At 30.9% G+C, this 72,089-nt stretch overlaps 1 protein-coding gene across 1 annotated transcript; it reads left to right on the top strand.

Annotated features, from left to right (window-relative positions):
- The first annotated feature begins 39,723 nt into the window (after window positions 1-39,723).
- Window positions 39,724-41,916, top strand: LOC147808569 (cytochrome P450 3A19-like). The gene is made up of 2 exons (XM_087165210.1): window positions 39,724-39,975; window positions 41,636-41,916. The coding sequence occupies exons 1-2, from the start codon at window positions 39,817-39,819 to the stop codon at window positions 41,732-41,734; spliced, it is 258 nt and encodes an 85-aa protein (XP_087021336.1). The 5' UTR covers window positions 39,724-39,816; the 3' UTR covers window positions 41,735-41,916.
- The last annotated feature ends 30,173 nt before the right edge of the window (window positions 41,917-72,089 follow it).

Raw genomic sequence — 72,089 nt, 5'->3', positions numbered from 1 at the left:
ATTGTGATGGGAAACTTTTCTCAGTATTTTCATTTATCTGGGTGAATTAAAAGATTCTCAGGTACCACAATGATTTAGTTATTTCTGATTAGATCTTGAATTATAAGGAACAAGTACTTTTTGATCTATCAAAGACTTTTTGAATGCCATAACAGTGGAAAAACCAATTAATTTCTATAATATATTAAACCACTTTTTGTATCATTTCCATATATAAATTCGGGACAAAACGGGCTATTATAAATTTCTCACAATTCGCAGATAATTTAAAACAATCATTTGCGAAAAGACAAAACTTGCAGTTTAATCAGAAGCTAACAAAATATATAAATTTTGTATTAAATTTGAGAATGACACTATTACCAGCAGCACACCTGCCAACTCTTCTGGATTTTCCGGAAGATTTTATTTTCATATTTAAAGTGGTAGCAATACTCGGGTTATTCCAATTAACTTTTTGAATAATAATGATAATTATAAATGAGTTTGACCACCACTACAAATAAATAATTACAATGAATATATCAAAGCATACATTACACAAGCGAATTTCAACGGGATCAAAATATAAATATATTATTGAGTCAGATTGTTTTTCTTTTATTGTTTTAGAACCACTCTGAAAATCCATTATCGGAAAGAGTGAAAGTTGGCAGGTATGCAGCAGGTAAAAACCAGCTAAAAGACCCTATATATATAAAGACGTAAAAGAGTAAAAACTGGTTGCAAATAAATTTCCTTTTCAACTTTTTTTCGGGAATAATAAAGTATCCATAGCAACCAAATACTTTTTACGGATACAATTTATACATAGAATTACTTCTACTAAAGATTAACAACAGTGATTTGTTTATTGCAAAGAACTCCTCCCGAAAATTATCAATTATTGAAATAGTTCTACTACCAGTACTTTCTCTTTTCCGTCTCTCTTTCAGGCCTGGTTACCAGAATGAGATAGATATTATTACATAAAATGTAACACTATTTATAATAAACTCTATCACTAATTCAAACATGCATGATCAAAATTAAAGATCAATCCCTGCATGTTTAAAATAGTAGGGATTGAATAACGTGAACATTTCAATGTAAATTAAAGTGGGTGTACAGGCGCGCTTTAATTTCTTTTTAAGATTTCCTCCTTTTAGATAATTTGATAGCTATTTCCCTTTAGTGCTTTCACAAGGGGATATTTAGTATGTTATTTCATTTTTATGGTTTTTCTCCTTCGCAGTAGATCCTTTTAGTTCGCCCATGAAGGGCAATAACTTATTTCATTTAACCTTAGAATATTTTTCTTCAAAAACTCTTTTAATTGTAACATCGTGGCCCTGTCGCAACTTGCAATTTTATACTTTTTCTTCGATTTTTGTAAGTATAGTATTTGTATCTTAAGTTGTATATATATGGTTGCTACGGACAGTGAATAAATATTTCCGAGTGGTAGTTTATTAATTGTGACTCTCTGTTTAATAAATTCAAATTATTATGTTTTAATTAACCACTATTTCTAAATAACTTGAAGGTTCATATAATTTGCCATCATTTTATAATAAAAGCATGCTAAACCTTTTCAAAAGTTAACGAATTAGTGAAATATTAGAAAATTTAGTTTGCAGTTATTTACCGTTTTTTTAAAATTATTTCGGCGTGTTCGGAGCATTATATATATATATATATATATATATATATATATATATATATATATATATATATATATATATATATATATATATATATATATATATATATATATATATATATATATATATATATATATATATATATATATATATATATATATATATACAGGGTAATTAAAAAACATAGGAATCATTTTTGAATGTTTTTATTTCCAAAATTTATTGCATAAATTCAGCGATGCTTCTCAATATGTCGAGGTCCGGTATAATAGATTTGTCTACAACGCTTCGGCCATGACTTTAAAGCCCGCAAACGATTTCCTGGGGGATTTTCTCACCTCTTCTCTAATACATGTTTGAAGGCCTCTCAATGTAGAAATTCTTCGCTTATTCAGTTTGTTTTTCAGATGTCCCCATAGGAAATAGTCGCATGGTGCAGCGTCAGGACTGTTTGGAATCCATTGTTCTGATCTCAGGAATTGCACTTGCTCATCTGTTAGGAATTTCTGGGTGATCTTAGATGCATGCGATGGGGCAGAGTCCTGATGGAACACAGCATCACCATTAGGGTACAATCTGCAGTAATCATCCTTAAAAAAGGGCTTTAATATCTTCTGTAGGTAATACTCAGAATTTATTTTGGCCCCAGGTTTCACAAACCGATGTTTGGTCATACCATGGGCGGATATACCCATCCAAACCATTACGTCTTTGGGGTGAGGCACCGTAGTTGATGGTATCATGTCTCGCCAGTTCTGCCTACGGCTAAGATATTGAACTTTAGATTTAGCATTGGTATCAGATAGATCGATCTAAGCTTCATCAGTTGTAATGAACTTTCGCCATCTGTCCTTACGAAGAAGCTTGTGGAAGGGCCATGAACCGATCTGCACCGATCTCTCACTTAAATGATGACATTTAGGTTTTTTATGGCATTTTTTCTTCAACTTTTGTTTTAGTTGATAGCTTACAACTTGCTGACTCACGTTAAGAGCTTTAGCCATGCTTGCCTGTGTTGGTGGATCCGGTTTTGAAGTCATCTTATCTAGTTTCCGCAAATCTGATTTCTTCAATTTGCTTGGCCGTCCACTTCTTATTGGTTTTGCATTATTTTGCATCTGTCCGAGTTTTGAATTCTTGATGCGACTGATATGGCTGAGTAAAATCGCAATACCTTTGTATAATCCTGTGGCAAAGGTGTTAAAACTTTAGTGGTAAATAACCACAAAAGTGATCCCTATACTTTCTTGTTACCCTGTATATATATATATATATATATATATATATATATATATATATATATATATATATATATATATATATATATATATATATATATATATATATATATATATACATATATATATATATATATATATATATATATATATATATATATATATATATATATATATATATATATATATATGGTGAGCCAGTCAAAGCTGCATTTTTGAAATTACTGTATAAACGGATGGATATTTCAAAATTTTATTGTTACTATCTTAATCTACATTAAAAAGCATTTAAGAAACAACATTCACTGTTTAAAAATAACGCCAGTAAGATGGTGCCGACGCGCCGTTCTCCGAGGGCTTCCTTCCACAGCAACTCTCACGCCGCCAATATTCGCTGGAGTTCACACTGATCTTGCACTGCCAGCCCTTCTGCTTCTCGTTTCACCAATTGCTTCAAAGTTTTTCACCCACAATTTGATTGAATTAACAGACGGCACTGGCCTATTTCGATTAATCTGAAAATTCGTTTGGAAACGACGCTGAGCGGCTGCATAACTACCACTTTGGAAAAACGCTTTCACAGCGAACGAACGTTGTTGTTTAGACCACTGCTCCATGGCGACTGAAATGCTTAGTTGTGGGGGACACAATGGTAACCTCGGTAACTCGCTTCCCCCTCTTTCACGGCTCTCACTCCCTTTTCAAAATGCAGGTTTGACTGGATCATCCTGTATATATCAGGTGTCACCAATAACTCAGGTAGTTTTCTATCTATGGACAAAATTACAGTTGTAATAACTAGACTGCTAGGTGGTCTTAAGTAATAATTTAAATAATGTTGAATAGTTAGTGCGACTTTAATAAGAAAAATATATATTGTATATTTATAGAAATATAAATTTAATAACGAATATATAGATTTATTTTTTGATATTTTCTAAAATGGCTGTAGTAATTTTAAACATAAACGTTGATATGTTGCCGCATACTGTTGGTTACGGAGCTCGCTTTTTGCGTAATAGACTTTACCGCAAAATTGATAATATTGCGGGCATGGCTTGAAAATTATTGAAACTGAAATCAAAGTGCTTACTAAAGAGAAAAGACTCTGGCAACAGCAAAAAAGAGAAAATATCTGGTTAAAGCTTTGTTTAAAACTAGTTTACTTGTTAGAATTGGAAAACGGGTTGAAGAATTAGAATATTCAAATTAACCTCAGTTGTGCTATATGTTAAGCTTCATTCCCTTTAAACTTCATATATGGTCAGGGCTGAAAGCCTATGTATAGCGAGACGGAAAAGAGCAAAAACTGGTATGAAAGGCATTTCGTTGTAGCATTTTTTTCAAGAAACATTAAATTTTTGTAACTACCGTAATTTTTTTACAATTTTAGCATATATAAAAAACAGCTTCTTTCTTTAAAAAAAAGAAGATATACATACCTGTCAACTTTTAATCCCTTCCATTATGATTTTTCCCAGTGGTATTAAAATGGAATAAAAATTGCAATTTTAAGCAAAAAAATACGTTATATTTGAAAGAGCTTAATCTGCCTACCATGACAGTAACACATATTAATATATATGCTTAATTTTTTTAAGAATAGTGGTGATCAGAATCATTTAAAAATTTAGTTTATAAAAGAAAAAGATAGTATATATTTATTACCACTATAAATATAAAAATAAAATTTTACGCCAAATGCGTAAAAGTTGGCAGGTATGGATATATCTGAATAATTGAAAAAGAGAATAGTTTACCTCCTCCCGAAAGCATGTTAAAACTGAAATCATCTCTTTGAAACTAAACCGTGGTAACTCAAAAAAGCAAAGTTTTCAGGAGAGCGATTTCAAACTTTCCGCGCTAATGCTAATCGCGGCAATGCAATGACGATTTATATGCTCTCTAAATTAACTTTATGAAACTATAAGGATAACAGGTTGTTTTTCTAAGAGGGTGACTTTTCTTACACAAAATGACCCAAAAATCTCATTTTTTGAGTTACAACGGTTTAGTTTCAAAGCGACGAAATGGGTTTACTACTAGCTTTTCCTATTTTCCGTCTCGCTTTCACCCATGTATATAGTACAAGACTGTTTTGAAAGTCGACCAAGCTGGTCGCCAAAGGTGATTGCTAGTATGTTAAGGTTTAATGTATAAACTTTAATATATATCATTGGTTATATATTAAGGTTAAATATATTAATTAAATATATTAAGGTTTAATATATTAAAGTAATATGTTAAACCTTACCTTAATATGATAAGGTATTAAGGCCAATTTTTGAGGATTTGTGTAACAAGATCGTAAAAGATCGGTGTGTGATGCAAAATTGCTCAGCTGCGTCAGGTGAAGTCGTTGTTTTAACACAGTAATGCAGCGCTGCCAGCTTTGTACACTTTTTGCAAAATCTTATTCTAGTGGTACCTAAGTTTAAGTTTTAATATATTATTTTTGATTCGTTTGAACTTATCTTCTACACCACTACATATAAATGATTTAAAAGTTCATATCCAACGCCACTACGTTCCGGCATTTTCTCCCACTTTTACAGTTCCCAATCTATCTTGATCTACAATATCGCATTTACTAAGCCAGACACAGAGTATAAACGTGCGTCGACCAATGCTTCTGCTACTTCTCTTATATCTCTTGCTAACGACAATACTCCAGGCGCCTACGGGCATAACATCACGATGAAGGAGTGGAGTGTCAGCTTCATGGTCAGGTGTCCGTATACAACCTCAGTCTAAGTCCAGCATTTTCGTGGTGAGTCTTTTAAAATATTGGTAAATTACCAAAAACTCTAAAAGCTTTGGTTTTCAAGTGTCTACCACTAAATGAAATATTTTGCAAATAGAACGCGCAGTAGTTGGCAGGTCTGGTATAATATTTAACCTCCTCCTGACGGGATTCTCAGGGTGTCGATAATCAGGGTAAAAAAAGATAAAACTGGTAGCCAAAGTATTTTTATACCAGTTCATTTGTGGGCAGGGAAATCATACTTTGCTTTCTTTAATTCACCACTACTTAGTTCAAATTAAAAATTGTATAGTTACACTTTTAACACACAGAGCTTGGATGTGTTCGATTTAGAGTGAAAGCAAAAGTAAGTCTGTTAGATTAGCTATGCCCAAAACTTAAGCTACCACTTTTATTTTTTACTTTCGTGATTCTGATTCCGTACGAATAAATTTATGACTCACCCCTCCAGAAAAGGTTAATGAAACTACTTACATTAAAGCAGGAGGATACATTCTCAAAGTTTCTGACACAACGGCGTTCATAATCTTCATTTTTCGAATAGCATCATTTCCAAATTTTCTCTAAAATGTTAATAACAGCGCATTCATACATTCTTATGAATAACAAATGGCTAAATGGGGATTAACAATTCTTAACCCTTTCGCTCCGACTGTCACAAATACGTGACAGCATAAAACCGTATCAATCAGGGTAAAAATATAAAACTGGTAACCAAAGTATTTCTTTAACAGTTTATTTGTAGGCGGAGTTATAATTGTTTGATTTATTTAATTCACCAATACTTTGTTCAAAATAAAACTAGTTATACTTTGAATTATCATTGATTATATATATGATTAAACTAACAATAATTAAAGTAAAAGTAAAGTAAGTCTGTCAAATTAGCAACGGCTACATTTAAGTTACCGTTTTTTATTTAATTACAACTAGATTCTCATCTTGTACGAATGCTTTTCAGAATCACTCGTCCCCAAGGGGTTAAATAACATATAAGTATCTAAGAAATTGAATTATAGGTCACTATTTTAGCTCATTGAAGTTTTTACTCATAAAGGTATTGAGATGTTGATGTTTTTCTGAATTTGAATTATCAGCAAATAATAGAGTTTATTAACTAAATTCATAACCATCTATGTTCAACAGAAATGTTAGGAATTTTGTAAATCTGTACGCAATTTTCACAAAAAGCATAAAAAAGTGTTAAATTTTATAAATAAGTAAACAATATTACAAAAAAAAGTTTTTAATCCATTAAAAATGTATTAAATCACGCAAGAATAAATTAAAATCTTTTTCTCCACCACAACAGAATAAGATTTTAAAAGTTTATATTGAGTTCTCACAGTAGACTTTTTTTAGGGTTCCCACATTCCTTGAAAAATTTTAGCAGTGGTATTAACTACCAAATCGTCATTAAGTGGTTTAGAAGCTGGAATTTTCTTGCATATATACTTTCTTTGGAAAACTATTTCTAGTGGTTACACTGAAATAAAATTTTTGACATTTGATTAATTACTGTTATCATTTATTTTAATTTACAAGGCCAGTGTTAACCCTTTCGCTCCGACTGTCACAAATACTTGCCAGCATAAAACTGTATCAACCAGGGTAAAAAGATAAAACTGGTAATCAAAGTAATTCTTTAGCAGTTTATTTATGGGCGAAGTTATAATTGTTTGATTTATTTAATTCACCGTTATCTTTGTTCAAAATAAAACTATTTAGTTATGCTTTGAATTAACATTGATTATATATATGATTAAACTAACAATAATTAAAGTAAAAGCAAAGTAAGTCTGCCAAATTAGCAACGAATACATTTAAGTTACCGTTTTTCATTTAATTCTGATTTTATGCTTTTCTGAATCCCTCATCCCCAAGGGTTATAAAAAGGGAAGCGAAATTTCTCTATCTACCACAACAAAATAATAATTATAATTTATATAATGTTTAATCTTTTGAAAAGAAACCTGTGTGATGAAATTTTAAAAATTAAATAATACATCCGCCAGTGAAAACTTTAGCTGGTAGATGGAATGAATACGTTATGAGAATTTATCCTTTGTAAGTGGTGTAATTCAACGCATAGAACTTGACACGTCGGAATATAATCCAGATGCTACCTCCTCTGAAATCGAAAAATTTTTTAGGTTAATTGAAAATTGTAGGTGCACATTTTCCTGTGAAAACGAGTCTCTAACCCAAATAAAGCATACTGATTACAATTTTGAAAACCGTTTTCCTCTTTTACTACAGGTTTTGAAGACATTAGGCTAACTTTGGAAATTTACGTTACGTTACGTTCCGTATGCTTCCATCCGTAAGATGTGGAGCAGCATAAAACCGTATCAATCAGGGTAAAAATATAAATCTGGTAATTAAAGTATTTCTTTAGAAGTTTATTTGTGGGCGGAGTTATAATTGTTTGATTTATTTAATTCACCTTTATCTTTGTTCAAAATAAAACTATTTAGTTATACTTTGAATTAACATTGATTATATATATATGATTGAACTAACAATAATTAAAGTAAAAGCAAGTAAGTCTGTCAAATTAGCAGCGATTACATTTAAGTTACCGTTTTTCATTTATTTACATCCTGATTCTGATTTTGTACGAATGCTTTTCTGAATCACCCGTTCCCAAGGGGTTAATCCTGTTTATAAATTGCTACAAAATTACACAGCATTATTCTAACGTTAGTTTAAAGTCGTTATCGCATCATAATTTTTTTTACGGATAGAAACACATTTACACTTCTTCGGAAGTTTAAAACTTCTTTTAATGAGAGTAAAAGTTGGCAATTAGGATTTTCGTAATTTTAAATTGTTGTATGATAGGTAATTATATGGTACAGATTTTACTTCCGTTAAGTTTATCGATATTTACTCATATTATAATGTGCTCACATGCTTTTCTTATGCTTTATCTATTAATTTGTCTTGCCATTGTTGGTTCAAAACCAGGGCATAAGCCACGTAAGCTAGTGTTGATGTCGTAGTTTCATGACCAATAATGTAAAATAAGACACACTGTGCTACAAGCTCATCTCCCAAAAGCCCTAAAAAAACATTTAGTATTTTTTTTTAAAAAATAGCACGATAAGATATTTTGCGTAGTTGAACCATTATTTGAGTGTCACATTTTGCACTTAAGGAGCATTATCTCACTGAAGTTGAGGTGAAATGATTGTTGAATATATGAATGTAAAACTATTTTTTTTTTATTTCTTTCTCCCACCGTTAATTTAATTATAAATAGCACATTTCTTGATGAAATAAAACTTCATTTGCATTCATATATAGGAAGGCGGTGCTAAAAGCCGATATATTTCGAGATCTTGAAAATTGCAGCTCATTCTCAAGACTCACCATTCATGAATGAGGAAAACATAGATTATTTGAAATAGAACACATAAATTAACCACCGAAAAATAGGAAAATGAAAGAAATTTTTTAAAAAACTGGAAAACAGCTAAGGAATCACAACAATATATGTATGTTATAGTGAATAGCTGAAATCTAGAGAATATCGACTTTCACAGGTGAATGTCAACTATTACATAGTCGATTTGGTGAATGTCCGAAATATTTATATCCGATTTGATATAAATTTATTCGTTGATATTATTATATTTATTCGATATTTGAATATCTACTGAAAATAGATTAGGAGAAACATTACTGTTCGCAGTACCGGTTAAATGCATACTGGGCAATAGCACTTGAACTTAAAAAATATATAAGGCATACTGGGCAGATGTATACCAAGCAGTGGCACTGAACCTTAAAAAAAAACAGTTTAGGGAACATCAGGCAAATGTATAAAGGGGTTAAATGCGAACTTGACAGTGGCACACGAACTTAAAAAGCATTCATGTAAAACGCGGCATTGATACAGAGATGCCAATTTGCCCCGCTTTGTAAAAAAATATTTTCTAGTGGTAACGAAATTTAAGTTATTTTTAGTTGAATACTTTTCATTTTAAGTAATTTTTTCAGCACTACATATCAAAAATTAAAAGTATTATATTAAATGCAACTTTATTGCATTCATTTCATGGTGACTTTTATATAAAGTAAACGTAATTATCTTTCTTCTTCAAATTTTTTCTACCTAATTCGTTACCAATTTATTTAAACTTTTACAGAAAGTGAAGCAGTTGGCATACCTGTGTATATACGAGGGTTGCTATTTATATCTCTGGTCTTGGCAACAGTAAGTGTTGCTATGCGACCGCTGACGATTTTAATCGAAAGTTTGATATTTTTAAACATAAATCCAGTAGACGATTTACCATTATAGCTTCATTTGTGTTGTTGACAGTAAATTGAAAAGTTCTTCTCTTTCAAAAAATGGAATTGAATCGTGAACATTTTCGTGCCATTATTTTTCATAACTTTCGACGTGGATTGTCAAGACAAGAGTGCTTCGATGAACTTAATTCTTTATTCAACGATAAAGCGCCATCCTACAGCACTGTAAAAAATTGGTATAACGAATTTAATCGTGGTCGATGTTCGATCCAGGACGAATCCCGTGCAGGTCGTCCAAAATCCGTTGTTGTGCCAGAAAAGATCGATGCTGTGCGTGAACTGATAAAGCAAGATTGTCATGTGACATACCGTGAGATAGAGGCGTCTTTGGACATTAGTATGACTAGCATCAATAAAATATTGCACGAACATTTGACCGTAAAAAAAATTTGATCACGTTGGATCCCGCATAATCTGACAAACGCTCAAAAAAAGGCTCGTGTCGATTGGTGCAAGGAAATGTTGGAAAAATACGTTCAAGGTGCATCAAAGGCTGTGTATAATATCTACACAGGTGACGAATCATGGATCTATGCATATGAGCCGGAAACAAAACAGCAATTAACTGTATGGGTCTTCCAAGACGAGGCAAAACCAACAAAAGTTGTTCGAGGAAGAAGCACATCGAAACAAATGATTGCCTGTTTCTTCGGCATTAACGGTCATGTGGTAACAGTGGCGTTAGAGCAACGTAGGACGGTCAATTCTGAATGGTACACGACCATTTGCTTGCCAGAAATCATCGGAGAAATTCGAAAAAAGCAGAAGAACAGGCGAATCATTCTTCATCATGACAATGCGAGCTCTCACACATCGACTCAAACAAAGGCATTTCTGACAGAGCAAAAGATCGAACTGATGGGTCATCCGCCGTACAGCCCTGATTTGGCACCCAATGACTTCTTCTTATTCCCACACATCAAAAATAAATTACGTGGACAACGATTTTCGACCCCCGAAGAAGCGGTTGATGCATTCAAAACGCATGTTTTGGAGTTACCTCAATCGGACTGGAAAAGGTGCTTTGAAAATTGGTTCAAACGCATGCAAAAGTGTATTGAACATCATGGAGAATATTTTGAAAAACAATAAAATCAATTTCGATCCTACATATTTGTTTTTTCATTATTAGGCCAGAAATATAAATAGCAACCCTCGTATATATGATATTGATAATAACTGTATTTATCCAGATAATAACCCCTGGGGATGTATGATTCATTGAACGGTATTCCTTACACTGATTTCCGGGATTCCTATAAACTGACTCTTTACCTAAACTGCAATCATTATTAATAACGAGGAAATTTTTTTTTTTGAAAATAATATTTGATTGAGTAAAGGAAATTTTTTTTTCCTTGAGATGTCAACTCAGTGAAAATTTTTAAGTAATTAAAAAGAGAAAGAGACGAAAAAATTAGACACTGTTCTTTTCTCACGGTTTACATAAGCGAAAACCATGCAATCTTACTAGTTATTTCTGCAGTGCATTTGTAATTATGAACAATGCCTAGGTAGATATATTTCCTACTTTGCCAAAAGAAATTCAGATTTTGTATGCAATACCGAAATTTTATTACATTTTATAAACGGTGTTGAACAGCGTACCCAATTATTGAGTTTGCGACTATCAATGTTCAACTCCGCAGCGTTATTATTTCGAACCCAATCCAGAAGACAAGGGAACTCCTGAATCAAGTTAAAAAAGATAATTAAGTATAGACCGATGGTTCAAATTAATTAACAAAACACATTATTTTAAAAACAAAACAAACTTTAATGGATTATGATATGAAGATACGATGATAGCCAGTATTATAAGGGCTGGCATTTCCCCTTCAACATTAATCTAATCAAATCAAAATCATAATCACACACAAAGAAAAATACGTAATTGAATTAGTAGAAGAGCGCCATCTGGTGGCATTCCGCGACACTCCCCACCAAATTTAAGTAATTTAAATTTACAAAATAGTAAACAATTTACCAGACTTGACATTTCAGCTACTCTGGAATGAAATCTACTAAATATAAAAAAATCATTAATAAAAAAATTCAACATAAGAAATAATTACAGATATGTTAAAAGTTTTACACACGCAATTTTTTTTCAGTTATTAATTTCCATATTATATAAAAGCTGAATAGACCTTCTAATGATTCCAGCTCGAGTTTTTATTGAACAAAAGCGGGCCTAGCCATCCCATCTATGAAAATTCTGCCCAATGACTACATGTTTCTAGGGTAGAACTCCTTGTGAATTAACACTATGTCATTGGGTTCAAACTCTTTTACATTCGAGACCTTTTGGCTCGTGTTAGCTGATCTTAAATTTAACAAGTAACCTTTTCGCCAACATTTCCAAAAATGATTCAACAGATTCTGTTAATGTTTAAATTTTTTCACAATTGATTCACTCGATCCCTATAGATCAATCTTAGAAATTCTGGTAAGAGGGAGGGATAGCAAGCGTTTACCCATTAAAAAATGAGCTGGTGTGAGTGGAGATGGTTCTGAGTGGTCACTATATAAATAAGTGATGTGTCTGGAATTTATCATGGCTTCAATCTCGACAAACACTGTTTTGAGTTCGACGAGAGAGAGCGATGATCGACCAAAAATTTTTCTGAGCGTAATTGTGATAGTTTTTAACATCCTCTCCCAGAATCCTCCCCACCATGCTCCACGCTCAACAATAAATTTCCGCGGAATGTTGCAAGCAGAAAATAAGTTTTAAACAGAAGGATCTGAAATACATTTCCACAATTTTAGAAGTTCAATATCTGCTCGTTTGAATGATTTTCTATTATCAGAATATATTGTTTAACATAATCCTCGACGAGATATAAATTGCCGCAAGGCTAACAGGAATGATTCTGTGCTTAGGCAATGTACAAGTTCTAAATGTACAGCCCGTGTGACGACACAGGTGAACAAAAGCAAATAATGTTTATTCTTGTTTTCGTTGGAGAAAAAGGACCTGCATAGTCACTTCCCCAATTATAGAGTTTACGACTATCAAAATGTTCTACTCCGTAGCGTTGTAATTTGCCTTCGTGGAGAACTTTTGATCAAACTAACCCGCATTTGCGTTACATGAAGAGGAAAACAACCCACTGTTAGTCTAGTGGTAAAGGGACTTCAACCAATAATCCCACTACCACTGAGGATATTTAACGTCAGCACTGTGGTTTGTGCGAGCCGGATGAGAAATTCGTATCGACTAGCCATTACTGGGATTCTGGTCACATCATAGAAAGGTTTGCGCTCTATCCCCAGAGCCACCATGACTTGCAATACCGGCATTGTCGATAACACTTACACAAGATAGAAATTCATGCTATGGAGCTATCAATAGTTTTTAATATTAAGGATAATGAACATTTTTTGATGCTTTTGCGCTGTCTCTGATTTATCACTGCCTTTATTTAATTCGACGTGTAAAATTTTTTTTCTTTAGCAAAATAATTGCAAAAGACGTAAAATTTTATCGTTTAACCTATAAGTGCTTAGTATGCTCTGGAAAATTTTTGCTTTCTCTAATCTTATTATTCTCTCACAAATGTATTGATAATTGTTAGCTGTTAAAGTAGATTGATGTGTACTTACAAATATATTGATAACGAAATTTGTTTATCTACCACAGAAAAATATTAATTATAATTAATATATTTTTTATCTTCTTAACACTAACTATATAAATTTCCATTACGACCTCTTCTAAAATTAAATATTACGTCCGCCAGTGAAGCTTTCAGCTGGTAGACGTAATGAGTACATAATGAGAGTTTATTTTTAGTCAGCGGCAAAATTCAAAGCTTGAAACATGAATCGGCATATAATCCCAATGCTAGCTGCTCTGTAATCGTATATTTGTTTAGGTTTCTTTACAATTGCATGAGGACACTCTCATTAGTGAGAACGCGTTTTTAGTACAAAGAAAGCATTAATTTGATTTGAGCGTGTATATTATCATAGATAAACCACAGTTTGAATGCCTTAAATCTTTTATTTTGAGTAACATATATATTTCAAATATATATGAAGCCGTGAGGGATCAGTGGTTTGCTGACATTGCGAAGATATGCTGTTCAATTCTCAGCGGCGGCTTTTCACAATGACAGTTGACCACAAAGAAGACACTTTGGAACCTCAACCTCCATCTCCTGATATTTTTGCAGTAATGCTTTTTTTTACCAATATATGAAATCTTGATTTTTATAGTTTTAAATAGAATGCCTAAAATTGACCGATAAAGTCCAAACTGATTATTATGATATTAATTCAAAATGATATTTTATGTACTACTACCAAGCATTCAATGGAATGCCTAATGACAAACCGGCAATTGCGGAAAGTACAATTCCTAGTGAAATGGAACCACGAATTAGGAATGATCAAGTACTTGTATGTCAATGCAACAATAAATTTGTTTCCAATGCAATTATAATGGTTCAGTAAAATTGAAAAGTATTAGTTTCAACGGAAAATTCTGGCAACGAAGGAATGCGCCCAATTTAACAAGCATAATAAGTGAAAAAGAATTTGTTCACATCAATAACTATGAATCAGATGTACCATTTAGGTTTGTTGGACAGTTTCTTTATAAGTGTAAATATGTAAGCACGTGCTTTTTTTCGACAGATAGATAGCATCTGTCTCTTTAAGCTACAACATTACCATTGAGTTAAATATTCTACAACATTCTGTTCTGTATACTAGTTTTTCGGTTTTGATTTTACTCATGCCGTTGTAAATTTGTATATATTTCTTTTTTCTGTTAATCAGATGAATGATGTTAATCATGATCAAATAGCTTAATTTTTCTGTTAATGTTAGCGATGGAAATCAACGTATAGAACTTGAATGGTCGGCATGTAATACATATGCTACCTGCTCTGAAATTTTATAATTGTTTAGGTTTCTTTAAAATTGTGGGTGTACACTTTTTTCTGAGAACGCGTCTTTGATACAAATAAAGCAATACTTTGATTTGTGTGTGTAGAATATCATGGATTAACCCCTAGTTAGAATGCCTTATATCTTTTATTTCGATTTACATACGTTGCAAATCATCCATCAAGAATTTCTAGAAGAAAAGGTAATTTTTAAATGTGCCCTCGCAACTTTTTTTTTAAATGCAAAATGTTTAACGCTCTTGGCAAACTCTTAAGACAATTTTTTTTTTTTATGTTTCTGACTACTTCAAAATCTTATAATACTGTCACTTCAAATATTATAATAGTCTAAGACTTCCAAATTGGGTGTTTCGCTACCACTAAAAAAATCTCCAAATGAAAGTGCTGGTGTTAGCAGCTCTTTTCTCGACTCTAATTTGTGATCTATTTGTTAGTATAACATTCAAAAGAATATGAAATACATTTCCAAAAAAAATGAAATATTTATTTCCATATAAAGAATTTCTACAATAAAAGTAATCCTTGATATATACCTTTGCAGTGTTGTTTTTAAAACAAACAATTTCCACACCCTGGCTTCTTATGTGTGCCGCTATCACGTCAAATACTAGGCAAACATAAAATTTTCCTCTATACAAAATTTTAGCTGTTAACACAGCTGAAAGTTTCCAAATGAAAGATCTAAAGTAAGCTGCGACGTTTTTGGAAATTTTGTGATCTATTTCCTGGGAGTCATAGCAAAATAAGTTCCAAAAAAATCCCCAAATTAATTATTAAATAAAGAACTTCTACAAAAAGGGGATCTTTTGAAATGCGTTACCTTACAAAATACTGCATTGTGTAACTTAAGAAGCATTGCGTCACGTAGCTTCCAATACATTTTTAGAATTTTTTTTGCTGTGGTGAATTATTGTTTTTTTTTTTTCTAAACCAAATGGTTTGTTTTTTACTTTGCACTGAGAAAAGGTGTGAATTTCCTGTACACCCATGTTACCTGCAAAAAAAGTCACTGAATTTAATACTACTTTTACAATCTATAAAAATCAATTAGTAAAATCAAAGATTTTGTACTTTTGTTGTTGAATGAGTTTTGATTCTGTAATGATGCAATATGTTTGCCTGCATAATTTGATCTCCATCAATGCGAATCTCATCCCCAAACAGTTTCTTGGTCCTCTGCCGAATGGTAAATAAGCGTACTGAGGATGCTTTTGCGGAGATGAAACCATGAATATGGAAACAAGTAAAATGGAATTCGATAATCATGTTCTAGAAGGATGAAGGATGCAACTGACATTATAAGAATCTTACACTGATAAATAAGATTAAGATATCAGCTATTGCGTTTACCTTTCATAAAGTAGTTTGTTATGCTAATTTCAAATGGAAAAACCGTTCTGCTCTTTTGCTACAGGTTTTGAAGACATTCGGCAGACTTTGGAAATTTACGTTGTATTCTGTAAGCTTCGATCCGTAAGATTTGGAGCAAGCTTTTTTTGAAATCTTTCAATTCGTTCCTACAAATCGTAGTGTTGGCTTGGTTTTACAAAGCTACGAGCACTTTTCCCATTTCTGTTAAATTTTTTTTTTATTTATTTAAACCTACCTTCAAATTAACATAATAGCCGTGTTCAAATAGAACAAGAAAAACACCAACACAAAATAAAAATGAAGGATTCGTTATTACAAAATGTTAAAATGAATCTTATGATGTTACAACAATAGGTTGATTTAATTTTTAGAAAAAATTATATGCTTTAGTTTAAAATTTTGGTTGTCGAATTATAATTGATCCTTTAGAAACTAAAAGTTTTTGGTTATTTGAAATTAGAGAACATATTTACTTCAATTATACAATTTAGTTGGAGGAAGTTTAACTTCCATAATATCCCCGTTCCATTGTAAATGTTTGCTTTAGATTTGTGGACGAAGTTAAGATAATATTCCACAACGATAGCCTGATTAAATTAAGGGATTTATAAAATACCCTTTTTCATTCACGTAAGTTTGTTACTTTTTCCATGGAATGAAACGTAGGAGTGTGAAATCTACTCCCTTTTGACAAAACACAATTTTAATAAAACAGTGTCCAATTTCCATGGAATTTATTTAAGCGAGGTGTAACAGCTACACAATTTCGTCACAGATACATGAAACTTGCGAAATGTTTTCCAAAATTAATGATTTTCGCCAGAAGCACCTGAAAAAGCTCCAAAAGAGCGAAATGAAAAGCAAGGAAAAAGAGCACTGGAAAAAAGCATAGGTAATCAGCACTACTTGAACACCTACATGAACTTACTTCTTCAATAAGAAAACACTGACTGACGTCATCGTTGCCAGACTCAAATTCGCAGCCGAAATTTACTGTTCCACGAACGGTAACCACAATACCGATTATTATGGTTTTCGTAGCAAGACATAGCATTCTTTATGCATAGCGTACTCAAACGAATATATTTTTAGCCATGTTTTACCCTTCGTTATTAAATATTTCAGGATGTGGAAAATGTTCAGCATCATAATGCATTGCGTAAAGTCGGATTCATCCCCTTTGTCACCACTATCCCAGTGTCTCCCAATTTGTAGTCTGCAGTAGCTACTCTACCGGGCGCGTATTGACAAAACATACCGTAGATCATAAAAGGGTTGGCGAAAATTTCTATCGGCGCTGAAGGAGCGTCTCGCAAATCGCCAAACAGCTGTGTGCTTATGTTTTTGTTTTGTTTTTGGTATCACGAATCTATCATTCACCAAGTTATATTTGGGTGTGGCATTTCAGAGTTTCAAATAAACTGATCTTCATTAGATATTCTTCTGCATTAAATGAAATATAAAGCGTATTTTTTTGTTATAGCTCCGACATAATCGTTTGTATTTGTTAACATAACTGTGTTTATTAGCGTTTTTTAGAAGATCGTAATAAAACTAAGATAAAAAAAATTATATATTATAACGCATTACCTCCATAGCCCCTTCTGAATTTTCATAACTTTTATTAAATGTATTTCGAGTAGTGAACTTCTTTACCTACTCATCCACTAATTAATATTAATAATTTCATAATAACCTCTAATCCTTAATAATGAAATGATTATTACAATAAAGTTTGTTTACTTAGAAGATTAAAAAAAAATTATTGTTCAGCAGTGACTTTGTTACCGATTCTATATTCATTAATTAAACGTAATGGTTCTGCTCAATAACCATTTACAATTTTTTTAAAATTTTACTTAATTTTCGGTTATTATGGAATTCTTTAACTATTTTTCGACGTATAGATTATTTAGCAATAATGCAAAAAGCTGAAATTTATGAATGTATAATATTTATAAATGTTTAAGGAAATTTTTAGCAGCTCATTTGTACTAATTATTTTAGTTGAAATGTTCATTATACACAGTTTTATAAAAATAATCGTAAAATTCATTGAACGATTGAGTATTACATTTTAAAATGCAAGTAGAATTCAATAATCACTTCATTTTATAATTGTAAAACGGAAGATAAGTAACTTCGTTATAAAGTCTTACATGATACGAGAATATCATACTATTGCTTTATAATGGAAGAACAGCATTTTAAGTTCTAAACTTTTTGTGGAAAAGAAAGAAAAAAAAACGAAATTTTTTTCCTGTTATCGGTGTTAGCGATTAGAGAGTGTTTTATCGTATAAATATTAAGTCAGTACTGTTCCATTTTAAATGAAAATGCATTTTGCTCCGGAAAAAAAAATTACTTGAATTTGTCAATAGAAATTCTCTAATTATTTCAGCAAGAACTTTTAAATTTCTAATCAAACTTTCCTTTATTATAATTTTGTGCAAATAATTATTATTAATAATATAAATGACTATTAAAAGGAATTAATTGAGAATCTTCAATTTTAATAAATTAACTGTTTACGCAATCAGATTAATAAATTTTTTCATAATTTACAAATGGAGAAAAAGTCTTTTACAATTTAAAAGTGAAAAGAAAAATAAAGTAGAGATTGAATTTATAAAGTAAGCATAACTCGAAGGAGGTTGAAGTAAGGGCATTAAAATCAAAATTTCAAAAGAAAAAAAAATCACGTTTTAGTGTACAGTGAGCATAAACGAAAAATCTAAAACTAACTTTTGATCTAGTGATCAGATGTTTACGTTCTAGGACTCAAACTTTAGATTTAGAATTTCCTTAATTCCCTATCACCATTGTAGATATTTGCTTTTCACCTAACTTGCAAAATTATAAAGTTTAGAATTCCTTACAAAATCACTCAGGCGAAGTGATTGTGTTTTATTTAAATATTATTTAGAAAGAATTTATCTAAAAGTATTTCTTTAAAAGTTTTTATCAAACTTTTGTTCTTTATTTAGCTATAGTTATTGAAAGTTAGGTTGAGGATTTTTAAGTTGAAATGAATGCCGCCCTGCTTTGCATATTTCAAATATTATTTCTAAAGAAATGTATAACTTAACATTAAACACCCAGGACCTTACAATTGTAAATCAAACAATCACTACATTTATTTATTAAAAAACACTCTTATGACCTGATAATAAATTGATCTAAATCTTAAATGTAAGTTTTATAACATATAATTTATTTAAACTCAGCACATATATCTAACCTGTGTTGTCGCCAATGTCTCAATTTTAAAATATAGTTTTTCTTTTATAAATTTTCTGATATTTTTATATGAAGGGTAGTATTAAGTTCGAGAATTAAAAATTTGTGCCCGAAAAAGTTGTTAAAAATTATAATTATTATTAATATTTGACTACAGGAAGTTTTTAATGAAAGGTTGAAATTTTTTTTAATTATGTCATTTTTTTAATTATGTTATTTTTTAATTATGTTATTTTTTAATTATGTTATTTTTTAATGATGTTATTTTTTAATTATAATATTTTTTAATTATATTTTTAATTACCAAACTCATATAATAGTACTTAGGAATCTATAAATTTATGTTACGTATGATAGTTGCAGAATAACCTGTACGCAATATATGTAAATAAAATATTGTTTTAAAATTGTGCATTTTCTATTAATTGCATTTATTATTCTTATATTGAAAAGGTATCAAGTTATCTATGACCTCCATAATGAAGTATTTACCGACTTTTATATATATTAAGGGATTGAATCAATTTTTCACAAAGTTTAAGTTCTCATCTCATTGCAAAAAAAAGTTATTTAATAAAATTATGCAAAAAAAGTAATTTAATATATTTTTTTTATAAGGAATGCTTCTAGTAATGAAACAAACGCTTTCAAACTTTATTTTAAAAATATTGATTATTTCGTTTACAAAAAACTATTACTTTAAAGCGTGATAACATTTTTGAATACTCTATTTTTTTTCTAGTAAATAATATGTCTTTATTAATTTCTAAAAAAAGAATCTTTATAAAAAAGCTTACATTATTCTTTTATAGAGAATATTGATTTAATAGAAAATATCACTAAAATAAAACAGGTTATGTTTTCTTGCAATAAAAGTTAAATAGAATTAATTCTTCAAAATAGCGTTTCAATAAAACGTAGTATTAAAATGTTATGTTATTTTTTGTGATTGGTTCAGTAGTACTAAATTATTTTTATTTCTTCGCAAACACAATTCTTGTAAAAAAATTTTAGAAATTGAATCTATTATATCAAAAAACTAGATCGTTTTATAAAATATAAATTATAGCGTTTAATAAAATATGAATACAGGGTATTTGTAAAGTGATCCTGACAATAAAAAGGTTATTTTCTTTTTTAATTCTCTTCTAAAAAGAATTAATGAGTTATTTTTATTCATTATGGCTAGTCGAGGAGGAGAAAAAGAATATCAAATTACACTGTTTAGGTTAATGTAATTTCGTTCTCCCACCACATTTACGCGTAATCCATCGCCAATTCAACCTGCAATCGCCGCGTTTATTATCTACGGTATGTTTTGTCAATACGCCTACCGGGCCTAAGTAAGGAAAGAAAGAAAAAATAAATTAAGTCTAAATGGAATGCTTTAAAATAGATTTATAAAATAGAACTCAACAGCACTAAATTTTTCCCAATTCACACATTCACCAATTCACACATTCTATATTTATTTTCAAAAATAACAGTGTTACCAGATTTAGAATTAAATATTATTAGATAAAATGTAACATTATTCATCATGAACTCAATGATTACGATTACACATGCGAAAACGCTGCCGATAACTGATGCTGATCATGCTCTACTGACGTTCTCTTCTCCCTTGCGATGCCGGTTATGCTGAATTGATGCTGATTATCCTGAACGTTACGAGGTGAGTGATACAGATTTTGATCTCGTCAGGTTCCTGAGTCGGGAGAGACAATACTGACAACTGGCCATTTTGATGTCTGGATTTTGAGCCCGCCATTTTGTTTTTTCAAGTCATGCCGTATCATAAAACAGCTCGTGGTGGAAAGGTCTCACTCTCCATTCGTAATTCACCGTCGCATTGCAAAGAATCCACGTCATTAGAAGAAATCATTGCTACCTGTGGGATTTCAAAAAGATATATTCCACCAGTTGAACATGAACATATTGACGATATTGTAGAGTTTTACACTCAGTTTGATACAGAGGAGCTGATTGGTTTAGATAAATTACTTAGCAAACTGCTCATTCAAATAAGATCAAGTTACTCTGGAGACTATGAATACTCCTACTTCCTAAAACTGACAAATGCAGCTTATCACGTAAGGTGGAAGAGGAAAAACTTTCAAGCGGAAGAAAACAAGGAGATGAATAAAAACTCCATTCAACTCGAATCAATAATGACTGAAATTAATCCAAGCACTGAAGACATAACCATGGAAAATAAAGATGAAAACCTGAATACAACACCGAATACAGAAACAGACACGGACATCAATATTAACAATAGCACAGAACCACCTGCAAAGAAAAGAAAAAAGAAGAAGAAAAAGCAAAATGCAATCAAAACAATTGAAGATAATTCTACACTCATATCTGCAAACAGCTGTCCTTCTTCTAGCCAACATAATTCAACAGATGACGTCACTATCTTGCCGACAACAAAACCTAAGGAGGATACCGACAAAGTACGGGATCCGCCCAGCAAACCTGAAATAACACTGCAAGCCAGATATATTAAGGTTTTGGTCCGGGGCCTGCCTGTGGACTTTGATACAGATGCCATCAATACAGAATTACAGAAAAACAGTATTGAAACCTTTAAAATTGTGCAGTTTAAGAAAAGAATGGGAGAGGCCTGTCGGCTCCTTCCACTTTTTCTCATAATCCTAACATCAACGGCGAATCACCAAAGAATATTCGAAGTCAACAACATACAGCAGATCCCGATCAAAATCGAACGATTTCGAGGAGGTCGAGGACCTATACAATGTTACAACTGCCAAAATTATGGACATACACAAAGCCACTGCAATGCACCTGCAAGGTGTGTAAAATGTGCTGAAAACCACAGGTCACATGAATGCAACAAAGACAGAACTACACCTCCAAAATGCTGTAATTGTTACAAAAGCCACACAGCCAACTATACTGGGTGCGAGACCCGTCCCAGCAGAAGGAGCCCTCGAACAACATCATATTCGACGCCTAAACTTGCTCATCGATTAGTGTCATTAATCAAAGAATTACAGGAATTGCTCAAAAATGAAGAAGTGCTCCGTCTTCTGCGGGGGATCATCGGGGAAACATCTCAATCCCAGTGAGTTCTACTTTTATTTTCAAGACTCTCAAGTTAAATTCACTGAACTTTTCACATCAGACTTTTACTTAAGTTAAATTAAATTACATTAAGAATTATTTTCTGATAATATAACCAATTTATGCATACATATATATCAACTTTGCATGTTAAATTCTTTTGAAAATTCTATTGTATTTAATGAGCAATACTTCTCTGATAAAATATATTCACTGCATTTTCTCCAAATATGTTATTTCATCATGTATCAAGGTATGATTTATCTATATTCATCAATTATGCCTTTCATTTTTCAAAAATCAGTTACTGTACATATCAAATCATGTTTTATCTTTATTTTTAATTTAAGTCTACAATCAATATTTCTAGTGTTAAGTCAATTTGTCATATTAAATTTCATTGTTTTATTATTTCACAAGCAAACGGCTTAATTTTTTTTATGGTTACCACAATGTATTCGAATGAACTTCAATGTATGTAACAATTAAATATGTGCTAGTTAAAATATAGAAATTTAATTAGTGAAATATGTATCAATTTATGTTATTATTTATTTATGTCAACTTATGTATATATATGTCAAATTATGTTTATATTTATATATATCAACTTAGATTCGATGAATCAGATATTCAAATGTTATATTTACTCAAGCAAAGTGCTTGTTTTTCTATTAGCTACCACATCGACTGCTAAATTCAAAATGTTATTACTATAAATTTTCTGTAAATTTCTAGATGTATGGGATAGGGGCCGCTAAGTGGCCCAGGTGCCCAATTTTTGTAAATAAAGTAAGTAATGAACTCAATCACTAATTTAAAGATATATTATCAAAATTAAAGATCTATCCTTGCATGTTTGAAATAGCAGGGATTGAATAAAGTGAACATTTCAAAGTAAATTTAAGTGGATGTGCAGGCACGTTTTAATTTCTTTTAAAGATTTCCTCGTTTTAGGTGACTTGATTGCAATTTTCTTCCTAGTGCTTTCACAAGGGGATATTTAATACGTTATTTTATGTTTGTGGTTTTTTTCCTTCTTTGTTGATCCTTTTAGTTCGCTCATGAAGGGTAATATTTTTTTTAATTTCATCTTAAAACATTTTTCTCCCAATATTCGTTTAGTTGTAACATTAGCAGCGTGGCGTTGTCACAACTTGAAATCTTCGATTTTCATAAGAATTGTATTTCTATCTTAAGTTGTATAATATATATATATATATATATATATATATATATATATATATATATATATATATATATTTCAGGTGGCACCATAAACTCACGTATTTCTCTATCTATGGGCAACGCTACTGTTATCATTTATTATGTTAGGTTGTCTTAAGTAATAATTTAAATAATGTTGAGTATTTATAGAAATATAAACTTCTAAACGCAGAGCTATAAGCGATAAGCAGAGAGCTCGCCGCACTTTACTATACTCAATAAACTTCGTTACGGAACAAGTATGTAGATTTATTTTTGATCTTTCCTGAAATGGCTGAAGAAATTTTGAACATAAACGGTGATAGGGTGACGCATATTGTTAGTGACGGAGCTCGCATTTAACGATCAATGGCGTGCATCTATTAATACTATCATTTACCGCAATATTGATAATATTGCAGGCATGGCTTGAAAATTGTTAAAACTGAAATCCAAGTACTTTCTCGAGGGAATGGTCGCAGGCAACAGCTAAAACGGAGAAAATATGTGGCCAGTGCATTGTTTAAAACTAATTTAAGTGTTAGTATTCGAAAACAGCTTGAAGAATTAGAATATTCAATTAACCTCTGTTCTGCTTGGTTACCATTAAAATTCAGGAGAATTTGTATATACTTCCTATTTGCATTTATCTTTAACGTATTGCATTACAATATTAACCATTTGATGCACGAGCGTAAACAAGTGCAAACCAGTTTCAGTCAAGTATAAACAATAATGTTGTATAGTTTCATTTGATAATAATGAATATACATTATTTACTTATAGTGAGTCTAACAATTTGGCCAGGGACTGTATATACTTAATGCAGTTTTATATAAACCGTTAGAAATATATTTAAGTGAAATATATTAAGGTAATATATTTTAAGGATTAATATATTGAAGAGTATACAAAAACTTTAATGTAATAAGGTTTTAAGGCCAATTTTTAAGGCTTTGTGTAACAAATCGTAAAAGATCTGTGCGTGATGCAAAATTGCTGAGCTACGTCCGGTAAAGTTGTTGTTGTAACACAGTGATGCATGGCTGCCAACTTTCTATACTTCTTATAAAAATTTATTCTAGTGCTACCTAAGTTTAAGTTTTAATATATCATTTTTTAATCATTTTAATTTATCTTACACACAATTACAAATGAATGATTTAAAAGTTCATATGCAACGACACCTCATGGCTTCTCTTCTGTTGTGAGGCTTTTAAAATGTTGGTAAATAAAGAAAAACTCTGAAAGTTTTAGTTTTTAAATGTGTACTCTGTAAAATATTTCGCAAAAAGCATAGTAGTTGACAGGTGTGATATAATATTATTTAACCTCTTTGAGACGGACGATTCCTATATGCATTCTCAGGTTTTCGATAATCAGGGTTAAAAAAGATAAAACTGGTAGCCAAGCTATTTTCATAACCCTTTTATTTGTGGGCTGGGTAATAATAGTTTGCATTATTAATTCACCACTACTTTGTTGTAAAGTTGCACTTTTAACACTCAAAGCAAAAATAAGTATGTCAAATTAGCTATGTCCATGCTTAAGTTACCGCTTTCTATTTTTTTACTATCCTGATTCCGTACGAATACATTCATGAGTCACCTGTTCCGAAAAGGTTAATGATACTACTTACATTAAAGCAGGAGGATACATTCTCAAAGTTTCTGACACGATGGCGTCCATAATCTTCATTTCTCGAAAAGCATCATTTCCCAATTTTCCCTAAAATGTAGATTAACAGCCCACTCATATTTAAGTCTTGTGAATAAGAGAAACGGCACAATTCTTAAATAATTTATAACTATCTAAGAAATTGAATTGTGGGTCACTATTTCAGATCATTGAAGTTTTTACTCATAAAAGTATTGAAATTTTGATGTTTTTGCGTGTTTTCTGAATTATTACAGAAAAAAAAAATTGTGAAACACATACAATTTTATTGTTTTAGCTATAAGTGCTTAGTATGTTTGGAAAGTTTTGTTTCCATTAATATTATTATTCTCTCACACATTTTTTGATAATGGTTAGCAGATAAAGTTTATTGATATATACTTAGAAATATATTGATAACGAAATGGCTACCATTCTTTTATTTATATGTTTTTTTTTTTAAAATTTACTTTAGATTATAGAAAAGGAAAACGAAATTTGTTTATCTACCGCAACAAAATATAAATTATTATTAATATACATTTTCATCTTCCAAGCTATAATAATAGTTTAAATGTGTAATTTTGATTTATATAATACATCCACCAGCGATAACTGTAGCTGGTAGATGTAATGAGTACATTATTAGAAATTATTCTTAATCAGCTGCAGTACTTAAGGTGTAGTGATTGTCTCCCCGCTAGAGGGTGAGATCACCAACCCAATTAAAGAATGAAGAGCAGAGGAGCCGGCGCGTAGGCTGGTCTTTCCTCGATAAGAGAATAATTCTGTATTTTGGTAACTAAGGGCCCTTATAATATGATCATAATTGTTTTGTTAATTTTTTTAAAAGAAAAATAAATTGTTTTGTTGCTGTTACATTGGTGGATATATTTCAAAAGCAATAATGCACATGACATAAGGTATAGAACTTGACTCGGTATATAATCTAAATGCTAGTTGTTCCGAATTCGTATAATTGTTTAGGTTTCTTTACTTAGGATAATTGTTTAGGTATGACGATACTTTTTAGTGAGATTGCGTTTTTAGTACAAATAAAGTATTAATTAGATTTATGTGTGTAGAATATCAAAGATAAGCCACAGTTTGAATGCATTAAATCTTTTGAGTACCATATATAATGCACATATATATGAGGCCGTGAGGGATCAGTGGTTTGCGGACATTTCGAAGAAATGAGTTTCAATTCTCACCGGCGGCTTTTCACAATGACAGTTGACCACAAAGGAGACATTGCGGACCCTCAACCATCAGGTCTTGATATTTTCGCAGGAATGCATTTTTTTTATTAGTGTATGAAATCTGGATTTTTATAGCTTTATATAGAATGCCTAAAATTGACCTATAAAGTTCAAAATGATTATTATGATATTAGTTCTAAATTATATTTTATGTACAACTACCAAGCATTCAATGGAATACCTAATGACAAACAGGCAATCGCGGGAAATACAATTCCTAGTGAAATGGAACCCCAAATAAGGTAAGATACTTGTATATAAATGCAACAATAAATTTGTTTCCCAATGTAATTTTTATGGTCCTGTTAAATTGAAAAGTATCTAGTTCTGGCCGTGAAGGAATGCCCCCAATTTTACAAGGATGCAAAATGTGCGGATATAAATAACTGAAAGAGAATTCATACCCTTCAATATGTATGTATCAGATGTACTGCTTAGCTTTGTTGGAGAGTTTCTTTATATGCATATGATTTTTTCCGCTATATATGCTCTGTCTCTTTAAGCTACAACATTACCATTGAGTTGAATCCTCTACAACATTCTGTTCTATTTTGAGGCTCTTGTTTTCGTGAATATAACCTTATTGTTGACCTAATAATTTCCTTAAAATACTGTATAAGTTATAGAAGAAATGTTAATTCTCGTTTTTTCCACGAGTGTATGAATAGTTGAATGAAATGTGTTTGAATATGAAAGTATGAAATGCTACTTTGCTTTTAAACTATAATTCAAAATCAAGTTGGCATTTCATAATTTTATACAAAACAGCGAAATTATCTCTAAATTTATATTTTTAAAAAAAACATGGGAAAATAAGCACAAATTTAGATAAGTTAAAAACTATAATAATATATAAGTTTGAACTATAATTCAAAAGCAATGTGGCATTTAATACTTTTATAAAAAAACACCAATGAAATTATATTTAAATTTAAAAACAAAACATGGTAAAATTAGCACAAATTTAGATAAGTTAAAAACTATTCTAATAAATAAGTTTGAAGAAAAAATACAAGGTGTCATTTCGTACTTTCTGAAAAAACAACGAAATTATTTTAAATTTCAAAACAAAGCATTTTAAAATTAGCACAAATTTACATACTAAGTTAAAGAAATATCATTAAAATTTAGAACCTACAGTCGTATTTCAACTGTTCAAGCACCTCACTGTTTGTTACGAATCTATGTTGATCTTTTTCGTCTTTTTCTTCCAACAGCAAGATTCTTTTCCTTTTCTCTGATTTTTGTTCTTCAACGGCATCCATCAGACTTTGCAAAAAATCATCGTACCTCTAATATAAAAGCAACAAGGGAATTAGGCATAACTTTCGAAATTTAGGATGATGAAATTCTGGAAGAAGTTAAAAAGTTGTGATAATTATTTCATGAGATTGTCTTTAATTTTAAAAGCTTTATTTTCATGTCAAGGTTGTTAATTTTCTACTCTTTGCGTAGAAATTTTTTTTTAGCGGTTGTAAATTTTATTTTTTAATGTCCGATTCTTTGTTAAGTAATTTTGATATAAAGTTATACTCCCCACCACTATAAGTAAATGATTCAAAAGCTCAGATCAGTGTTTGGTGTAGAGGCGTTAGAAATGTTATAAAATTGACTAATATCCGGAAATATTTTATTTTAAATGGTCTGTCAGTTTATATCATATGTTGCTAAAAATGCAGAGATGCCAACTTGCTCCTGACAGCAAATATATATTTTGAAGTGGTAGTTTATCAATTGTGATTCTTGGTTTAATAAATTCCATTTAGGAGATTTTTATTCATCACTATTTCAAAATAATTCGTAGACTTATATAATTCACCACTTTATTGTACTTTAATTATGCTATGCATTTTAAACAGCAAGCAAATATAGTCAAATATTTGCAAAATTTACTTGCAGTTATTTATCGTTTTTTAAATTTATTTGGCGTGTCCGGAGCAGCTAGCATCTTTGAAAAGGTTGTAGTTAAATGAGAAACATTTTTAGAGTATATATAATCAGGATGAGAATAAAAAGTGGTATCAGAGCTACGAGGTCTACCGGAATGTGTCCCACTATACATTAACGTGTCCCATTGTACGAGGGTGCAAAAGGTGCTTTTAGAAAAATAATCGTTGGGCATTTTTCCTTAAATGTAGACCTCTCATGTATAGCTTATTTCTGACGGATACTTGCATCTCAAGTTTGGACATGCTCTTTTGCACCATGTATGCTGTGTCACTTTAATCTATAACAATACCATTGATTTAAAGGGAAAATAACCCAACACTTTTATTTGTGAAGCAGCCTTTTGCATTACTGTAAATTACTGTTTTGCATTACTGTCCTGAAGGTGTATTCCTTTGAGAACAGAATTTTCCGGTAGAACTAATATCTATCATAGATTTATCAGATAGCTGGGTGGCGATTCTGTTACATGTAACATACTTCGATAAATTTTCTTTGCCTTGCCTGAAAAAATCGGAAGTATTGTTTACTCATGTTCATTACATATGGTACCCATAATGTGCTCTGTAACAAGACAATACCATTTATGTAACACTCAACTGTATCAATAGTTGAAACTCGAATGAAAGAATAAAACCGAACGCAAGTTTATCGGTATACAAAAGCACTTAATGATTCCCTTTAAGTAGGGGAGTGCAAAAGAGGTATTTTCTAGCAGCTGTTCCTATTTCTTTCAACTGTTCTTTCTTTTTTTTCTTTTTTAACATTAAAGCAGAAAGAATCTGGAAAACAGAATTTTTATTGAAATGTCCTACGTCTTAATTCAAAATTTTCATTCTTCAGAATTTTCACAATTTTTGATGAAAAGATTCACGTAGAAGAAGAGTTCTTTAACAATTCACATTATTCAAAGTTGCAATGTAAACAGTAAATTATTTTACCTCCTTAAATATTTTCAAATAAAGTTCTTTAGAGTGAGTATGTCTAACTAATCTTAATTGCATGATTATCAGGTCCTATATATTTTTTAAATTGTTGAAATTTTGTAATTCATTGCAAATTATAATTATTATACCCAAAATGTAATTAAGTATTATAACTTACCTTACTTAGATTTCAGAAAAAATTTCATTTTACCTATACAGTGATACACGAAAGTCAGCATACACTTGCAAATTTTCCCATTTTTGGAAATAAAATGCAAATAAATTTCTTTTTCTCATTCGTATAGCTACCAGCATGCATTTGAATCATTATGTGTCCAATAGACATCAAACATTTTAAGATTATCATAATCATTTTCAGATTAAGTTAAAAATATGCGTTTTTCAAACTCACAAAAGTGAGCATACAGTTGGATTTAAATAGATTTTTGCAGGTATTTGGCCATCTTTTTATTCTCTTAATATATTTGTAAGAATTGTGCCTTGTTTTATATAAGCTTTAGAGGAGATTTTTGAATGAAATTTATTTCATTAATTTTAAAATGGCAACTAAAAGAACTGAAACATCATTTGAAATCAGAGAACTGGTTATTAAATTGAAAAATGATGCAAAATCACTCAATCAAATAAGACAAATTATTGGTAGAAATAGAGCTACAGTGCAAGGAATAATAAAGAAATATAATTTGACAGAAACTACGGAAAACTTGCCTCGTACTGGTAGACCACCAAAATTGAACGGTAGAAATGAAAGAGAAATCATTCGAAGAATTCGTAATAATCCGAAAACTACTGCAGTAGACATAGCCAAACATCTTGAAAAGGTTAAAGAAACTGATGTAAATCCAGAATGTGTTAGAAGAGCCTTGAGAGAAGAAGGATATAATAGCAGATTTCCTCGTAAAAAACCTCTCATTAGTAAAGTCAATAGAGACAAAAGATTAGCATTTGCGCATCTTCATGAAAACGATAATTTCGATTACTGGAGCAAAGTTATTTTTACAGACGAATCTAAATTTAACATTTTTGGCTGGAATGGTGAGCAAAAAGTTTGGCGACAACCCGGAACAGAGTTAGAATTGAAGAATCTGATTCCTACAGTAAAACATGGCGGAGGTTCAGTGATGGTTTGGGGCTGTTTTTCAGCTTCAGGTGTTGGCAATTTAGTCTTTATAGAAACCACTATGGATCGTTTTGTCTATTTGAATATATTGAAAAACAATTTGAAGCAATCAGTGAGGAAATTAGGCATAGGAAATGACTGGATATTCCAACAGATCAGGATCCAAAGCACACAGCTGGTGTTGTCAAGGAATGGCTGTTGTACAACCCTCCAAGACAACTGCACCCCCCTCCTCAAAGCCCTGACCTGAATCCTATCGAAAATTTATGGGATGAACTGGAAAGAAGTATCAGAAAAAGGCAAATTAAAAGCAAAGACGATCTTGAAAAGGCATTGCTTGAAAAATGGCAAAAAATCCCCCGCACTGTAACCGAAGGACTGGTCTATCCAATGCCTAATCGTATGAGAACTGTTTTATATTCAAAAGATGAACCAACTAAATATTAAAATATGGAAATTTCAAACGTAGAATTTCCTGTATGTTCACTTTCGTGACTTGCGAAATGACTGATTCTCCAATATTTTATATTATTTTATGTCTAATGATAAAAAAACTGCTGTTTTTGCTCATCAATTTTTTATTTCTAATCAATTTAAGCTAAATTTAATTCAATTCTTAGGTAAATATTTGAAATAAATAAGTTTCTGTTAATTTTGAAAGGTGTATGTTGACTTTCGTGTATCACTGTAAGTGCTTAGTATGCTCTGGAAAATTTTTGTTTTCAGTAATATTATTATTCTCTAACAAATGCATTTATTTTGGTTAGCTGATATAGTAGATTGGTATATACTTACAATTATATTGAAAACGAAATGTTTATCATTCTTTTATTTATATGTTTTTGTTGAAATTTACTTTATTAGAAAACGAAATTTGTTTATCTACCGCACCGAAATATCAATTATAATTAATATATATTTTAATCTTCTGAATGTCAATGTATAACTTAATTTTGAATCCTAAATTTAAAGGATACATCCGCCAGTGAAATTTTCAGCTGGTAGATGAAATGAATACATTATGAGAGTTTATTCCTAATCAGCTTCAATCTTCAAGGCATAGAACTTGACCTGTGGCTTGACTCGGCGTATAATCCAAAGCTACCTGCTCTGAAATCGTATAATTGTTTAGGTTTCTTTGCATATATATGAGGACCCTCTGTAGTGAGAACGCGTTTTTAGTACAAATAAAGTATTAATTTGATTTGAGCGTGTATATTATCATAGATAAACCACAGTTTGAATGCCTTAAATCTTTTATGTTGAGTTACATATATAGTGCAAATATATATATGAAGCCGTGAGGGATCAGTGGTTTGCTGAGATTGCGAAGGTATGCGGTTCAATTCTCAGCGGTTGCTTTTCACAATGACAGTTGACCACAAAGGAGACACTGTGGACCCTCAACCTCCATGTCCGGATATTTTTGAAGGAATGCTTTTCTTTACTAATATTGCTGTAATTGTAGAGAACTTCATCTAAAATTTACAGATTCTCGGTTAATTTTGCCAAATTTTTAAGATGCTTAATTGCAAATAAGTGGCATATCAGATAAATTTTTGTTTTATTTAAACGGTATAAATTGATAACAATATAAATATGAATTTACAGAACCAAGAATCATGCATGTTTCAATTTTATATTTTCTATATTAATAAAGTATATGATTTAAGACCTTCCAGTCTTGGGACCTCTGGATGGATCGCGGCGGTTTTCCTGCTGTCGACCCAGTTTTAATTGCGTCTGCAGGGGGTTTGGCCAAAGATTGTATAAGTATAAAGATGGGAAACTCGCGAAAGTCGTAACAAAATTTGGCACAATGCCAGCGCTTCTTGTACGGCGGAGAAGTTTGTCTCCAGGGGCACAGTGCAGCGCATGCGCAATATCATCCTTAGTTTTGGAAGGAGAGTTAGGAGAGAGAAGCAAATGAGAAATCAATCAATGGCGGACGTTAATTTGACAATTATCCCTAACAAGTAAGTGCGCTTTGTATAACCTATCTTCTGTTGATTTTTTTCTCCTTGTTTTCAGTTTTAATAAAGATTCTAATCCTCTTTTTTTCTTTCAATATTTTTCAGTGATTCTTCTGTGTGCAAAGCAAAGAATTATGATAGATGTGCTTACTGCAATGTAAATAGAGCGGGTTATCCAAATTTGAAATTGTTTCGCTTTCCTCAAAATATCGAAATGTAAGTAAATAGTTAAGCATTTTCGAAGATTTCGGTAAATTATTTTTCAATGATTGATTATATGAGTCTATTAGATAAGACTGACTTAGAATTGTGACTAAATGTGTGACTAATTTATAGTGTCTGACTTTAATTTAATTTCATTTGGTTTTTAAATTCTGTACAATTCCATAAGTGCGTTTATCTTTTTCGGTCGGAATTAAATATTTACAAATGAAATTTATGTATGCAACTAAGTAAAAATTTAAATGTTTTTCAAGAAATGTGAAAAAAATCTATAAATCTGACATTTTAAATTTTTGAAAGTTCATTACGTATAGGAAATTATTTAAATAGTGTTAAGTGTAAAAAGTGTTTTTATTCATATAATATTTATAGAGTGGTTTATAGTAGATATATATATTTTATTTATCTGTTAGCTCTAAATGTCCAGTAAACAGTACCGTCTTTACTTATAGGCACACAGGGCAATGCCCGGGGACCTCATTTTTTCAGGAGGCCCTAGAGAATCGTACTTTTTTGAAAAATTGCATTAAAAAGAATTTAGGACTAAAAACATTACATTATATATTCAAATAGAGTATGCATTTTTTTTCTACAAATGGTGATTGCTTATCAACCACCAATAATTGAAGTAGTTTATCACCATGAAAACTTAAAAAGTCTTCGAAAACTATTTTTTTTATTTTATTATATGAGGATTACAACAGGTTAGCGTATCAATTTTTTTAAAACTATAGTTATACTAGTTTAAAAGTACTTTATTTGAGTTTTTGTGGTAATCAAAATTAGTTAAAATTATTGTATTATACAGTCCCTGGCCAAATTATTAGACGCACTATAAGATTCTATGTAAAATCTTAATTACTCAGGTGATACTACACAGCTTTATTGTATTTACGCTACTGAAACCGGTTTGTACTTTTTTACGTTTGTGTATCAATTGGTTAAATTAGGCGATATGTAATATAAATTCGACAAAAAATAAAGATTATTTATTGTATCAGGTACTATATTATTATATTATAATAATTAGGTCAAATTAATAGACGCACTGTAGTTTTTTAATAATGACATGATTTGCACGAGTTTACATACTATACTTTTATAATTAAACATACGGGTTAATTTCTTAATATAATGTATTTAATTATAAAAGTATTAATATACATGTTAATACTTTTATAATTGAACATACAAATGAATTTTCATTCAGGAGATTTTTCATTCACCTGTATTTATTTTCAACGTATTTCATTTCAATGTTAACCAACTGATACACTAACGTAAAGAAGTGGAAACCGGTTTCAGCTACGTAAAAACAATAAAGCTGTATAGTATAACCTGATAATTATAATTTTACATAGAATCTTAAAGTGCGTCTAATAATTTGGCCAGGGACTGTATCTCAAAAATGATTTATTTTTTGTTGTTTTTAAACATTACAACACATTATAGGTCTAAAATATTTTTGTGCCCAGGGCCCCTGCATGCTATGAAGATGATACTGCTAGTAAAACATAAATTTAATTGATTTTGTTATTTAATCACCCAATGAATTGTTTTGTTATGAAATTTCCTCTCTAAATATTTTCCTTAAACACTGCCTGCTTTTTTAAAACTATTTAATAAAATATTAGTAATACACATAATTTATTAATGCCATACATTTTAAGTTCCGTTCTCGAATTAGACAGCATTCTTATGTCATATTAGCACTTTAATCTTACTGTGTGATTTTTTTTTAATAATATTAGGTGCAAGAAATGATTAGAGGCCAGCAAAATTGTATCGTTACGGAATGTTGATACTGACCGACTGACTACACAACAGATGTAGATTGTGTTCAAGACATTCTAAAATTAAAGATTATGTATCAAAAATAATGCAGACTTGTTCTTAGTGCAGTTCCAATGAACCAATATTGCATCTTTTTAATTTTATGTTATTTTATTTCATAAACTTTCTCAAATATTTATTTATTGTATAAAATGTATACAATTTTATTTGTGCAATTTTTATTTTATTGAAAAGTCTATTCTTAAAATATATAACCAGAAAGAATATTTTTAGATAAGTTTAATAAAGATAAAACAAATTCTGGAACAAGTGTCTTGTTTATTTTTTTAAAACTCTAAGTATATATATAATTGAAAATTTTTATTTATATATAGCACATTTCTTATACATATACACACATGGAAAAATTAACAAAGCGAAAAAGTTCTTTTTTTCAAAGGGGAAATAAATTTTACTCAATTTTTTAAAGTTTTAATGAATTTTAATTTTTTAATATAAATTACTTTTGTTAAATAAATATTTACTACTTTAAAATAAATTATAATCCTGCTAAATTTGGGAACTGAAAAAAATATAAAAGCAAAATCGAATCCGATTATAATTAACGGAGAAAATATGAGTACATTGGGTGAAAATCAAATGATCTGCGCCCGTTCTTCAATTGCTCTTGACGGTGGCTTTCCTGCATTACACCTTCAGCGCCCAAGTTGGGGGAAAGATCCTTACGACTTAACATTGATTGTATAGGAAGTTCTTTGGTTTGGCCAACGCCTCCTATAACTGCACACGGTTTTTTATAAGTAGTCCGAACAGACCACTGTGAAGGTTATCCATTTACCGAACGAGTAATTTAATACAGAATATTGTTAAAATAAGAAAGTGGTAGCAAATATATGACTAAAAATTTATTTTATTTATGAATATTATTGGTTTGACTTATTCACTTGTCAACCACTACAGATTCAATTCTCAAATATATAACATAAATTTCTCTCAATTACTTTTATAAAAGGTTTTGGGTTCATGCGCACAACTGGTTCACTTTCTAAATAGTCTGCGCGGACTACTTATAAAAGCCCGTGTGGAGGCTTCTTGATGTAGGAGGTCATGGTTTGGCGCTACCGCTCATCAGGGTTTGGACCAGAAGCTTCGTCTTTCCGGGCCTCCTTTGCTCTCGATCGCAACTATGGTGCATTTATTCTTGCGTGACTCGGAGCCTTACCCGGTGTCTGCGTATTGCTTGGTCCTCGGACTGGGCTGGGTTCTGTCAAGGCGATGAGGCATCTTTACAATTGGCGTAAGGACCCAATGGCCCCGGTTGCCGTAAACACATTTCCTTACCTAATGATTCATGACATTAACGTCAATTTTATAGCTTTTAATTTCATGTAAAATTTGGGAATTCAATTGATCTGTTGTAACTCAGATATTAAAAATATTTTTAGTTGACTTTATTTTAAAAAAATTTTCCTGGTTCTTTTTCCAGAAATTTTTAAATTTTTCGATAATGTGACTATTTTGGAATTAAATTAATATGTGCTATACACGATATAAAGTCATTCGGAATTCGATGCTTTACAACTTACATTCAAAATAGAACTCAAGTTAATTTTTTTTAAATTTCTGAATCTTTATTTTTTTATACTAATCTATCCTTGCAAATAAATATCATATTCAAAAAATGTAAAATTACTTTTCTCAGTTGTCTCTGGTGTCATAATTGTCCGAATCCTTTTCCAACCTTCTCACCATTTTATCCAAGACTTTATTCTTAAAAGCCTGATTTTAGAATAGAATAAAAAGTAAGTATAATAGGAAGTAACAGAAAAAAATGCAACGAACCATCTTTTAAAAAATATTGCTAGGATCATTAGAATATTACGTTAGATTGTAAAATAAATATAACTGTCACAAATTCATTTGTAAGTGGAAAATCAATTACATATAAAAGAAAATGCTAATTTTTTTGTCTCACTACACACGAAATTTACTGTTTAGTGCATCTACATTTTTCTTTAGTATTAATATTGTGTTTTAAAATAATTAAATACCATCAAGCAAATTAAAAGTTACGCAATATGTATAAATTTGGAAATAAATTTGTAGTCCGGTAACCACTTTTTAATTACAAAGATCCAGACCGATGTCTAGATTTGTTAGTGTCACTGAAGGAGCTTTGGTTGACTTGTTTAACATTTAATGGTATTTAAGTACAAAATATATCTTACAAAAAGATAAGCAATGCATTCTCAAGTTTACACTCAATGTCCAAAATATTGATGTTCTGAAGAAAAATATAATCGGAACCCAAAATTACTTGCCATGCAAAGACTCCTAATTTTAGATATTTATAAAGATGCATAGGCTAAATACATAAGTGAAAAGATATTAAAAATTGCAATTAAGGTAAAAGAAATTAAACAACAAAGATAACTCCAATGTTCAGAAAAAAAATTAGCATTTCTTGAAATTTTCAAAATGTTTTCGTTCAAACGGAATTTTTATCAAAGCTTTGAAGTTTTTTGGACCGAAGCATCATGAACGTTGTTCAGACCGAAACATCACCAGAGTTGTTCAGACCGAAGTTCCATCAAAGTTTTTCAGACCGAAGATGCATCAAAGTTGTTCTGACCGAAGCTCCGTCAAAATTGTTCTGACCGAAACTCCATCAAAATTGTTCAGACCAAAGCTTCTTCAAAGTTGTTCTGAACGAAGCTCCATTAAAGTTGTTCAGACCGAAGTTCCATCAAAGTTGTTCAGACCAAAGCTTTATCAAAATTGTTCACACCGAAGCTCCATCAAATTTGTTTAGACCAAGGCTCTATCAAAGTTGTTCAGAACAAAGCTTCATTAAAGTTGTTTAGACCGAAGCTCCTTCAAAGTTGATCTAGCCGAAGCTGCATCAAAGTTGTTCAGACCGAAGCTTCATCAGAATTGTTCAGACCGAAGCTCCATCAAAGTTGTTCAGACCGAAGGCCTATCAAAGCTGTTCAGACCAAATCTCCATCAAAATTGTTCAGACCGAAACATCACCAGAGTTGTTCAGACCGAAGTTCCATCAAAGTTTTTCAGACCGAAGATGCATCAAAGTTGTTCTGACCGAAGCTCCGTCAAAATTGTTCTGACCGAAACTCCATCAAAATTGTTCAGACCAAAGCTTCTTCAAAGTTGTTCTGAACGAAGCTCCATTAAAGTTGTTCAGACCGAAGTTCCATCAAAGTTGTTCAGACCAAAGCTTTATCAAAATTGTTCACACCGAAGCTCCATCAAATTTGTTTAGACCAAGGCTCTATCAAAGTTGTTCAGAACAAAGCTTCATTAAAGTTGTTTAGACCGAAGCTCCTTCAAAGTTGATCTAGCCGAAGCTGCATCAAAGTTGTTCAGACCGAAGCTTCATCAGAATTGTTCAGACCGAAGCTCCATCAAAGTTGTTCAGACCGAAGGCCTATCAAAGCTGTTCAGACCAAATCTCCATCAAAATTGTTCAGACCGAAGCTTCAGAAAAATTGATCAGACCGAAGCCACTAACGTGACCAAGGTCGGTGCGAAGTGAATACTGAATTTTTCAGAAATCATCTGGTTGTTGTTCAAAGTGAAATTTTTCATTAAGTCTCAGTGGAAATTAGTGGTTGATACAACAATTGACATCACAATATCTTTATCGTTTAACTAAGTTTTATTGTATTCAAACACACATTAACACAATCCCCTGTATATATACATTTTCACTCCTCTAGATGAAATTACTTCTCTGTGCACCTGCGAAGCCCATTATGGGGAGAGGGGATGTAGAGATGTAAAGTAATCTATCCCTACTCTATTACTCTCTCCTCCGATTAAGATCTACATCATCTATTTTTCACTCCGCTCTAAATATGTATATATACTAGTTCTTCGGTTTTGTTTTTACTCATGCCGTTGAAAATGTCTATATATTTATTTTTTCGACTATGTAAATAGCTTATTTTTTCTGTTATTCAGATTTCTTGTAATCACACTTGTATGTTATCAATTATTATTCAAATCAGTTTTTTTTTGTATACATCGCACATTTTACTTTTCAGTATATAAGTCATTCGGCCGCATTCTCCTGTTGAATTTGGCTATTTAATCTCAGATAATTAGGCTAGTGCCAAAGTCAGGTACCTCGATCAATATGCTCACATTGAAACATTTAAAAAGGGAAACGAAATTTCTTTATCTACCACACCAAAATAATAATTATAATTAATATAAGTTTTAATCTCTTCAGATTCCACGTGCCTTATATATAAATTCAAAAATTAAATAATATATCAGCCAGTGAAAACTTCAGCTGGTAGATGCAATGAGTACATTACGAGAATATATACTTAGTAAGCGGTGTAATTCAACGTTAAGAACAAACATATGCATAATACATGTGTAGGAAAGAGTCAAATTTAAATTTGGTGTATGCTTATAATGTACGTACTTTGTATAATACCTCCCCCCTCCCCATCGTACAAAACACTAAAAAATAGCAAATCCCCTCCTTCGAAGTCTCTGCTTACATAGGAAATAACGGTCGTTAGCAGTGAGTTTTGCAACAGTTACTCACGGTTTTTGACTAATTTTTTATTAACTTAATAACTTTTTGAGTAAATTTTGACCATTATAAGAAATAAAAATTGTTTATTTATTATAACTTTTTTTTCCACTTTTTATGTGCTAATTATGAAAATGACGTGAAGTGTCAGGCTGAAGAGAAGCCAAGATTTTCCAAAAATAAAATGCGTTTTTTCCCTAATTTTTTAATGTTTGAAAAATTATATTTTCTTGTGCGAATAAAAACTTGAGAATTATTTATTGATTATAATGATTTTCTTCTAAATGAAAAAACTTCGACAAAATTGAACATTTTTAACAAAAATTATAAACTATTTGTCAGGTCTAAGTCCTAGATAATTCTTAACGGCGAGATGGTACGTATTTAGCTCATAATTATAGCTTTGTTTCAAGTTTGAGGCACTTTAACTGTGCCATTTTTATTTTCCTAGACGAAATAGCTTTGAAAAATATTATATATGGTGATACTCTTTCTGTAATTCTTTTTTTTAAAATTTATTTATTCACTTCTAGGTTCATGGATTCATCTAATGTTAAACATCCACAATATGCATATTTACCATTTGGCGAGGGACCAAGGAACTGTTTGGGAATGAGATTTGCTTTGCTGGAGATCAAGTTATGTATGGCTAACATATTGCATCATTACAGATTTAAAACTCATTCAGCAACAAAAGTAAGAATTTGTATGTTATAGATAACCCAAATTATAATATTTGTTTCGGTATTGGTTTTTGTTTTGTTTTTTACTTAATGTTTAAAGCAACACAGATGAAGAAAAGCTACTTAGCTTTAACCATTATGTATTCTAATTTTTTTATCATGTGTAGGTCACTTTATGTGGCCTGTTATTGAGGAATTAATATAAAATATTTTTTTCTTATATCCAATGAGCTGCACAAGTGCGCACACATGAGGAGACCTAGTGCGTTCTCCAGAAGTGGTATCCACTCTTTCAGGACCACCACAATGGGTGAGATACCGTTGGCCATGTCAATTTGGATGTCTAGTTTCTACCACACTAGATGGCAGCACCATCTAGTGTGGTAGAATATAAAATGTTTTAGGAGACATTTTTTTATATAATTCGGAAACTTAAACAGGCTGATCACAAGTATAAATATCTTGCGCCAAACTGCTCTCGATATAGAGTCACTACTTTTTTGTTACTTTTAGAGAACAAACATAACTAGAGAACTTATTTATCCCCAATATTCACAATGACTTTGAATAATAAAATTAGCTTGGTTAAATGTGAGGAGATATTACGAAGTTATAATAGTTTTAATTCATGTTTACATGAAAAAGTGTTTTATTCCAAAGCACTTTTTACGAATTTATTCATTTAAACTTTCTGCTTTTCTCGATACTTAATATTTCATTTAAGAAATGCTAAGAAGTTATTAAATATTTGGATTTAAGTGATCAATGCCTTTTTATATAATACGAGAAATAAAGCTCAAGGCAAGAGAAAAATGAACCACCCTGTATAACTTTTGATGTAATGATCGGATCTTCAAGTTCTAGAACCCAATCTTAATGGTTTGAGAGGGTCACCGCAAATATGCTAATTGATTACAGCAGACGATATTTTATTTAACCAAATCAGGCACAAAAATTCAGACACTTTATAGTTCCTGCGAAATCGAATTTTTAAAAAGACAGTTATTTAAAGTTCGATTTCTCAAAACCCATTCGACCGATTTTTCTAAGCAACTGACGCAGATCTTATTAACGCTCGTCCACAGCGGGATTCTCATTGCTTACGTTGTAGGGCCTACTGCGGATTTGCACCTTTAAATTGTTTATCTTTAAATTGTATGACTCTGTGAATGGAGCTGGTCCGGACACATAAGCTGTTGTAAAAGCGACACAATCGGACTTTTTTTTTTATCCGTAAATCATCAATCTGTTTTGTAAGTAGATTGTATATTGGTCAATTGTATATTATTGTGGCGATTGTGTGTTTGAGGAACTCAAATCAGCATTAAAAGCATTATTCTTTTAAGAGAGATTGATTACATAAAAACTGAATCATTTATATTTGTAGTAATCACAAATGGATCAATTCTTTGAAAAACAGAGTGAAAACGAGGTAGTTTTGCTGCAATTTTTTAAACTTATGCATGGTTTGCAGAAATTTTAAAAATGTATTTTTTCGTGACCTGCTTGCAATGTGAAATGGTGAAATCTTGCAATGTGAAATCTTAGTCACAATCAATGTGCAATGGTGAAATCTTAGAAAGAAAAATATTCTGCCAGAATGAAATTAAATTTTCTAAATAAAAATTTGAAATACAGCAAAATACAAAATTGTATTTGTGTTTTTTTTCCAGGTGCCTTTGGAATACAAGAAATACTCTGCGTTCCTCAGTGTTACCGAACTACCTTTGGCTTTAGAGAAAATTAATCCTAGTGCGGATTCAACATTGTAAAATTGAGATTGCACATTGGTTTTTATTTTCACCCGTGAGAAGATGGCATATTCAAGCAAATTGAAAAATATCAGCATGCATACTTCTTTTTGTAAATATGAATATAATCTTCAGTATTAAAACTATTTTGTGTATAAAGGATGGTTTATGAAAGAAAAATAAACAGTACTGAGGGAAAAAAATTGGATTTATTTTGTGTACATAAAAGTGATCAATGAAGTTATTTAAAATGTTTGTGTTTGATTTTTTAAATAAAAAAAAATACAGTTTATTGTTTCACTTTTAGTTTTTTGTAATACTATCTTACAAGTTGACAAACGTTTTCTACCCTTTGCCGCAAATGTATCATGTTTTTCATTATTTTGTACTAATTTAGGTCAAAATAATTTAGTAATAAATGCTAGCTATATTAATATAAAATAATAAATTATTTAGCATTAAAATAATATATCTGAGATTGACAGTGTGGAACATCGATGTCTTTTTCTGTGTTAAAGACAAAATCTTCAAAACACGGTTCACTTCGAAACAATAATTTTGCAAATGTGCAGTTATTTATATCTAAAATAAATAGTTATTTATCATTGAAATTTCTCTAATTTACTAAATCAATTGCTGATAAACTTATTGAATTAGAAGGGGGAAAAAATTTCAAACTACTTATTTCGTATTTTATATTCTAATACAAATAAAATACTACCTATAATCAAACTGTATTTTTTTTTTGCTGCTTTTAGACAGTTTTTATAATTATAAAGAGTAGCAAAATATATTTTATATGTTTTCTATATGTCATGTTGTGTTATCTTTATTTATATAGTTTCTTCAGGAGGGGCAAACTGCTTCATATCTCCAGGAAGCTGTTTGCTTTCTAACTTTTCCCTCAACTACTTTTTATTTTATTTTTTATCTGATGTGTCAATCCCAGATGAATGGGTAAAAGGCCCATTTGAAATAACGCATATCCAAAACGAACGATTAAGATATTGGCCTTTCTTTATTTCTATGAGCAACTTTAAGGAAATTTGGTAAAAAAATAAATTGGATGATACGATTAAGAGAGATGAATGGGTATAAATTGTTTGTGTAATTATTTGTTAACACATTGCTGACTATTTTAACAAGTAATTTTCCTTACTTTACAAGTTTTACTATTTAATACTAAAAATTTATTATAACTTTACGAGACCTTATACAATTGCTAAATCCGTGACTGTGGTTCACAGGTGCCCACTGGGATAAGCGAAATGAGTAACGAATAAAGTTCAGTGCCTGCCATTCGAAAAAAAAAAAGAATTGATAAACTTTTGTATCATTGCACGACGTAGGTGAATGTTAAACCTTTTATCATACAAAAAGGAAATACTAAGAGTTGAATAATAAATAAAAAATTTTGAAGTTTATTTTTATTGTTTTACTTCCACATTCGCTTTCAAAACTATAGCCGGGCACATGGGGTAATTTTCAGAAAAGTTGCCGGTCAGCAATGTGTTAAGTAACGGATATATTTTGTTACCGTGTTGAATGCCACGCTAATTTTTCATGGCTTTCTCGTCTAGTCAAACGGCAAATAACTACAAACTAAATGTTCAATTATTAGACAGATTTTGTTACTTTTTTGAAAGGTTTAGCAAGACATAGTTATTGTCTTGTTGGTTGGTCGGGGTGCCAGAGGCCGAAATGGCACTTTACCCCTTCATCATGAGATGAGGTGGAACACTGAGGTCAGGAGCATAAAGCTAAAGATGAGATGGGGGGGGGAATGGCTGATTGCCATGTGAGGAAAAGCTGTGAGATGACTTGAAAATGAGTTGAGAATAATAAACAAAAATGAAGTCCACTTTGCTTCTCCCATTCTAGTTTCGGATTTTCTTAATGTCAACGGATTGATCTGGTCTGACCCCGTCAGACCAGATGAGAATTATCAAAAACAACAACTAAGAGTTCAATCACCTATTTCTCACTCATTTCTTCCTGCCCTTCCGAGAAAATGTTTTCTCTAAGAGAGCTTAGATTTTATTTCACGTGTGAGATTTGAGATTTCTTCTCGAAAAGCTCAATGAGAAAAATATATAAAAATTATATTTTTAATGAAACTGGTACAGTATACAATTTAAATAATATGTATTTTTTCAGTTAGCTTTAAAGTCTAACATTGCCCAGATAACTTGTAGTAGACGTTGTTGATGTTACTAACATGTTTCTTCTAGACATAATCTGACGGAGTGTGACCAGGTCTGAGAATCCATTGAAATGCATGAAATCAACAACAAATAGGGAGGAAGCATTGATGCCTTTCCTTAAAAGTGCGGTGCAGTCTAAGATGTGTGAAGTTCAGTAATGATGGCTTTTAGCGCAATGTGGCTAGGTCTTTCTGCCTTTAGAAATATAGTAGGCACTTCACACGTTAAATGCAATGGGGGTCACCGGTGACCGGCAGAGAATTTGATCGTAGCACCTCGTGGGTCAACGGTGACCATCGTAGCCAAGATTAATAGAAACACATAATTCGAGTAATTTTTTTTAATACTATTATCTTTACTAAAATGGCTTGAAGAAATTAATGCAATATAGAACACATAAAAATAGTTTTATTTATATGCACAGATATGCCAACTTGCTCCGGGCAGCGAATAAACATTTTCAAGTGGTAGTTTATTAATTGTGATTCTTGGTTTAATAAATTAAATTCAGTAGAATTTTACCCACCACTATTTCTAAACAATTCGTAGGCGTCTATAATTCACCACTTTTTAACTAATATGTCTCGCTAAACATTTTAAAAAACTAGCAAAGTCTGTCAAATATTTGCAAATTTAGTTTGTAGTTATTTACCGATTGGCCTGATGGGCAAGTCATGTAAAATTAGCGGTGCATTCAACGTGTTAATGAGGCCGGTGGCGAGAAGTGAGAGGCTGCTGTTAGACCTCCAGTTGTAAGGAAGTGTTAGAGAAAGACCCGGCTTCATACCCTTATGCAAGTGATGCTGCTCCGGACACGCCAAAATAATTAAATAAACGGTAAATAACTACTAAACAAATTTTGAATAATTTGATTATTTTCTCTTGCGTTTTAAGGAGATTCAATATGACATGAGTATTTTAAAGTGGTAAATTATATAAGCCTACGAATTATTTAGAAATAGTGGTGAATAAAAACCTGCTAAATTGAATTTTTTAAATCAAGAATCACAATTGAAAAACTACCACTTTAAAATATATATTTGCTGTCCGAGCAAGTTGGCATCTCTGTGGAGGTGAAAAATTTTCAGTTTTGTGTTTTTATTCGAAATAGTATCTCTGAGCCAGTGGAGTAAAAGTAAGGGAGTGATGTCTTAAGCCTTCTTTTGCAAGGCGGTCAGTTACCAAGGCCATTGTCAAGGTTGTCAGCAAAACAGTAGTATGACCATTACATTCCCATAGATGCTCATAAGTGAAAGGGTTCAATGGAAATGAATATCATGTTGATTGGAAATGATCTTTAATTTGTTTATAAATGAAATAGTTGTTGTATCCAGTTGCTCAGGTGTTGAATGGGGCCGCGGCTCTCAGTAAGTATTAGAAGATTGGTATGGTCACCTTCATTCAGGACAGCTTCAAGTCCATCGTCGATTACTAACAGTTCACCTTGAAACACAGAAAAGAAGTCCTGATTATATGCTGAGAGAAAATCTGTCTTGTCTAGCAGACATTAAACAAAACTATTAATTCATACAGAGAACTCGCAATTTTAGTAAACTTCTTTATTTTTTACAGGGGAAAATTGCTTTAATTTATAAATCCGCGTACAATTTATTAAAGCTTTTAACTAGTTTAAAATCAAATTACTGGGAGAAGCATTATTTAACTAGTTTTAGTGTTATAGCATCAGTTTGAGATGATAGCTCAGTCCCATAAAAACAAATGTGTCAATTTCAGGGGAATTTTCCGTCCCTCTAAAAACTCAAACTCATCTAATTGAATTTTGTAACAAATATTTTGGACTTTTCTGTGCAATTATTTGGAAATCTTCATACGGTATGCTAAAAATATATGCTTTCAAATTAGCTTGTGAGTAAGAATATTTTTAATAGTCGTCATACCAATCCAGACAGTAATTAAGTCATGACAATTATCTGTAACTCTCAGCCCCTATAAAGCCCGTTTCTTCGGGGGTTCCGCACAGTAAAATTAATATGAGTAGAACATATATACGCATTACCCTCAAATGGACTGTGTGTAATATTTTCCTTTGAGAAATCTGTGAAGATATTATGAAATCTTGCCTGGTCACATTTTTCTGCCTTACTAAAGAAATGGGCATTCAATGAGGTAATGTACTTAGAGAGTATTTAAAAAATTAAGTCGTGTCTTAAAGTTTGATTCCTGACTTAGTTCTGAGCATTTGTAATTGATCGTAATATTTTATTCTCTACAATGTCAAGCTCATGCATCGAGTGATCTGATGCTGTTCACTATACTGGTGAAGTATGAGATTCTATTAAACATGTGGTTTGTACGCAAAGTAGTTTCTTTAGGTGAAGTGGCATATTTGAGTGTTTTCTTAGGAGTCGCCTCAGAGTTTTGAGAGCTCCGACAGTTTCTCACATGATTCTGTGCACTATACTTCGTTTAGTTCGCTCTTAAATAGAAAAGTTATATTTAAACCATTACTGGAGTTAAATTAAGGAGATAATAGACACTAGTTTACTCATTTTTCCCCTTATTAACATAAAATTTAAATAGTTGCAAAATTGTATTAGGATTTTTTTTAATAGAAAATTTACGTAAATTTATTCTGATGAATGCTATTAGCAATACCATACTGGCATAAAATTATTAAAATTAAACATACTATTCATTACAAGACAAATTTGTTTGGAGGAAAAACAAATTTTTAGAATCAAAATCTTCAAGGTATAGGTATGCGATCAAAATATAGTCACAGGTCACTCTGATAATATTAATATTTTATTTCAACTTGGCGAAGGACAGTAGCAGATGAATTAAAAGCAATTTACAAGACATGGAGTCAAACATAAATAATGACATGGAAGCCATGATTGAGTCCTTATGCGGCAATTTTGAGTAAGGAGAAATATTTATGTATGAATTTTATACACACTTAATCGTCCTAAAATGGTGATCTAGAGTTAGACAGTAACGCCTACTTTCTCTTCTTTGCTATACTCTGCAGTACGAACAGATGGCGTATGGTAATATCATCGTAAGTTAAACCACGAGCGACGTAAAAAAATTTAAATATTCTAAAATGTAATATAGTTGACAAGGTTAAAACTGTTAAAATTTTGTGAAATTTCAGAACATTTGGAGAAATTCCTCTCTTACTTAAAAAAAAATATTTCAACTTGATATTAAGATTTTCTTTCAAGCGCGATGGACGGTTACACATGAATTTAATGCAATCAGCAAGATATGGAAGAAGTCAAACACAACTGGCAGTAAAAGAAAGCTCCAATAGAGAGTAAAGAGGAAGATATACCCCATATTTTTATTTATTTATTTTTGACAGTGAATCATCGAAAGAGCGATGACTATTTTATACGCACAGTCACTTCCTCGACAGTGAATCACCCAAAAATAGTTTACATGCATTAAATAGTAACGCTTATTTCCACCACTGTATGAACAACTTGCATATGGAAGTGATGATCTTAACTAAAACGGAGAATAAACTTTGATTTTCAAAAACCTAATGTAGTTCACAAGATTAAAGCTGTTAAATATTTTTGAAACTTCAGTACATTTTGAGAATTTTCTCTTATTTAAGCGTTAACAACGAAACGGATAATATAAACTATCGTAACACTATCTGGCTATCTATGGAGTCCTATATCACCCCAACATGCCCTTGTGTTGACCTTAAATTTTCATCGATAAAAGCTTATGAATGACAGTCTTTTAAAAATATGATCGTAATCAATTTTCACCAATGTATCAAAACGCGATTATATTATTACACTAATAACATATCTACCAGTATTTAACACTAATAAATTCAATATATATTTAAAAATTTTATTTCTTCACTTTCAATAAGACAGTTAGCACAAAACTAAAGCACATTATACCAACGCACATAAAATTTGCGCAGACATCTTTATTTTCCGTAAATGTTGCATTAAATCCAAGATTATTATCAAATTAATAAAATATTATTAATTCTTAACAATGTTAAATACTGGTAGTTATTCTAATAGCGTATAATATAATTGCGTTTTGATACATTGATGAAAATTGATTAAGATCCTATTTTTAAGAGACTATTATTATCCATTAGCTTTCATCGATGACTTTGCAAGGACAAAACAGTGGCACGTAGTGACGATATAGAAGTCCCTATGATAGCCAGATACAGTTACGATATTTCATATTATCCGTTTCGTTTTTAACGCTTAAATAAGAGAGAATTCTCAAAATGTTCTGGAGTTTCAAAAATATTTCACTGCTTTAATCTTGCGAACTACATTAGGTAATTGAAAATCGAAGTTTATTCACATTGCTAGCCGTTTTAGTTATGATCATCATTACCATATGCAAGTTGTTCGTTCTGCGGAGAAAGTAGGCGTTACTGTTTAATGTATGTGAACCATTTTTGGGTGATTCACTGTCAAGGAAGTGTTGTAAAATGTTCATTGCCCGCTGGATGATTCACTGTCAAAAATAAATAAATAAAAATATTGGTTATATTTTCCTCTTTACTTACTATTGGAGCTTTCTTCTTCTGCCACTTGTGTTTCACTTCTTCCATGTCTTGCAGATTGCTTTTAATTCACGTGTAACAGTCCTTCGTCTGCATGAAAGAAAATCTTAATATCAAGTAGAATTTTTTTTTCCTTAAATAAGAGAGGAATTTCACCAAATGTTCTGAATTTCATAAAACTTTAATAGTTTTAACCTTGTCAACTATATTACATTTCAGAAAAGGAAAATGAGTCAGGTTTTTAATCTTTAAATTTGCGAGCTGCATTTATGGCAAAGATTCTTCAAATATAAATTAGGAGTGATAGTTATGGGGCATCGAGTAAAACCGCCTTCCTACTCACCTACTATTTTACTTCCAACCCAGAATCTTCATAACTGCATATTTAATTATTTATTTTAAAATCTAAAATTAGTATTGAATTAACTTAATGAGAGACAGAAGCCATAAAGGCACGGAGAGATAATTTCACAGAGCTCGAACTGATTTAGCGATTGAATTGTAAAAATTAATTGACATAAATTTCCTTGAAAATTAAAATTTTGGAGTAATTAGAATTTTTTGCTCGCCAACAACCGGAATATATTTTGATCAATCTTTCTTTATGAAGTTTTTAAACGTCAACATTTACTACAAAAACATTTGGAACATTTTGGTTTCAAAACATGCAATTATTTTTGCTTTCTGTGCCAACATTTTTTAATCGTAACGAAGTAGGCGATTACCAGGTTTTGAAAAATAATCACCTTTACTTAAAAAATTAACCTAAGGAATACAAATTGTGAGATTCAATTAGAATTAAAAAAATTAGAAGCAATTTTTCTCATTGATGTGACTTATAACAATTCAAATAAGGAACAGTTTTTATCTCTATTTAGTTTTTATTTCAAATTTTAAAAATTTCACTATGGAATTTAAGATTTATACCTAACAACAAGTATTCTCGCTCACTCTCTCTCTTTCTCTCTACTTTCGGGATTTCAACTCGAGCAGGAGCTTACAAAATAAATAAAGATCTCGTGAGGGAAAAATAAATTTTCTACAACAATGAATAAATAGTCAGAAACTAAAAGCAGAAAATATGAAAAAAAATTACGAAAAAGCATTTAATTTTAAAATTTGCACTTCGAAATTTAATTCCCTTACTAATCTCGTTAAAACTGTTATTTTTATTTCAATGCAAAAATTCATAATTCTTTTCAATGAATGTTTGCTTTTTACTGCTTTAGTTAACAGTTTACATGTTGATAAGTTATTAGCTCAATACTGTTATAGGTAGCGCAAATTTTAAAACAGTTCAGGAAGAAGCAAAGTAGTGAATTAAATATTCGACTATTAAAAAAAATTATTTGGGGTCTTAAATTAACTAAATCAGAAGTTTTAAATGTGTATTCCCCATCCGCGATCCATTTAGTATTTGTTTTGATCCATTTATTACATTTTCACTCCTTAACATCATGTTTTTCATGCAACCAAAATTTGTCGTCGGAATTAATAAAAGAATCCATTTTCAATAATTCTCAATATTTACTTCTATACTTCTACGGAATTACTCCCGAAATAGAAATATGACTCTATTTGGGCTGTCTTTAGGCTGAGAAGATTTATTAAATCTAGGTTTCTTTCTAAAAAAACAGTTCTTAATCTACAAAACTCTTGTCCGGCCAGTCTTGACATACGCTTGGACAATGACAAAATTGGAGGAAAAATGTATCGCAATATTTGGGAGAAAGATTTCGCGGGGTATACTTGGTGGTGCAAATGAAAACAATAACAGTCACCGGTGGTTGACGCAGCCTAAATGTAATTTCAGTGTCAGCCACCGGTGGCAGACACGGCCTAAATGGAAAGTCCAGTGTCAGCCACCGATGACTGACGCGGCGCTCAACGTTTTAAGGAAAGGCATCTATACTTCCTTCCTATTTGTTGTTGATCAGACTAGGTCTCTAGAATAAACAAATTAATAAAATCAATGTCTACTACAAGTTATCTGATCCATGTTAGACTTTAAAGCTAACTAAAAAAATATAAATTATTTAAATTGCATACTATACCATCTTTATTAAAAATTTACTTTTTATATGTTTATACTAACTAAGCACTGGATGAAATTAGCACACACGTTATAAATAAATACTAAGCCCTCTTGGAGATATCATTTTCTCGGAAGGGCAGGAAGAAATGGATAGTAAATTCGTAATTTGCCTCTTATTTCTGATAATTAGTGAGAAACATTATTTTTTCTTCTAATAAAATCGATAAGACGGCCGTTTTAATTGGATGAAACTCCTGTTTCCTTTAGTTTTACTCCAAATTTTAAACACTCTCGGCTATTCATTATAGTATCCAGAATAAATTTAATTTTATTTTGCTAAAACTTTTAAAAACTATAGAGTAATGTAATGTTTTTTACATTGTATTTAATTCGTCTGTTGCGAAAGGTAAGATACTTTTCATGAATTAAATTGGTTTACTCGTTATTGTTCTGTGGTAGGATTGCAGCCGCTGCTGTTAGATGTTAACAAAGGTTTCGCATATCAAAGAGGATGGAAATTCTTTCTAATGGTCTGTGACAAATTACCTATCCATTTAGAGCAGGGGTTTCCAACTAGCATGAGGCCATGGGCCGCAATTAAAAACACCAGTCAAATGGCGGGCAGCAACTTTATCGAAATTTTATATAGGACTCTTTTATGTTTGAAGGAACATTAAGTATTACTGTCAGATTTTTATCAAGTAGTATAAAAAAAAATTTATTGAATCACAAATTAAAATAAATAGTTGAGTTTCAAAAATATTTATTTGCACATTAAAAAAATTCTGGCTACAATAACGTTAATGTGCACCCATGCATTAAACAATTAATGTAAAACAGATATCAAATTGTTAAAATATAAAACTTAAAAGTATTTAAAACGCATATAGATTTTCTACGAAAATTGTCCGCAAAAAAATAACGACTATAGTATATTTGATTCGCGGGCCACAAAAAAAGGCTTCGCGGGCCGCATGAGGCCCGCTGGCCGACAGTTGCTAACCACTGATCAAAAGTGTATTGTGCATCTAAATAAATGTTCGTATTCTTTGTCTCACATCCACAAGAAAGACATTTCCGCCATTTCATAAAATTTCAATGTATTGTGCACATAATAAAAGGAAGATACCACATTGATAAGATTTTACTAGGATTTTCATGAACAAAGTACCTATAATAATTGCTAAAAATGGTTGTTGCTATTCTGCTATCTAATGTTGGCAACTATGTTACTTGTTTGATTTAAGATAGATGTTATCAGCAGGGCGAAAAATTTAAATATTTCTTTCGACATTAAAAAAAAAAAAAAATGCGAAATTAGTAGTTTGGAATAGTTTTATAAGTTTAATGAACTGAAAATATTTTACATTTTAAAAGCTTAAATGCAGTGTCTCTCTGGGCCAACGAGAATTCTCCGACTTAAGTTTACATAAGAGCCTGAAATACTAACAAAAAGAAAGGAAATTTAAGTGAATGAATAAATGAATAATATGAATGAATAAATAAAAAAATAAATTGAAAGATGGCCCAAGTAAAGGAATGTTTTCTTAATGTAAAATAAATGCTCAGAACCGTTATACTTTGCATTTAAACTATCTGCCTGCTTGCTTTAAAAAACAATTTCTTAGGATATTGTAACAATCTATTAAAATATATATATATTAATTGGTAAATAAAAACAATAATAACATAAAAATACAATAAAAAAATCCCAGTAACGATAAAAATTAAATGAATAGTTGCAAAAATAGTTATTTTTATTTTCTTATTTTTTTCATTTTTCTTTCGTAGATTAATGATTAAGAAAAAATAAATCTTTCTTTTATAGGCTAACTCGTAAGTCATATAGAAATTCTTCAATTTAGCATTATAATCTCAAATTTGAATGAAGTTTCATGGTAATTCAGTAACTATTTTTCTAATTTAATTTGTTAGCAATTTATTATAAATCAAATTTCATGAAAATCTATGTATGAATTTCAAAAAATCTAGAATTTCTGAAAGCAGGAAAAAACTTGCACCATACTTTTTTTCATATTTTATAAATAAATTAAGGAAAATTATTTAATTTATGAAATTGTTTCAATATCATACATATTCCTCCTCATGCGGAGGACTTGTAACTTTTTGTGCAAAAATTTTGTGAAAGAATTATTTAGCCCGTGTTTCCCAAACTTATGACTTTTGTGTACCCTTTCTAAATTTTTCGTAACGTTGATTACCACTAAAAAAATGAATGTATTTTTTACTATAAAAAAATTGCACACAAGTTAACAATTGAAACTGCCTGCCGATAATTATTAACAGTTTACCCTGCAAAAATATAGAAAAATATGTAATCGTAAATTTTCATGACTATCTTTGTATTTAAGTAAACTTTTTTGAAATTTTCGCTTGATGCAAGATATGTCACATAAGAACGCGTACCCCCACTAAACTGTTCCCGTACCCTTGGGGGTACGCGTACCACACTTTGGGAAACACTGATTTAGACCATCATCGATATGGTATGAAAAAAACAGACACGTTAAAATAACATTAGAGCTGCGAAACTTTGAACCGTAATAAAATAAATTCCTTTCATGTATTTTTATAATAGACGTACGATTCATGAGCAAAACTGGTTCAATTTTTAAATATTCTGCACAGTCAACTTATAAGAAACCATGTGGATGCATTCTGATGTATGAGGTTATGGTGAAAGCCCCATGTCAGGCTCCAGACACCCATATACTTAAAAACAAACGAAAAGTCCTTGCCGTATTCAAGCTTTGTGATCCCGATTACTAATAATAAATCACGCCTACTATTAACTCAAATATATGTGATAGATGAATAGAAAATGGGATTTTTCAAAATATGAGACTTTTTATAAAATGAAGTAGAAGAATGAAACATATATAATATTTTATTTACTTATTTATTTATTTCATCATTTTTTATTATTTATTTATTATTAATATTATTATTTTGGAATCGGTGTTACAGATAAAAATTATTTAAACAGCAATTTACTCAGCTTATCAAAAAATCATTATCAGCGACACTCTTAACATATACTTGATGAAGCACGTAGTTTTTGTATTAATTAAGGCAAGAGAAAAACATTCAAATTATAATTTAAAATGGGACAGTTGTGGCAAAATGTTGAAAAATAATAATCTTAAAACTATTCGAGTTAAATAAACTCATTATGTTTTCTAAGTTTAACCTTTATAAGGATTATAAATTAATCAATAATAATAAAATGATATATAAAAGGTGGAATGATAATGTCCACAAAAGAATATATTTCTACTCTGGCGAGCATTTAGAAGCAAACATTTTTAGCAGGTGTTCTGAAATTTTCAAGATAATTAGCAAAGAAATAAGTATGAATTTTCAGTGTGAAAATTAATTCTTCTAAAATTACTTTTCCATTTATTTATTTATTTTATTATCTTTTTATTTTTTTGTTATTTATTTATTTTTTTACTATTTATTTATTTTTTATTATTTATTTGTTTTTTTATTATTTATTTATTTTTTATTATTTATTTATTTTCTTATTATTTATTTATTTTTTTATTATTTATTTATTTTATTTTTTATTTATTTTTATTTTTCTCGGCTAGACATACTGATTATCCAAAGCAAGTTATGCAAAGTTTCTCTCAAAAGAATTATTTTCATCTTGTAAGCAGCTGTAATTAAATCGATGCATATTAAGGAATTAAAAAAATAGTGTCTATGAAAAACCAAAATGTTAACGAATTCTTATGAATACTCTGCACCAATTGATAGATTTGTTTCTTCCTTTGTTAGAAGCAATCTCACGCATTTATGATACTTTAATGAAGGTAAAATTATACTAAATAAATAAATTTCATTGTATTATATTACATAAATGAGGCAATTTTTTTAAAAAAAATTATTATTTATAATAATTTCCTTTGGGGTTCCATGAAAGTCGAAGACATAGCAGTTAACAAATTATAAAACGCACTAGGAGAATTTATTTCCTCGGATGGGAGGGGTAGTGTTAGAGTAATAGTTTGTTCATTAATCGTCATGTGCATTAAATGGCCTCAAATTATTCCACTAACACATTAGTTGACTCTCTTAACACGTTGAATAAAATGGGGGTCACCGGTGACCTACGTAGAGTTTGTTCGTAGCACCAAGGGTGTCACCGGTTACCGGCGAAGTTAAGATTATTAAAAACACATAGTTCGAGTAAATTTTTTTATATTATTATCGCTACTAGAATGGCTTGAAGAAAGTAATGCAATATAGAAGAACAAAAATATTTTTTAGTTATAAACACAGAGATGCCAATTTGCTCCGGACAGCGAAAAAATATTTTCAAGTGGTAGTTTATTAATTGTGATTCTTGGTTTAATAAATTTAATTTAGAGGATTTTTATCCACCAGTATTTCTAAACAATTCGTACCCTTATATAATTCTCCACTTTTTTATTTTATCTATGTCTTGCTAAACCTTTTAAAAAACTAGCAAATTCTGTCTATTATTTAAAAATTTAATTTGTTGTTATTTACCGTTTGGCCAGACGAGCAAGCCATGTAAAATTAGCGTGGCATTCAACGTGTTAACAAAATATAGCCGTTACTTAACACATTGCTCACCGGCAACTTTTTTGAAAATTACTCCATGTGCCCCACTTTTTAAAATAGTCACCACTAGATCACTGCTAATATGATTGCTATGACTCTTGACCGGTCACCAACGATTGGTCACGAAAACACAAGTTAACTCGTGACTGGTCAGCAATGTGTTAATAGATACCTACACAAAGAAATTATACCCATTCATCTCTCTAAATCGTATCATCCAATTTCTTTTTTTAAATTTTTTTACCAAAATTTCCTTAAAGTTGCTCATAGAAATAAAGAAAGGCCAATATCTTAATCGTTCGTTTTGGATATGCGTTATTTCAAATGGGCCTTTTACCCATTCATCTGGGATTGACACATCAGATAAAAAAAAAAGTTGAAGGAAAATTTAGAAAGCAAATAGCTTCCTGAAGAAATGAAGCAGTTTGCTCCACGTGATGAAACTATGTAAATAAAGATAACGTAACATGACATATACAGAGATGCCAACTGCTCCGGACACGCCAAAATAATTAAAAAAAACGGTAAATAACTACAAAGTAAATTTTGCAAATATTTGACTATTTTGCTTGCCTTTTAAAAGGTTTAGCATGACGTAAGTACTTTAAAGTGGTGAATTATATAAGCCTACGAATTTTATAGAAATTGTGGTGAATAAAAATTTTCTAAATTGAATTTATTAAACCAAGAATCACAATTGATAAACTACCACTTTAAAATACATATTTACTGTCCGGAGCAAGTTGGCATCTCTGCATATAGAAAACATATAAAATCTATTTTGCTATTCTTTATAATTATAAAAACTGTCTAAGAGGACCAAAAAAAAAAAAAACAGTTTGATTATAGGTAGTATTTAATTTGTAGTGAAATATTTTTTTTCTTTCTTTTCGATTGGCAGGCACTGAACTTTATTCGGTTCGCATTAGAAGATGCCAGAGTTGTTACTCATTTTGCGTTACCCAGTGGGCACCGGTGAACCAAAGTCACGAAGGCGAGTAACATTGCCTACGCCACACTGCCACAAACCCGCTTATAGGGTGGGCCACATTCATACATAACACACAACAGAGAACAACAGAAGAGAGAGAAGCATCCATGCCCAGAGCGGAATTCGAATCCGCGGCCATTGGCTTCACAGTCAGGAGAGCTAACCGCTCGGCCACCTTGCCGGCTGTATTAAAATATAAAATCCGAAATAAGTAGTTTGAAATTTTTTCCCTTTCTAATTCAATAAGTTTATCAGCAATTGATTTTGTAAATTAGAGAAATTTCAGTTATGAATAGCTATTTATCTTAGATATAAATAACTGCACATTTGTTTCGAAGTGAACCGTGTTTTAAAGATTTTGTCTTTAACGCCGAAAAAGACATCGATGTTCCACGCTGTCTATCTCAGATATATAATTTTGATGCTAAATAATTTATTATTTTATATTAATATAGCTAGCATTTATTGCTAAACTATTTTGACCTAAATTATTACAAAATAATGAAAAACATGATACATTTGCGGCAAAGGGTAGATAAACTTCTGACAAGTTGAAAGATAGTATTACAAAATACTGAAAATGAAACAATAAACTGTATTTTTTTTCTATTTTAATTTAAAAAATCAAACGCAAACATTTTAGATAACTTCATTGATCACTTTTATATACACGAAATAAATCCAATTTTTTTTCCTCTGCACTGTTTATTTTTCTTTCATAAACCATCCTTTATACACAAAATAGTTTTAATACTGAAGATTACATTCATATTTACAAAAAGAAGTATGCATGTTGATATTTTTCAATTTGCTTGAATATGCCATCTTCTCACGGTTGAAAATAGAAACCAATGTGCAATCTCAATTTTACGATGTTGAATCCGCACTTGGATTAATTTTCTCTAAAGCCAAAGGTAGTTCGGTAACACTGAGGAACGCAGAATATTTCTTGTATTCCAAAGGCACCTGGAAAAAAAAACATAAATACAATTTTGTGTTTTGCTGTATTTCAAATTTTTATTTAGAAAATTTAATTTCATTCAGGCAGAAATTATTTTTTATTAAGATTTTACCATTTAACACACTGCAAGCGGGTCACGTAAAAATACATTTTTGAAATTTCTGCAAACCATGCAAAAGTTAAAAAAATTGCAGCAAAACTACTTCGTTTCCACTCTGTTTTTCAAAGAATTGATCCATTTGTGATTACTACAAATATAAATGATTCAGTTTATATGTAATCAATCCCTCTTAAAAGAATAATGTTTTTAAAATTCAGCTATAGATTCTAAAATGTCATACTTTCAAATTCAGCTGGTAGCTAACGTAATAAAAGGCCTGCTTAATTTGATTCGAAATATGCGACCACTCATTTCATGATGTCACTTTCCTCATTATTGCTTTTTGCATTGTTTAATAGAGACAATTAAGAGCTAAAATATTGAGAATTTTTGTTTGTTTCGCAGACATCAGTTTGTAAGCAACGCCGAATTGTTCCCCCTCTCTCACTGCGGGGCTCTTAACACTAGGTTTACGGGACGCGTCATTTCGAGTTTTGTAAGGAAAATTATAAAACCCGTTGGAATTTTTATTTTATCTCTTGTAATGACTTTTAACCATTGATCGAAGTAAATACATATTGAAGGCTATTTTCTTCAAAAGCGTTGAAATATTGAAATTCTCTAGGTGGTATACCTATCTCTACGGATATGCGTCAATTTGACGCGATCACAATTTAGACAAAAGTTTAACTAAACAAGCAATTATCACATCAATAATAAATAGGAATGTACCGACAATACTTGGATTCGTTATCTCAAATAAAACAAGTGATAAACAACTGTTGCCGATAAGCAATAATAGAAAGAACAAACGCAGAATGTCAATTGATGTCAGATTTTGAAGGTTTCAGTTGCATTGTAATTAACTACAACGATTTTTTTTTAAATGTTGTATTTTGTATCTCACTACTACAAACTAATTTGGATTTCAGTAATTACTTGAAGGAGACGAACTTTGCTGGAGAACTTAATGTTCAAAATGGTTTTGAATAAGAAATTGGATTACATTAAATATAAGGCAGTAATTAAGAAATATTTATTTATACTTAGAATAAATTTATTTTCTGAAAACAATTTTTTTCGAATTTGTTCACTCAACTTTTGATGACTTTTTCAACAGCGAATACATAATTTAAGAAACGCGAAATTATCGAATAATAGCAACTTTTTGAATTGTTTAATGCTCTTTTATTTCCCCTAAAAAACTTAAATACATCAAAATACGTTTCTTTTCTTTGAAATAACATCAATGTTTTACGAGCGTGCATCCGCATGTTAAATTGTGACCAAAGTGATTAATTATCTATTTTGCGTAATAGTCAGTTTAAATATTAGTTATACATGATTTTAAATACGTAATCTCTGTTAAAGCTCAGCTGTAGCCCCGGGGTCATTTTCATTGATTCCACTAAAGGACTTGAGATGATTTGTACCCATCAAATTCAAAAAATTAAATGCTCTTGAATCGTATTTCTTTTTTTATCCTAACTATAAAAGTAGGTGCTAAAAATCGCTACAAACTACTGTTTTTTATTTTTTGTTTTGCACTACTTACTACACCGTTTTTCTTTTTAAAAAAATGTACCACACTACACTACAAACTACAAAAAAAAGCAGCGACTTTAGTAGTTTCACTTCTTTCAGTGCACTACTTCCGACCACTGATCCTGTTATTCTAGGACATACAAATTATTAAAAAAAACATTATATTTAATACTAAAATTGGTATTACTTGGTGATTTAATTCATTACTTTTACCAATTAAAAAAATTCTTTAAAAAATTCAGTTTTTTTAAATTTCTAATTAACTGATTCAGTGTTGCGCCTTCTTTCAAAAATTAATTAAACGTGTACCCTCTTCCTAATATGAAACTAAAATCATCGATCATCACCTGTAGTTCCTCAAGCACACAATCGCCACAATAATATACAATTGTCCAATATACAATCTACTTACAAAACAGATTGATAGTTTACGGATAACAAAAAAAAAGCCCGATTGTGTCGCTTTTACAACAGCTTATGTGTCCGGACCAGCTCCGTTCACAGAGTCATACAATTTAAAGATAAAACTAAAACAAACGATTATGTGCGTATTTCGACTAGTGGCAGGAAGTACCTCGCTACTACTACTATAGTCGCTATACTACTGTAACTAAAACTACTGTAGTCGCTACTTTTTTCCGTAGTTTGTAGTGTATTGCTCTTCTTTTAAAAAGAAGTAGTGTAGTGAGTTGTGTGATACCAAAAAACAGTAGTTTGTTGCGATTCCTGGCAACTACTTTTAACGTTAGTTAAATGAAATTCAAACTCAAAACAATTGTCGATTCTGATTGGTGCAAATCCGCCGTAGGCCCTACAACGTGAGCAATGAGAATCCCGCTGTGGACAAGCGTTAATCAGATCTGCGTCAGTTGCTTAGAAAATTCGGTCGAATGGGTTGTGAGAAATAGAACTTTAAATAACTGACTTTTTAAAAATTCGATTTCGCTATAAAGTGTCTGATTTTTCTGTGTCTGATTTCGTTAAATAAAATATCGTCTGCAGCAATCAATTAGCATATTTGCGGTGACCCTCTCAAACCATTAAGATTGTGTTCTAGAGCTTGAAGATCCGATCATTACATCAAAAGTTATACAGGGTGGTTCATTTTTCTCTTGCCTTGTGCTTTATTTCTCGTATTATATAAAAAGGCATTGATCACTTAAATCCAAATATTTGATAACTTCTTAGCATTTCTTAAATGAAATATTAAGCGTCGAGAAAAGGAGAAAGTTTAAATGAACAAATTCGTAAAAAGTGCTTTGGAATAAAACACTTTATCACGTAAACATGAATTAAAACTATTATAACTTCGTAATATCTCCTCACATTTAACCAAGCTAATTTTATTATTCAAAGTCATTGTGAATATTGGGGATAAATAAGTTCTCTAGTTATGTTTGTTCTCTAAAAGTAACAAAAAAGTAGTGACTATATATCGAGAGCAGTTTGGCGCAAGATATTTATACTTGTGATCAGCCTGTTTAAGTTTCCGAATTATATAAAAAAATGTCTCCTAAAATATTTTATATTCTACCACACTAGATGGTGCTGCCATCTAGTGTGGTAGAAACTAGACATCCAAATTAACATGGCCAACGGTATCTCACCCATTGTGGTGGTCCTGAAAGAGTGGATACCACTTCTGGAGAACGCACCAGGTCTCCTCATGTGTGCGCACTTGTGCAGCTCATTGGAAATAAGAAAAAAATATTTTATATTAATTCCTCAATAACAAGCCACATAAAGTGACCTACACATGATAAAAAAATGAGAATACATAATGGTTAAAGCTAAGTAGCTTTTCTTCATCTGTGTTGCTTTAAACATTAAGTAAAAAACAAAACAAAAACCAATACCGAAACAAATATTATAATTTGGGTTATCTATAACATACAAATTCTTACTTTTGTTGAATGAGTTTTAAATCTGTAATGATGCAATATGTTAGCCATACATAACTTGATCTCCAGCAAAGCAAATCTCATTCCTAAACAGTTCCTTGGTCCCTCGCCAAATGGTAAATATGCATATTGTGGATGTTTAACATTAGATGAATCCATGAACCTAGAAGTGAATAAATAAATTTAAAAAAAAAGGAATTACAGAAAGAGTATCACCATATATAATATTTTTCAATGCTATTTCGTCTAGGAAAATAAAAATGGCGCAGTTAAAGTGCCTCAAACTCGAAACAAAGCTATAATTATGAGCTAAATACGTACCATCTCGCCGTTAAGAATTATCTAGGACTTAGACCTGACAAATAGTTTATAATTTTTGTTAAAAATGTTCAATTTTGTCGAAGTTTTTTCATTTAGAAGAAAATCATTATAATCAATAAATAATTCTCAAGTTTTTATTCGCACAAGAAAATATAATTTTTCAAACATTAAAAAATTAGGGAAAAAACGCATTTTATTTTTGGAAAATCTTGGCTTCTCTTCAGCCTGACACTTCACGTCATTTTCATAATTAGCACATAAAAAGTGGAAAAAAAAGTTATAATAAATAAACAATTTTTATTTCTTATAATGGTCAAAATTTACTCAAAAAGTTATTAAGTTAATAAAAAATTAGTCAAAAACCGTGAGTAACTGTTGCAAAACTCACTGCTAACGACCGTTATTTCCTATGTAAGCAGAGACTTCGAAGGAGGGGATTTGCCATTTTTTAGTGTTTTGTACGATGGGGAGGGGGGAGGTATTATACAAAGTACGTACATTATAAGCATACACCAAATTTAAATTTGACTCTTTCCTACACATGTATTATGCATATGTTTGTTCTTAACGTTGAATTACACCGCTTACTAAGTATATATTCTCGTAATGTACTCATTGCATCTACCAGCTGAAGTTTTCACTGGCTGATATATTATTTAATTTTTGAATTTATATATAAGGCACGTGGAATCTGAAGAGATTAAAACTTATATTAATTATAATTATTATTTTGGTGTGGCAGATAAAGAAATTTCGTTTCCCTTTTTAAATGTTTCAATGTGAGCGTATTGATCGAGGTACCTGACTTTGGCACTAGCCTAATTATCTGAGACTAAATAGCCAAATTCAACAGGCGAATGCGGCCGAATGACTAATATACAGAACAGTAAAATGTGTGATATATACACACACATAAAAAAAAAGATTTGAATAATAATTGATATGATACGAGTGTGATTACAAGAAGTCTGAATCACAGAAAAAATAAGCTACTTACAGAGTCGAAAAAATAAATATATACAAAATTTGAAACTGAGTGAGTAAAAACAAAATCGAAAATCAAGTATATACATATTTACAGCGGAGTGAAAAATAGATGATGTAGATCTTAATCGGAGAAGAGAGTAATAGTTGGGAAAGATTACAATTCCTCAATGCCTCTCCTTCCCCCATAATGGACTTCGCAGGTGTACAGAGGAGTAATTTACTTCTAGAAGAGTGAAAAAAAATATATATACGTTCTTTTCTTTAATCTAAAGTAAATTTAAACAAAAAGCATACAAATAAAAGAATGGTAACCGTTTCTTTATTAATATATTTGTAAGTATATATCAATTAACTTTTATCGATATATTTGAGGGAGAATAATAATATTAGTAAAAATAAAAATTTTCCGGAGCATGCTGAGCACTTACAGGCAAAACAGTAAAATTGTATGCGCTTTGCAATTTTTTTTTTCAGTGATAATTCAGAAACAGCGTAAAAGCATCAAAAAATTAACATTATCTTTAATATTCAAAATTATTGAATACTCCATAGCAAGATTTTCTATCTTATGTAAATGTCATCGACAGTGTCGGTATTGCAAGCCATGATGGATCAGAGGATAGAGCGCTAACCTTTCAATGAAGTGACCTGAATCCCAAAAATCGCTTGTCGAAACGAATTTCGCATCCGGCTTGCCCTGATCACAGTGCTAACGTAAAATATCCTTAGTGGTAGATGGATCATGGGTTGGAGTCCCGATGCAGCAAGTTTGAATAAAAGGTCGCCTTAATATCAGCAAACCACTGACCCCTCATGGCTTCATATATATTTGCAATATGTATGCAACTCAAAATAAAATATTTAAAGCATTCAAGTAGTTTATCTATGATATTCTACGCGCACAAATCAAATTAATGCTTTATTTGTACTAAAAACCTGTTCTCACTAAAAAGTGTCCTTGTACAATTGTAAAGAAGCCTAAACAATTATGAGATTTCAGAGCAGCTAGCAATTTGATAATATGCATAATCGAGTTCTATGCGATGAATTTTGCCGCTGATTAAGAATAACTATCATAATGTGCTTATTACATCTACCAGTTGAAGTTTTCATTGGCAAATGTATTATTTAAACCTAAATAGGTATAAATTCCAAACTTCTCATAGCTCAGATGAATAAAATGATTATTATTTATAATTAATATTTTGGTGCGGTAGATAAACAAATTTCCATTTCTGCAAACTGAAGTAAATTTTAACAAAAAATCATATAAATAAAAGAATGGTAACCGTTTCGTTATCAATATATTTGAAAGTATACATGAATCAACTTTATCAGTTAACCATTAACAGCATATTTGTGAGAGAACAATATTAGTGTAAACAAAAAATTTTCCGGAGCATGCTAAGCACTTATAGGTAAAACAATAAAATTGTATGTGTTTTGCAATTTTTTTTACTGTGATAATTCAGAAACAGCGCTGAAACATCAAAAAATGGACATTATACTTATTAAAAAAAACTATTAAAAACTCCAGAGCATGATTTTCTATCTTATGTAAGTGTTAATGAAAATGTCGGTACTGCAAGCCATGGTGATTCATGGGATAGCTCTCTAACTTTTCAATGAAGTGACTTAACACGTTCACGCCTGGTGTTGCGCCTGAAAGCGAGACGAAAAAGAGAAAACACTGGTAGTTGAACTATTTCAATTTTAGATAATATTCGGGAGGAGTTAATCTATTCTCAACAATAACAATTCACTGTAAGGAAATTTATCACGGTGAAGAAGCAATTCAATATAAAAATTGCATCCGTTAAAATAATAATAAAAATCCATAACTACCAATTGTTTTTAAACAATTGGTAGTTATGGATGTTTATTATTCCCGGAAAAAAACTAAAAAATTAAATTTATTTGTTACCAGTTTCTACTCCGGTGCGCCACCCCGGCGTGAACGTGGTAAACAATTTTACGATTTCAGAACAGCTATCATTTTGATTATATGCAGACGAGTCAAGTTCTATGCTTTGCATTCGTGACAAAGAAGAAATTCTCATAATGTGCTCATTGCATCTACCAGCTAAAGTTTTCACTGGCGGATGAAATATTTAGTTTATTGATTAAATTCGACCATCGCATATATCTGTGCGTCTGGGGCCGTTAGTGGTCTTTAAGTTAGTTCTTCCTGGTAACTCATATGTGTTTGTTATCTTAGCATCAGTCCCGCTAGGGGCTCCAACTAATTCATCTGAGTTCTTTCTGGTAATTGGAATGCAATTGGAGTAATATCTATTATTAATATTTTGTTGTGGTAGATAAGAAATTTTATTTCCCTTTTTTAATGCTTTAATGTGAGCGTATTGATCGAGGCACCTGACTTGTGGCACTAGCCTATTCATCTGAGATTAAATTGCCAAATTCAACGGGCGAATGCGGTCGATTAACTTATATACTGAAAAGTAAAATGTGCGATGTATACAAAAAAAAAACTGATTTGAATAATAATTGATAACATACAAGTGTGATTACAAGAAATCTGAATAACAGAAAAAATAAGCTATTTACATAGTCGAAAAAATAAATATATACACATTTTCAACGGCATGAGTAAAAACAAAACCGAAGAACTAGTATATACATATTTAGAGCGGAGTGAAAAATAGATGATGTAGATCTTAATCAGAGAAGAGAGTAAAAGTTGGATCAGATTATTTTACATCTCTACATCCCCTCTCCCCATAATGGGCTTCGCAGGTGCACAGAGAAGTAATTTCATCTAGAGGAGTGAAAATGTATATATACAGGGGATTGTGTTAATGTGTGTTTGAATACAATAAAACTTAGTTAAACGATAAAGATATTGTGATGTCAATTGTTGTATCAACCACTAATTTCCACTCAGACTTAATGAAAAATTTCACTTTGAACAGCAACCAGATGATTTCTGAAAAATTCAGTATTCACTTCTCACCGACCTTGGTCACGTTAGTGGTTTCGGTCAGATCAATTTTTCTGAAGCTTCGGTCTGAACAATTTTGATGGAGATTTGGTCTGAACAGCTTTGATAGGCCTTCGGTCTGAACAACTTTGATGGAGCTTCGGTCTGAACAATTCTGATGAAGCTTCGGCCTGAACAACTTTGATGCAGCTTCGGCTAGATCAACTTTGAAGGAGCTTCGGTCTAAACAACTTTAATGAAGCTTTGTTCTGAACAACTTTGATAGAGCTTTGGTCTAAACAAATTTGATGGAGCTTCGCCGAGTCAAGTTCTTATACGCCGAGTCAAGTTCTATGCCTTGAAGAGTGAAGCTGATTAAGAATAAACTCTCATAATGTACTCATTTCATCTACCAGTTGAGAATTTCACTGGCGGATGTATCATTTAAATTTAGTTTTAATACTTAATTCATACAATGATTTTCTGAAGATTAAAATATATATTAATTATAATTGATATTTCGGTGCGGTAGATAAACAAATTTCGTTTTCTAATAAAGTAAATTTCAACAAAAAACATATAAATAAAAGAATGATAACCATTTCGTTTTCAATATAATTGTAAGTATATACCAACCGATTATATCAGCTAACCAATATCAATACATTTGTGAGAGAATAATAATATTACTGAAAGCAAAAATTTTCCAGAGCAAACTAAGCACTTATAGGTAAAATGAAATATTTTCTGAAATATAAGTAAGGTAAGTTATAATACTGAATTTCATTTTGGGTTTAATAATTATGATTTTCACTGATTTACAAAACTACAATTTAAAAAAATATATAGGAGCTGATAATCATGCAATTAAAATTAGTTAGACATACTGACTCTAAAGAACTTTATTTGAAAACATTTAAGGAGGTAAAATAATTTACTGTTTACATTGCAACTTTGAAAAATGTGAATTGTTAAAGAACTCTTCTTTTACGTGAATCTTTTCATCAAAAATTGGGAAAATTCTGAAGAATGAAAATTTTGAATGAAAACGTAGGACATTTTAATAAAAATTCTGTTTTCCAGATTCTTACTGCTTTAATATTTAAAAAAAAGCAGCTGAAAGAATTGGGTACCACTGTAAGAAAATACCCCTTTTGCACACCCCTACTTAAAGGGCATTAAGTGCTTTTGTATACCGATAAACTTGCGTTCGGTTTTATTCTTTCATTCGAGTTTCAACTATTGATACAGTTGAGTGTTACATCAATGGTATTGTCTTGTTACAGCGCACGTTATGGGTATCATATGCATACCTGCCAACTTTTAATCCCTTCCATTATCATTTTTCCCAGTGGTATTAAAATGGAATGAAATCTTCAATTTTAAGCAAGCAAATACGTTGTATATGAGCAAACTTAAGTTGACAACCATGATAGTAACGCATATTAATATATGTGCTTAATTTTTGCAAGAATAGTGGTGATCAAAATCATTTAAAAATCAAGTTTATAAAAGAAAAAGAATAGTATATATTTACTACCACTTTAAATATGAAAACAAAATCTTCCGGAAAATCCGGAAGGGTTGGCAGGTATGTCATATGTAATGAACATGAGTAAACAATACTTCCGATTTTTGCACTTTTTCTTCTCATCCTGATTATAGATACTCTAAAAATGTTTCTGATTCAACTACCGACCTTGTTTAGCAAAATAATTTATAGACCAACAGACCATTTACAGAGATGCCAACTTGCTCCGGACAGCAAATATATATTTTAAAGTAGTAGTTTAGCAATTGTGATTCTTGGTTTAATAAATTCAATTAGTAGATTTTTTTCCACCACTATTTCTAAAAAAGGCTTATATAATTCACCACATAATTTTCGTAGGCTTATATAATTCACCACATAATGCACTAATGCCATGCTATACTTATTAAATAACAAGCAAAAGTAGTCAAATATTTGCAAAATTTACTTTGTAGCTTTTTACCGTTTTTTTAAAATTATTTTGGCGTGTGCGGAGCAGTTGGCATCTCTGCATTTAGAATTAAATCTTTCCGGATATTAGTTAATTTGATAACATTTCTAACGCCTTTACACTGAAGGAGAGGGGAACTTTTACAAGAGCTTTTGAGTCATTTACTTATAGCGGTGGGGAGTATAACTTTATATCGAAATTACTCATCAAAGAATCAGACATTAAAAAAATAAAATTTACTACCACTAAAAATATTTTTCTTAGCAAAGAGTACAAAATAAACAACCTTGACATGAAAATAAAGCCTCTAAAATTAAAGACTTTATTATTACTTCTCATGAAATAGTTATCGCAACTTTTTAACTTCTTCCAGAATTTGATTATCCTAAATTTCGAAAGTTATGCCTAATTCGCTTGTTACTTTTACGTTAGAGATACGATGATTTTTTGCAAAGTCTGATGGATGTCGTTGAAGAACAAAAACCAGAGAAGAGGAAAAGAATTTTGCTGTTGGAAGAAAAAGCCGAAACAGATCAACATGGATGCGTAACAAACAGTGAGGTCCTTGAACAGTTGAAATACAACTGCAGGTTCTAAATTTTAATTAAATTTTTTTTAACTTATGTAAATTTCTGCTAATTTTAAAATGCTTTGCTTTGAAATTTAGAGATAATTTCGTTCTTTTTTCAGAAAGTACGAAATGCCACCTTGTATTTTTTTTTCAAACTTATTTATTATAACAGTTTTTAACTTATCTAAATTTGTGCTAATTTTACCATGCTTTATTTTTAAATTTAAATATAATTTCAGTGTTTTTCTTTTATAAAAGTATGAATAGCTTTTGAATTATAGTTCAGACTTATATATTATTAGAGTTTTAAACTTATCTAAATTTATGCTTATTTTACCATGTTTTTTTTAAATTTAAAGATAAGTTCGCTGTTTTGTATAAAAGTATGAAATGCCAACTTGCTTTTGAATTATAGTTTAAAAGCAAAGTGACATTTCATACTCTCATATTCAAACTCTTTTCATTCAACTATTCATACTCCTGTGGAAGAAACGAGAATTAATGTTTCTTCTGCAACTTATGCAGTATTTTACGGCAATTATTAGGTCAGCAATAAGGTTATATTCACGAAAACAAGAGCCTCAAAATAGAACAGAATGTTGTAGAGAATTTAACTCAATGGTAATGTTGTAGCTTAAAGAGACAGAGCATATACATCGGAAAACAGCATATGCATATAAAGAAACTATCCAACAAAGCTAAGCAGCACATCTGATACATACATATTGAATGGCACATTTTGCATCCTTGTAAAATTGGGCGCATTCCTTCACGGCCAGAACTTTCCGTTGAACCAAATACTTTTCAATTTAACACGACCATAATAATTACATTGGGAAACAAATTTATTGATGCATTTATATACAAGTATCTTGCCTAATTCGGGGTTCCATTTCAATAGGAATTGTACTTCCCGCGTTTGCCTGTTTATCATTAGGCATTCCATTAAATGCTTGGTAGTAGTACATAAAATATCATTTGGAACTAATATCATAATAATAATTTGGAAGCTTGTCGGTCAATTTTAGGCATTCTATATAAAGCTATAAAAAACCTAATCATAAAAAAATAAAAAAAAAGCATTCCTGCGAAAATATCAAGACATGAAGTTTGAGGTTCCGCAATGTCACCTTTGTGGTCAACTGTCATTGTGAAAAGCCGCCAGTTAGAATTGAATTTCATTTCTTCGAAATGTCCGCAAACCACTGATCCCTCACGGTTTCATATATTTTTGCATTATATATGGTACTCAAAAGATTTAAGGCAATCAAACTGTGGCTTATCTATGATATTCTACACACATAAATCAAATTAATACTTTATTTGTACTAAAAACGCAATCTCACTAAAAAGTGTCCTCATACCTAAACAATTAACCTAAGTAAAGAAATCTAAACAATTATACGAATTCGAAACAACGAGCATTTAGATTATATACCGAGTCAAGTTCTATGCCTTATGTCATGTGCATCATAGCTTTTGAAATATATCCACCAATGTAACAGCAACAAACAATTTATTAATCTTTAAAACAAATAAACAAAACAATTATGAGCATATTATAAGGGCCCTCAGCTGCCGAAATACAGAATTATAGAAATATTCTCTTATCGAGGAAAGACCCGCCTACGTGCCGGCTTTTCATCTCTTAATTCTTTAATTGGGTTAGTGATTAACTCGCCCTCTAGCGATGAGCCAATCACTACACCTTAAATATTGCAGCTGTTTAAGAATGAACTCTAATAATGTACTCATTACATCTACCAGCTACAGTTAACGCTGGTGAATGTTTTATAAAAATTAAAAATAGTGAAGAGTAAAGTATTACAGCTTAGAAGATGAAAATATATATTAATTATAATTTATATCTTGTTGCGGTAGATAAACAAATTCCGTTTTCCTTTTCTATAATCTAAAGTAAATTTCTACAAAAAAACATATAAATAAATGTAGCCATAAATAAAAAAGAATTGTTACCATTTTGTTATCAATATGGTCTAAGTATATATCAATAAACTTTATCAGCTAACCATTATCAATACATTTCTGAGAGAACAGAGATGCCAACTTGCTCCGGACAGCAAATATATATTTCAAAGTGGTAGTTTATCAATTGTGATTCTTGGTTTAATAAATTCAATTCAGTAGCTTTTTTATCCTCTACTATTTCTGAACAATTCGTAGACTTATATAATTCACCACTTTATAGCACTTACGTCGTGCTATACCTGTTAAAAAGCAGGCAAAAATAGTCAAATATTTGCAAAATTTCCTTTGTAGTTATTTACCGCCTTTTTAATTATTCTGGCGTGTCCGGAGCAGTTCGCATCTCTGAGAGAATAAAAATATCAATGAAAACAAAAGATTTTCAGAACATACTAAGCACTTATAGCTAAAAGAATAAAACTTTATGTGCTTTAAAATTTTTTTACAGTGATATTTCAGAAACCAAGCAAAAACATCAAAATTTCAACACTTTTATGAGTAAAACTTCAATGAGCTGAAATAATGACCTATAATTCAATTTCATAGATAGTTATAAATTATTTAAGAATTGTGCCGTTTTTCTTATTCACAAGACTTAAATATGAGTGCGCTGTTAATCTACATTTTACGGAAAATTGGGAAATGATGCTATTCGAGAAATGAAGATCATGGACGCCGTTGTGTCAGAAACTTTGAGAATGCATCCTCCTGCATCAACGTAAGTAGTATCATTAACTTATTCGGGACGGGCAAGTCATAAATGTATTTGTACGGAATCTCAGAATCATGATAGTAAAAAATAGAAAATGGTAGCTTAAATTTGAGCATGGCTAATTTGACAAATTTATTTTTGATTTCACTTTAAATTTAACACGTGCAATATTTGAGTTTTAAAAGTGGAACTATGAATTTTTAATTCGAACTAAGTAGTAACCTGTTTGGCTACCAGTTTTATCTTATTTTTACCCTGATTATCCACACCCTGAGAATGCATGCAACACTCCAGTATAAAATTATTCCTTCATGACTTTTGGGCACAGAACAGACCAGTATAAGATGAATCGGTAGCTGGCGCTTACCGAGGTACCCTACATATCCAGCATGCAAGACTCGCCCGTCTAAAAGAGGTTGAATAACATCATAACTGCCAACTTTTGCACATTTGGCGTAAACTTTTATTTCTATTGTTAAAGTGGCAGTAAAATGCATGCTTTCTATATATTCCTTGTATTTCTAAACTTAATTTATGATCTTTTTGACCACTAATATTTTTTTTAAAAAAAAGTAATATGTATATTAATATGTGAAACTGTTTATTGTACTCCGCATAAGTTTTTCCAAAATGCAAAATATGTTATCGGCCTAATATTAAAATTTAATTTCCATTTTACTGTCTCTTGGGTAAATCCTTCTAGAAAGGATGAATCGTTGGCAGGTATGTGATGTTATACCAGATCTTTCAACTACTAAACTTTATGCAAAATATTTTATACAGTGGTAGACACTTAAAATCCAAAACTTTCAAAGTGATGGGTGATTTTACCAACATTTTATAATCTTCCACAAGATGAAATTGGACCTACGTGACCTTGTATATGAACTTTTAAATCATTTATATCTTGTGGTGTGAAAGAGAAATTCAAATTATTAAAAAACAATATATTAAAACTTAAACGTAGCTAGAATAAATTTTTACAAATACAGAAAAAAGTTTCCCACCACAATGAATGTCTTTGAAAAAAGGAACTGTCATAAATATATGACGCTGGGCGTTAACCGGTTAATCCATGATATTCTACACACACAAATCAAAGTAATGCTTTATTTGTATTAAAGACGCGTTCTCACATAAAAGTGTCCACCTACAATTTTAAAGAAAGCTTAACAATTACGATTTCAGAGCAGGTAGAATTTGGATTACATGCCGGCGAGTCAAGTTCTATGCGTTAAATTTTATCGCTCGTAAGGATAAATACTCATAATATATTCATTTTCATCTACCAGCTGAGGTTTTCACTGGCGGATGCATTATTTAAATTATGTATGTTTTTCACACTAATGTTTATGTCCATATGATTAAAATTTATATTTATTAAAATTTATATTTTGATGTGGTAGATAAAGAAATTTCAATATCGTTTTATTTTTGACTACAAAATGAAAACAAATGTAGAAAATGTTTTCGCTGACGGCCATTTTGGAAAGCAAGTTGACTTCCTACAAGTTCTTAGTTATTTTGATCACTTTGACAATCGATATATTTAGATAACTTTTTATTCTTGATATGAATATATTTCGATTAGAATGTTCAAGCATTAAGTAAATTTGATTCTTTAGATGATCTTAAAGATCTGTTTACTTTCTATTTGTTATAATTAAAATTTAGTTTTTTTGTTGTTGCAAGATTGTTTATCCCAAATAAAAGCATAGATCGCGGTCTCAACATAGATTTTTTAGATTATCATATTGCAAAACTAAATTCCAAATGTTTTGAAAAGACCATAAATTGTGACACCGCAGGTTTTAAAAAAACTTTTACTCTTGAAAACTTAAGATAAAACGTAAACCTCAGGCCACTGTAGCTTATTTTTGTAGCTACGCAACTTTATCTAAAATACAAAATATTTGATTTTCTTTTCATTCCAAATTGCGATCAAATTACCAGAAAGATTCACCTTAAAGATAAAATTTCAAGATGAGTTAGAAAAGGGCCTTTGA

This window comes from Parasteatoda tepidariorum, chromosome 5 (genome assembly GCF_982258835.1).
Source record: "Parasteatoda tepidariorum strain Cologne lab strain chromosome 5, Ptep-v5.0, whole genome shotgun sequence".
Classification (NCBI taxonomy): domain Eukaryota; kingdom Metazoa; phylum Arthropoda; class Arachnida; order Araneae; family Theridiidae; genus Parasteatoda; species Parasteatoda tepidariorum.
Note: the sequence above shows the minus strand (reverse complement) of the source record. Positions and strands in the feature narration are given on the sequence as shown.

What these genes read in the sequence shown, in the direction of transcription:
- LOC147808569 (XM_087165210.1), top strand. Translation starts at nt 39,817, where the DNA reads ATGGATTCATCTAATGTTAAACATCCACAATATGCATATTTACCATTT. An exon ending in AAACTCATTCAGCAACAAAA is followed by an intron (nt 39,976 to 41,635) that starts GTAAGAATTTGT and finishes TTTTTTTTCCAG; the next exon opens with GTGCCTTTGGAATACAAGAA.